This window comes from Medicago truncatula, chromosome 4 (assembly GCF_003473485.1).
Source record: "Medicago truncatula cultivar Jemalong A17 chromosome 4, MtrunA17r5.0-ANR, whole genome shotgun sequence".
Taxonomy (NCBI): Eukaryota; Viridiplantae; Streptophyta; class Magnoliopsida; order Fabales; family Fabaceae; genus Medicago; species Medicago truncatula.
In genome coordinates, this window is record NC_053045.1 from 11,322,634 (window position 1) to 11,394,722 (window position 72,089).

At 34.0% G+C, this 72,089-nt stretch overlaps 1 long non-coding RNA gene across 2 annotated transcripts; it reads right to left on the bottom strand.

The window, feature by feature from the left end:
• Positions 1-42,691: 42,691 nt before the first annotated feature.
• LOC112421128 (uncharacterized) lies at positions 42,692-45,263 on the bottom strand. 2 transcript variants are annotated; one of them, XR_005645678.1, is made up of 3 exons: positions 45,122-45,263; positions 43,636-44,750; positions 42,692-43,516 (listed from the first exon to the last, which is right to left on the bottom strand). It is a non-coding gene; the product is annotated as an uncharacterized lncRNA (long non-coding RNA). The 2 variants fall into 2 exon arrangements; XR_003011152.2 differs by having other exon boundaries at positions 44,892-45,248.
• Between the last annotated feature and the right edge of the window lie 26,826 nt (positions 45,264-72,089).

Genomic DNA, 72,089 nt, shown 5'->3' on the forward strand with positions numbered 1-72,089 from the left:
ATACTCAACAAACCCACAAAATATAACGATTTTCTAGTTATATCAAAAACAAAAAACATAGATGATGCATTATATTAAAATACTATTTTTTTCATTTCGATAATTACTTATGTAATGTCACATCCAAACACTTCAATTTATATTAATTTTAGTTTTTTTTTCGGAAAATTATAATTCTTTTGGTAAAACCATTGGTATACTTTATGTAATTATAAATATATTAGATATTCAAATTACATACATTTGATGTGTATTTTAGTGTTTCTTTAAAAAAAAAAAATGTATTTTAGTGTTATTTCATGAGTATAACAAATTATTATTTGATCAAGTGGTCTAATGGCTAAAAGTTCACCTCTTGAGGTAAATAAATGGAGAATTTGAGATTCAAACTCTGGCCTTTTTATATCGCAGTATCTCTGCCAACTGAGTTATGCTTACAAAACATAACAAATTGTTTTAGGTTTAATTTGTTTGAATAACTTTGTAAATACATACTAAATTTCCTAGTAAAAAACAATAAAAGTAGGAGTAGGAATAAATAATTAATCTACATACTCACACAATGTATTTATTTATTAAGTTAGCTATAATTATGCATGGATATTGTTGTTTGTTTTTTTTACTAAAAATAGACAACATTTTTTCATTCAAATTGTTAGAGTACGCCGATACAATACAAATTCGCTAAAAACAAAAATGATGAATTTCCGAACAAACTCATAACATTCATATTCATAACCTAAAATGGTAAAATACATAAGCCTACAAATATGACTATATTCAATTGTCTAGAATAGTCATATCTTTGCATTTGTAATGAAGATGTACTTGATCGAAGCTGATCTGGATTTGTACTTGATCGAAGATAATCTGAAGTCGTATCTCAGGAGTAGACCTTAATTGAATCTGCACTTGATCGAAATTGATCTGACAATCTGAAGTAAACTAACACCAGAACAAGACGACGAGAAAACAAAACAAAATCACACCAAGACGACGAACATCACATTAAGACGAAGTAATCACGAAAAATAACTAAATATATATATAAGAAGATCACATATTTAAATGAACAAAATTATTAAAATGGGTGATTTCAGATCAAAATTACAGCTAAGCTGAAGTTGAGTACTTAGGGTCACACACACACACACACACACACACACACACACACACACACACACAGGCTTAGGTATATAAATATTTTAGACAAATGGGGTGCAGAAGATGAACCAACTGCAACACCCTATATATATAAATATATAAAAGGAAACAAGAACACAAGAGAAGGGGGGCTAGACCAAAACCTTCTCAAACGATACAAACAATGGCGAGACAAAAGACAAACCTAGAAAATAAGAAGACAAAAAAAGCAAAAGAAACGAGAAGAACCCAAAGAAAGAACAATAATCAATCTGGTCACCTGCCTTTGGATCGAGTATTATGAATCTGAAAACCCATCTGCTTCTTCTTTTTCGTGGCCCTAGACACCACCTCAGTGAAGGGCTCTTTCGTGGCAGCAGAACGGTTCTTCAAATATCTGATTGTCGCCTCTCTCTCTCTTCCTCATCAGGGTAAACTCGGGGCATATGGGTCATGAGTGAAATCCATAAGACAAAAGCCTTGATTGCAAATCATACGAGTAGCTAATTTATGTCGGTAACGCTGACAATCAGCGTCAGTAACACAGGGATTGTTGGGATTAACTACTGCAATGTCAAATAAGCAAAAAGAATTTTTCTAAAAGGTGATAACATTTTGTGAATAGTATAAATTAAAATAAAAAAATGGTGTGAAAAGTGACATACCCATTATTCGTGCAACAAGAAATGGAGTAAAAAGGATGAGCAAAGCATAAACATAAAAAAGAATTTGAGCCATATTTTTCCTCATTTGCATGATATAAACATACAAAAGTTTGATCCCTTTATATATAACACAAAATTTCTTGTTTTATTAGCTTCAATTAAATTAGCACTACGCTTGTACCAAAAAAAAAAAAAAAATTAGCACTACGGAGTTGCAAGAAGTCATTAATAAAATTTGAAATTAATACTAATATGTCTAATTAATAAATCAAGTTTATCTCTTTGCATCACTCAATTGATTACTTAACCTTAGCAAACATCGCTATTAAAAATCTTTCACAATAATGAAAATTCATTATAGTTTTTTATTTATCTTTGAGTCTATCAATATGATGAATGATGAAACAACTAGTTTTATATATAACACATTGAAGATGTAACAAAAACATTGTTATATATAAAAGTATCATTGTATATTTGTTTTAATTGAGAAAATTTTAGATTGCAGTTATAACATGTCAATATGGAAATTGTATGTAATACCCATATCATTTTTTAATTAAAACAAAAGTATTTACAATTATTTTTGTAAGCGGAATTTTCAAAAATTTAGAAAGAGCTCTTAAAACATAAGTTCTAAACGAGTTACAATTATTTCGTGAAGCGGAATGAAACAATATATAGTTAAACTCAATAATTATAATTTTTTTTAATGGATATTAAATATTTTAGTCATAAAAGAGTCTATAATATCTATTAATTTTTTGAAAGATATAATATCTATTAATATTAACTTGTGTGTATATTTCTGGGGTTTTACACCCTGTAAAATATTTTTTTGATTTACCCCCTGTAAAATATTTTTTTGATTTACACCCTGTAAAATATTTTTTTGATTTACCCCCTGTAAAATATTTTTGTTTTGATTTACCCCCTTAATAGGTCATTCAAAAACCAGAATTTATGAAGAAAAAAATAAAAAAATTGGTTTTTGAATGACCTATTAGGGGGTAAATCAAAACAAAAATATTTTACAGGGGGTAAATCTAAAAAAAAAATATTACAGGGTGTAAAATCAAAAATTATCTATATTACAGGGGTAAAACAATATTAACCCATAAGATAAAGATTGCGTAAATCAAGCCACATAAACAGGGCACACTGAACCGTGCCAAGATGTTGGAACATCGTATCCAACATACATGAGTATTTGTTTTAGCAACAATGAAGCCAATACCGAAATACCCAACAATTTTCCCCTTTGGATTTATTTGTTGTTAAAACAAACTGAGGCCATGCAGACAAGGTAGAGAGAAACCACACATACATTTCTTCAATCCACAACCATGAAGAAAGTAACACAACTGAAAAACGGACATGTTGAGACATCATCCAAAACATGTTGGAACATAGTATCCAACATCACAAACATGGATATTTGTTTTAGCAATAATGCAGCCAATACAAATACCAAACAATCTTCCCCTTTGACAAATTTTTGGCTAAAATAAATTAAGGCCAAATGCAAAGAATAAAGAGGGATACAAAATACCATTTCTCCAAGTAGCATGTACACATACCTATGAAGAAACAACTAGCACACAGAATCTAAAGGGATACCTTAGATACACTTCCTCAAGTCATCATGAACACATATTCAAGAAGAAAGAGTAGCATGATAATATCATTAAAGAAATATCAGACGTGTGCATACAAGAATACCTCACATAATCTTCAATCACAGCTTCAGCTGTAGAGGTATTACACTTATCAGAGACATGCAGCAGCGGATAAGATATTTTCATAGTCTCACAAGAGCAGAAGAAAAATAAATTCCTATGCTACAGAGTGGAAAAATAACTTCCCACATTCAATGGATGTTTCAACATCCTTTATAACACTAGAGCAGAGGAAAAATAAATTCCTTTGCTACTTAGGGAAAATGAGATCCCATATAATGGATGAACCAACATCCTTCACCACATAGAGCAGAGGAAGAATCCTATGCTACAACGAGGGAAGATAACTTCCCACAGACAGGAGTACCTGCCACACATAAAAGCAAGGAAAAAACAAATTTCTCATACCTGCAGAATAGGATGTTCCAACAACCTATACCACATCATACAAGATCACCTATCACACATAGAAGCAAGGGAAAAAATAAATTTCTCATACTTACAGAGTACTGTCACCAACCAACCATATAAGCAAGGGAAAAATCAATTTCCACACTTACAAGTGACAGAGATGGATTTCTATAGAGTACTGTCACCAACCACATATAGAAGTAAAGCAAAGAGTAAATTCACATACTTACAAGTGACAAGACACGAATGTTTAAACATCTGACTTAATGATGAGTCATTTATATGCTATTTTAATATGCTTTTTAGTTTAGTTTTATTTAGATTTTATATAATTTTATATTAGTATTATTTCCTTTTTAGGATAGTTTACTTTAAATTGCAATTTATTATATTTCAGGGAAGAATATTGGATGGATTGAGTCTTGGAGCAAAAGAAAGGGATTTTGAGCAGATTGGACACGAAAATACGAAGATTGGGAAACAAAATATATCTCCCACAAGTCAGAAGCCTGGCACGGCCCGTGCTAGCCTTGGCACGGCCGTGCCACCCTCCAGAGACCTTTTGCTGCTTTTGCTTGGACTCCAAGCTATTCTATTTTGGCGCACAATCTACTGAGGAATATTCTTGGAATATACTTGCTTAGATTTTAAGTCAATTGTGTACTATAAATAGAGTAGCTAGCCATCACAAATATTCATCTTTACTTGGAATACAATAAGTGACAATTGCTTTTCTAAATAAAGTTCTTTTCCTTTCCTTTATTTTCCTGTCTTTTACTTTCATGCTTTCTCTCTTCTCCCCCATGTCTACGATGAACATGAGTGAGTAGACTTCTTCTTGTCTTGGGATTGTTGGATAAGTCTAAATGACATAATCCTAATCAAACCAAGCCCTAAGCCTTAATCTTATGTAACCCTAATTTCTTATCTGAATTCACCGTCTTAACATGGATTAACCATTATCAAACTGTGGAAACGAAAGTGGAGGGTTTGATAATTGTTCGTCCATTATTCCAAATATCAATTCATAAAACGAAAGTGGAGCTTTGATATTCGAACAAGTGAATTCAGACAAGGATTGCAAAGTCAGCGAAATAGGCTTTGCAATCTTTGAGACATATAGTTTCGATCTTCAAGGGAACTAATAACAATCAAGTCAGCGAAATAGGCTTGGTTGTTAGAGGAACCAAAATTCAATAGTAATCAAGTCAGCGAAATAGGCTTGGTTGCTAGAGGAACTTAAGAGAAACTGTCTTGAGAAATTAGGTCTAACATAACATTATAAGCCTATGGTTTTGGTTTGAGAAGGACTTGTTATTTAGATGAAACCAACGATCCCAAGGCTCTTTTATTATATTGCTTTTTAACCGTTTAAAAACCCCCAACTTACAATTCTTTTCTCTCTTCTAATCATCTCCAAAGGTTAATTAAATTGAACTACTCCCTGTCGGAACGATACTCTTTTATACTACTTCGGTAAGACCGTGCACTTGCGGTTTTATCTCATCACTTAACATCCTATCAAACAGCTTAAACTAGCACAAGCACATAGAAGTATCATTTTCCCTGAATATATGAACCTATGAGTGACTACTTATAGGTATATTTCATTACCCCCCCCCCTGAATACATGGATACAGATATTCTGAACAATCAAAAACTCTTAATGCATAGATAAAAGAATACTTCAGGTCTTGGGCATAAAATCTTTCCAAGTATATATTCCCCAACTAGCAGACCTAAGCTAGCAGACCTATCAAGGTCACACATATAGACATGTTCCTAATTCTTATAACAGAATCAGGGAACATGTACAGTAAAAAAATACTGAGAAAAATAAATTCTCAGAATAACACCAAGATTTTGCAGCAATAGTGCCAACATCTACACAGGTCTTCACAGACATGTTCCAACACTCTAATGAACATCAGCAAGGAACATGTACAATATAAAACATAATGAGAAATTCTCAGATCATCATTAAGAACATCAAGATGTTGTAGAATCCAAGACAACATCTACACATAACCTGAATTAGTTGCAAAATAAATGCAACAACAGAAAGTACAGGCAAAACAAGCAAATCTGCAAAATAAATGCAGAATTTCACATAACAGATCAGGCATATAGAGAGTATAGATATACCATTTTTCTCTTCCTTTTTAGCCACAAAATATGGCAATGCAAATTCTTCATGCATATACACATCAGAAGGTTCCAGAAGACCATAAATTAGCATAATACCATATCGTCCAAAAAAATGCATAGAACCAGAAGGCCAATCAAAGTACAAAATACCATAAGGATTACAGACCAAGGACATGATGCAGGAAAAACTTCAAGAGCAGAAACGAAAATTAAACAGATGAGCTGCTTCAACATTATCTGGCACATCAGCACAACATCAGGAAAAACAAGAATGTTCTTGAATGCATAAATAGAATACTACCATGCAAAATAAAGAATACCTCCAATAATCTACCTCCAGAAAACATCGGACCTACAGCAGGAGCATTTTCAAATGTTCCAACAATGTCTGGAACATGATTCTCACCAAACAACTTATAATGCAACGTCATAGGAGATTCCCTCTTCTTAGGAATAACATTGGCAGTCTTAATACTATGGTGTTAGTCTAAGATAATACTACTCAAAAAGGTAGGAAAATCTATGGGGAACTTAACACCAGCATGTTTAACAGTTTGTTCACAGATATAAGCATCAAAATCCATTTTAGCCTTAGAACCTACAACATAAATAAACTTACCCAACCATGTGCCAATATAAGAGGAATGAGTGGTAGGGAACCAGTTTGTTGCAGCAATCCTGTTGAGAATAACATATTTCACAGACAATTTTCCAGAGAAAATCTTTATCTTCTTAGGCCACACTTTGATCTGATTGGCAGTGATCTTCTTGCAGACCTGATTATCTGTCACCTCTAGCTCAGGAATCTTGGGTCTCTTCAACCCCAAGAAACTTGTTGATGGTGTTGGGAGAGAAGTTGACACGTTCTCCTCTAACATAGACTTTATGGTACTTCTTGCTAAGAGGATAGTCACAAACATAAGAGATATACACCATAAGCTCCTTCACCAGCTTTCTTTCTCGGGCCAACATCCCACTATTCAGCATAGTATTCTTGAGAATATCAATTGTACTCAAATTGACCTAACACAATGTTGGAACATCTTGTTCAACATTATACTCTTTTAACATTTCCTTTACCCACACAAGTTAGAACAACTGCCACCAGCTGCTGAGTACTCATATCCAACAGTAGATTGGGATAAACAATATTGATTCTCACAGACAAAGAGATTTTATATTTCTTGAATAGAACAATATGAGATCATATAGACAGGCTAGTGGGATACAACCATACCTTCTTTCATTTAAACACAACAAATCGTCTTGAAAGAAAGTAACAAACTTCAACATTACTTCAAAAGTACATCTTCAAAAATAATAGTAATGCATAATTGGACATGTTGGATGTAACACCCCGTTACCCAAAATACAGTTTAATAATAAATAACATACATCATCAGAGTATAACCCAAACGGGCATGTCACACTACTATTTCAAATTTCTCAAATAGAATATAAAAATCTATTTAATTAAACCTCATAAATCTGCAGCGGAATATTCTCAACATTAAATAATCAACAACATCCAACATTTAGGCCCCGTTTGGATAAACAACTTATATAGATGCTTATAGCATTAGAGCTTATACCATTAGAGCTTAAATCATAAGCTCTTATACTTGATAAGCTATTTATGTTTGTATATGTACACTAAAAAGTACTTAAATAAATTGAAGTGTTTGGATGTGACATTACATAAGTAATTATCGAAATGAAAAAAATAGTATTTTAATATAATGCATCATCTATGTTTTTTGTTTTTGATATAACTAGAAAATCGTTATATTTTGTGGGTTTGTTGAGTATATCGTTGGTATGGTAATATTAGCAAAATATAGAGTGAATAACATGACTAACTGGTTAAACTAATAGAATTTAAATTGCACAACATAAGTAATAGAAGACGTGTTTTTCATCGAAGGGATAGACACTTTTAACGTAAATGAATATGATGATTATGGTCATTGTGATTTGATTTTGAATATGTACACTGAATTATCAGGATTATTGTTTACAACTTTGTAGCAGATTTGATTTTATGGTTGATTCTATACAACTGCATTATTTCATTATTAATCAACATAATTCTTGGTATGGTAATATTAGGAAAATATAGAATGAATAACATGATTTGATTCTATACAACTACATTATTTCATTATTAATCAACATAATAACATCATTATCTCATTATTAATCAACATCATCAACACGACTTATACTCACACACTAGCATTTCCTATTTATTTGGTTATTTATCTTAACGGTTACACTCCATCCCTCATCTATTTCTAATCACAACCTTAAGGTCTTTATCTCTTGATTATTATTGTTTATGACATTTTCAAAGCTCACAAATAACTCTAGCATATTTTAAGGTTTCATTCCCCCATTATCAATCATTATTATTATCGTCAATTATTATAAGCCACTATCGCATATCTTCATTTTTATTCATCTAACTCTCCTCTAGTTGTTTCCTGTCTTATCTCATCGTTATTACAATACTTACTCACCCTAGATACTTTGCACCATATACACCATTAGAGTCTCATCTTATAAACTTTGAATAACTTGATACTTTCCCTCACCGCTAGTACAATCCCTAACCTTATCTATATCTTTAAGTCACATCTCTATGTTCCCATTTATATTTGTCTTATCACGTCTTTGACATTAACGTTTATCTTAATCGACCATACTTTATTCTTCATTTATCTTTAATACTATACACTATTATATTACCATTACTTTAGAAACATTACTACTTTAAATACATCACCCTAATCCTAATCCATCGTCTTAAAACACCACCATGCACTTTCAATTATAATTGTCTTACACTTCTTCGGTTAATTCCCGTCTCAAGCTCACCGTTATTCTATAGAATTACTTTTAAGGAAAAACTTAGACATACCTCCCTCACCTAGGGATCACCTACTTGTTTTTAAACTATGAAGACATCTAAACTAAATTTAGAATAAAAAGGGGAGGAAATGTTGGTTTTCCGAAGGATGGAAAAAGTGCACGACCGTGCGATTTTAAAATGCACAAATGGGGATTTTTAACAGTGAAATACGCACGGCCCGTGTGTCTAGACAGAACAGTCGTGCGTTTTACCTAGATGGCCAAAAATCGGAGAAATTCTACGATTTCTCTATGGGGGACTTCCTAAACTCCGTTTTCGACCTTAAACTCACCAAACTTGTCCTTAATCATCACCCTAAGGTTACCTTATCATTCTAACACCAATTACACTCAACCAATTCCAATTACATCAATCCTCACATGATTATTTCCTCCATTCAGTTATTCTAACTTTGGTTTCTCACTTTTAAACTTACAGGGACAACAACAAACCTAATCAGCATTATTTCATCTCTACCAAGATTCTCCTCATTATTTACTCGGCATAGTTTCTATCATAACAACACCAAAATCACATAAATCATAACAACAATTCAGCTTACAGTTATAACAACATCGAATTCACATAATCATAAATACAGTCAATTTATAATTATAACAACATCAGTTTCACAGAATCACAACTACAATCAATCTTACAACTATAACAACACCAAATGATAAAGTATAACAAGGATTCATCATAAATATAATTAAAGCAACAAGGATTATGGACCCCTCACTACCCACATGAATATACAATACTTATTGTTGAATATAACTTCCCCATTACCTCGAAGTATTCTTTGAGAAGATGTCTATGAGCCCAATATTGAACTAGACAAGGATGACACGGTCTATGCATTGTGTTCAATATAGATATGAGGATAAAATAGTAATTATACACATGATCATTATCACGAAAAGGTTTTGTCAGATCACATGACATTCTCGTCACTTGGGTAGCAGTGATGTGTTGCTAGATACCGCTCACTGTTTATAATATTAAATATGTGATTAAATATTATTGTCAGCGTTACGGGAACTTACAGGGTCACACAAAAGACAAATAAACGAGAGAAATAAATAAGTAAGACTTATTTATAAAAAAAATAAGTAGGACTTATTAGTAATTAAATAATTAAGTTTGACTTATTATTTAATTTATGAAAAATAGAGAAATACGGTCCACCCGTAAGGTACAATGTGTTTAAGTGAAATATGATGCACCCTACAATGCATTTAAGTGCTTGGCTTGTTGACCACACAAGTGGTTCTAATAATAGAACCCTTGTGCTAAAGCATTTTAGTGCTTGAAGTGCTTAACCTAATTCACAAAGTTAGATTCCCTCTAAACCCTATTCTCTCTGAATCTCTGTTGGTATTGGCTAGCATCGGTCATCGGAGAAGTTCTGTTTGTGCACTGTGTTTGATTCCCTCTAAACCCTTGTGTTAAGTTTGTGTTTGATGATTTAATCAAGATTCCTTTTCAATAGGATTTGTTCCACTAATGGTATCAGAGCCTGGTTCTGATTAAATCAATTAATTCAAATCTGTTTGTTTCATGTATAATGTTGTTTATATAGAGATTTATTCATATTATATGTTTTTGGTATAATCTTCGATATATGTTCTGGTAGTCGTCGCTATACAGTACAATTTTCCTTTGATATATCAAAATGTGGTGAAGCTTATATGTGACTATCACATGATTTAAAAGGTTTAGCACCGGCACCCACACAGATGACTTGAAGAACTTGACAGTTTTGCCAAAAATCACTGGAGAGAACGTTTGAACTAAAACTATATTTGACTTGAACAACAATGATGAGACATGTCGACTGTGGGAATGTCACATTCACACTCGTGCGAAATTATTCAATCTCGCGATAATCTTCTTGCAGCTGAATTGTTGGGTGACTGGGCTGGGGAGCATATACAGTAAAGGCCACTATTGAGTGTAGGAACAACGTAAGAGCTGTTCATGCTCCTAGTCCTACATATTTGGGCCGTTGAGTTTGATTTTAAGAGAAGAACAGAATAATAATCCTTAAAATAATGGAAACTTTGAAACATTTATTATATATATTATATGCAATCTCCAGCTGTGTAAAAAGGTGCACTGAATCTAACATACCAAAGAATTGAGTGAAAATGCGCGTGAAGAAGTTCAAGTCGCGAGAGACATTGTAAGCCATGACGGGTGGGAGAGGTTTCACCATTGTGTCAACCTACATCTGTAGTTAGGTAACCTGTAGTTAGGTAACAATAAAACAACCCAAAAAACTGACTAAGGAATCTCTGTAGTTAGGTAACCTGCATCTGTCCCGAAAGAAATCAATCTTCAACTCATCTGGAAGAGTGTCAAGCCAAACCTCACCAACCATGGAATGACCCAAACCAGCCAACTTATCTGCGCAACTGTTTCCTTCACGGTAGATATGAGAAGAAATAACCTAAATCCCAAGATTGCGAGCACTATGCCATCTGTTACGTAACATAATAGGAACCAATAAAGAGTTCGAGAAGATCATTAGAGCACTCGTGGAGTCGCTCTCAAGCCAAATGTTTCTCCATCCATTCCGGGCAGCGAATTCAATAGCAAAAATAATTCCAAAAACCTCCGCATAAAAAACAGATTGTAAATCAACGTTACAAGAGAAAGCACCACAGAAAGATTCCCCCAAAGAGCCCAAAGATTAGGCAATAAGGAGCCCCTATTATTAATGCAATATTTAGAAACACTTATAGTCGGCCAATTCCAAACAGGAATTTGTGCAAAATTAACCATTGGTTCTGCAATAAAAATAAGCATAGGTTTGTGAGACATATATAAATTTTTTAAAGCAATTTGTGTATTAGAATTACCGATACCTCTAACATTCCAATAGAGGAAATTCATTGATCAGTCGAGAGATGTTCACCCCGAGCACAAGTTTTAGAAGGATGCGTTGCTAAAACTTGTTGAACTTTAAGTTTCTGTTTATGTTTTCTTGTAAGAACCGGCATGAAGTCTTCCTTGCTGATCTTTCATCATATTCACGAACTCTAGCCCACAAATCTAAACCATGATGTATATTTTTGCTAGGATGGACCACTTGCTGCTGCAAAATCGTGACAAATGTTCCTCTTCCGTGGGCACGCTTTCACTAACGGAAGTTGTCGGCTCAACAACCACAGGTAACTCAAAGGTAGCGTGTGACCCAGAATGCACCTCAATGTGCTCATCAACAATATCAGTATGAACCTCTACCAATTCAACCGACACTTCATGCACCTGATGGTGCTCAATATGTGATGTATGTGGGGCACCCTCGTTGGGACCTTTGAGACTCTCCTCCAGCTCCCTCGGGCTCGAACGATTGTGCTCACTATCGTGGGAACCTTTGGGACTCTCCTCCAGCTCCCTCGGGCTCAAACGACCGTATTCCACAACATCAGAAAGCAAAGCAGAGGCATAATCCGCCGTGGGGTTCTCCAATACCTCCCGCGATGTCAGATGCAACTACTATGCTCTCTCAGAATGCACGACAATGTGCACAACAGGGGAAACCTCTAACTCTGGCATAACATGTCGCAACTCTCGAGGAGTAATATTGTCAAACACATTGTGTAATGGAAAACTGAAAGAATTTGACGACAAAGACGCGTCCATCTGTGAAGACGCCACTGTGGAAGTAACCAAAGAAATCGGCCCGAACTGTGAATGAAACTTTGATCAATCACCAATGATCTTTTGCCTGATATGGTTATTGTCCTATGAATGATCAATTTCAAATGGGTTCCCATTGTGAAGGAACATTGTTGCAGGCATAGCTGTTTTTCTTGTCTTGTAGCAGAGACAAAAACAGAGTAGTGGAGGTAGTGGTTGTACACTTCATACAAACGTACTTTGTAAACGCTCTTTGAAGAACAAGCATCCAATGCCTTCAAATCCTTTCAAAATAGTTGTTGCTTCACTTTTCCAGTCTTCTGCAATCTTTAGACGAGTTTGAATCCGTTAAACAACTTTTGAAGCTTTAAGTTGCATCTCCTGATGAACTACAGCTTCTGGTGATTCTCAGCTTCTGATGAACTTGCTTCTGATGACGTCATCACTTCAGGAGCACTTTGTCTTCAGCAGCGCTATATCTTCATGAGCTGTTTTCTTCAAACGCTTTAAGCTTCCCTTTTTGTTGATTCCTTTGCTCTTTATTGTTTTTCCAAGACCTTTTTTAAGATGTCAAATTTTGTCTATAGTACTGTACACTTGAACAAATATTAGCATATCCAATTGACAATTTTTAATACCTTGTTATCATCAAAACTCTCAAGAGTTAATGTTAAACACATTTTGTTCCAACATAAGCAACCACATCATTGTTGTTGTTGTTCTGCCAAGTAGGCTTGGGGGGGAGGGCTGCCTCGGCCACAATAATTTGTTTCCCTCGACCATTCTTGTCTTTTGGTGGTTGTGGACGTAACCAACGACAAGCGGAGACATCATTCCCAATAGAGAAGTAGTGATGACAAAACAACGGTCTCCGCTCATATTGTACCTCAAATTTGAAAGCAAAGCCATCGCGCTCAACAAGAATTTCATCAAAAGTTATCTTTGAAGGATCAATATCCACTAAAATTCTCGCATAATGTCCAAAGGTACGATTTCGCGTCGGCCCATCAATGTCAATCGGTGTACCTACCGCACTTGCTATTTCCTTCAAAATTCTCTCCCGCCAATTGTAACGCCCTATTTTATTATTTGAATATTTTATTGAGTTTAGAGTTTATTTTTATGACTTATGTGATTTATATGATTATTGTGATGTGTTGTTGATTTATTAAGTGACTTATTTTATTATTTAATAGAATATGATTTGAAAATAAAATAAGATTAAGTTGTGGGGGCTGTTTTGGAAATTAGATGAGTGATATTTTGTTATGTTATATGTTGATATTTATTAGTGAAATATATATGTTATTTTTTATATAGATATATTTTGTTATTTGTTATAGAAATATATATATATATATATATATTAGAATAGAATATTGAGACTTGGAGGACATATTTGGAAATAAGAGAAAATAAGTAGGTTAAGGATTTTTATAAAAGAGGAGAGTTAGAATTAGAAAAGAGGGATTACGTGAAACTTATTTTTGGAGAAAAAGGGAAAAAACAAGAGAAAAGAGAAGTCAGAGAAGAGAAGAATCTCGTGAGAAGATGAGCAATCTTGTAGAGTCCGATCATCTAATTTAAGGTAAGGGTGAGACTAAATTTCTCTAATTCTAAGTAATTTAATTCTGAAAACTCGATTTAACATGATGTAGGTGGTAATTTTGATGATTAGAGAAATTAGGTTTTGGTTTGGAATTGATTGTTAAAGAGTAGGTAATCCAATGAATTAACATAAGAATTGAAGTTCAGGCTGTAGAATAAACATAGGTTGAGTTTCCTATCAAATTTGGGATTTGGGTTGATGAAATTGGGGCTTTTGGAGTGAAAATTGGTCTGTTCTCGTAGATTTGTCCGTCGCCACTCGCCACAGCGAGTAAACGTACTCGCCTCGCGAGCTTCACTTTGACAGCATCCCCTGTTTCGCGTTCTTGCGTCTTTTTGACACATTTCTGTTTTGAATTGGCCTTTGGTGTAAACATGAAAGTTGTAGATAATTGTGTTAGCTTTCCAGTGGCTTTGGTTTGACTTGAAAATAATTTTTGGTGTTTGAGATATGATGAAAATACTCTAAGGAGGTCTTAGTGAAATCTTATGAAAATTCAGCATAACCATTTCTAAGTTATTCCAAAACTTATGGGATAATTCCAAACCTCAAAACTAGAAGTACTATGAGTTCAATTAAGGTGTTTAAGATTATTTAACCTATGTTGTGAGTTGGTCCTTGGGGTAGAAACGAAGTTGTTTATAATATTAATGTTCTTCAGATAGTCTGAAATTAAGATGATTAATGTTGTTGGTTATGTAAAATAATTATATTCCTTATGTGGAAAATGTATGATGTTTAAGTTGTTGATATTTTTCATTAATATTGTTATGTTGTGAATTGCTTGTGCTGTTTCTGTTGCTGTTGAATATTGATCAAGTTGCAGATGTTGGTTTAAGTTGTCCAAGTTGTAAGTTGTCGTTCCAAAGTATTGGAGTCTTAAGTTTTGATGTTGTCTAAGTTGTTGACCAGAATCAGATATGCAGCGGAAAAGATCAAAGCAGAGAAAAGAAGAATAAGACACAAGCAGTTATCCTGGTTCCTTCCACAAAACGGAAGTAGTCCAGTCCCCCTTGCACTTCCAAGGAGATTTCACTATAATCACAAAGATTACAAATGCTCAATACTCTCTAAGTATGAGACTTCTCAAAATGCTCAAGCACACAAGCAAGAGTCTTCCAATGCTCAAGCACTAAGCAAGAGTCTTCTAATGCTCAAGCACGCAGGCAAGAGTCTTCTGATCAAACAAAAATACAGGGAAATATGTTTGACTTGAACACTTGATATACAATCAGTGGTGTTCACAATACAATACAATAAAGACTCTAGACTTGTGAATTTCTAAGATGTATCAAATCAGTGCAGAAATTCAATGTGCTTTGTAGAATCAAATTGACAGAGTTTTGGCGCTTTTTAACTTGTATGTCTCTATCTACATTCTTCAAATCTTCACTCCTTTATATAGAGGCGTGAAAGAGACGTTGAGATGATTAGCACGTCTAAAGAGTCGTTGAGTTCCTTTGATCATCCACCAGTAATCCTTTGCCTGATTTGGGTGTAGTCCTTTGAAGAATTAGCTTCAAATTCATTCCCATCTCGAAGGAACAATTCTGCAGGCATGGCTGTTGTCTTGTCTTGTAGCGTAGAAAAAAACAGGGTAGTGGAGGTAGTGGTTGTACACTTGTACTTTGTCAACTCTGTTAACGAAGGACAAGTACTCAGGGCTCTCCAAATGACCGTTGATACCTCCCTTTCAATTCTTCGTTCTTCTTAGACGAGGTTGAAATGTTAAACAGCTACTTTGAATCTTCAGTTTGAATTTTACTGTTCAAATGTAACTTCTGGTGATGATTTATCTTCTGATGAAAACCTTGCTTCTGATGAGCTTCTGCTTCTGATGACGTCATCACTTCAGAGGCACTTCAGCTTCAGACACATTTTTCTTCAGATGCTTTTAAAATTCCTTTGCTCTCCATTGTTCTTCCAAGACCTATTGAAATTAATTGACTTGCCTTTGGTCCTGTACACTTGAACAATTATTAGCAATAACCAATTGACAATTTTTAATACCTTGTTATCATCAAAACTTATTAAGGTTTATTGTGAAACACATTTTGTTCCAACAATGTACCTCTTATGTTGTTGTTTTGTGAGAGGTGGTGTACTCTTACGTAGTTGTATTGTCAGGTTGACGTTGTCGTCGTCGAATCGTTGAAGTTGTTGTTGATGACAAACCATGGAATATTAATGTTGGGTTGTTAAATTGTGAAAGATGATGATTATGTTGTGATGTTTATGTTGTTATATGATGATGTTTATGATGTGAAATATATGATGTTATAAGATGATGTTTATGTTGTTACAAAATGATGTTTATGTTGTGAAGTATATGATGTTATAAGATGTTGTTTAAGATGTGATTATGATGTTATTATGATGATGTTTATGATGTTGATTAGGATGTTATTATGATGTTGTTTATGTTATTGATTATGATGTTGTTATGATATTACATGATGTTGATTATGACTATTTTTATGACGATAACGTGATGTTATCTATGAGTTGTTAGAGAGGTATTACATGAAGAATTATTATTACTAATTGATGAAGTTTAAGTTGTTAAATGTAATTGATGAATTATATGCTTAATATTATTGTTTGTGAAATCTCACCCCTTCTGCTTGGAAATGTTGCTCTTCATATGAGTAACTTGCAGGTGATTGAGAATAAGTAGTTGTTGATTGTTGTCATGAGTGGCTATCTCTCACTGTGTCTTTAGCTGCTCTGATACGTAACGGGATGGGAACTTTTGTGGCTATTTTCTATTCCTTACGTATTACTTATGATTTTACATGACTATGAATTAGTTTGGATTTTTATGAGATGTTATGATGAGGCCTTCGTGCCAAAGACTATTTTAGTTGTTGAATTTAATCCGCTGCGTTATATTGATTATTATGTTGATTATATTTTGAAGGATAATTAGTTAATTATTCCATTTATAATTTTTAAGAAGTGTAGCATTCCGTTTATGTGGAAAACTCTGATTATTTAAATAAAAATTTTATGTTGGGAAAACGGGGTGTTACACCAATATTCTTGCGGTAACTCAACCAATCGAATCCAAAGTGAAACATGAGTTTGTTTTTGAGCAAGATATTTGAAGTCTTTGGTCCATTGTGAAAACCGTAACAAACCCGGCTTAAGGTTCACCGTTCCTGCTGCCCATATTCTTCTAAGGTCATCCGCCGATTCAAAGTGAAAGTCATAATAGCCTTTGCCTAGAGGCACCATTTTCCACCCTGCCGTGTTTTCCATAGCTTTCCAATTTATTTGCTTAGATCATGTGCAAAGTATGGTTTATCTCCCTTGTTAAGAGTCAAACGCGCCCTCAACACATTTGTGCAATCCTCTACTCCCTTTTGATACTCTTCGTGACAAATTTTGATGCTCAAAGCATCACCCTTGAGGCATGGTGTAGGGAAAGGTTTGTCGTCTACTACTCTTTGTCCAGATAGTGCTGCTGCAGATGTCATGACTGATAGTTGTTGTTGAGAAACAACTGGCTGTGTTGGTGCAGCGACTGAAGGTATAGGTACAGTATCAGACACACACGGCCATGAGCACGTGTATGCCCATCAGTGCTCTGTCTTCAAAGCACCAAACTGATCCTAGGTATGAGACACGCGTGAGTCAGCCTTTGTAATGCACCAGGGCATTAGCGCGGTTGCGCGATCCCAAAGTTAAGAATCATTATCAGTGTAGAGGGAGAAGTGACAGTAGGCAACAATGTAACAGAGTGCAGAAATCCAAAAATTTAGAAAGCCAAATCGCAACAGCAAAGGGGAACACAATACAAATACAAAGACCAGAAAGTTTCTAATAATGAAATCACGTGAACCAATCTTTGCAATACCCTTGGGCATAATCACGATTGCGCGTTTTCAAATGGAAGAAACTGAATGGCAAAACGAAATACTTGTATTGTGCGTGAGAACCATAGCAGAGGTCAGAACCCAAAAATACTGCTTCAGTGCGTGGCCGATTTCTCTCAACTCAGACCTTGTTTCGACAATCCAAACGGTGAAAAGGTAGACCCAGGTGTTGTGAACCTGCTGTCCAAAAATCAGCCCGATCCAAGAGTTAACAAGTGAGAAATCGCTGTTTTGCCGTATAAATTATATACACTATAAAAATTTCGAAAAAAAAAAACACTCATCCCACTATCTGTTATCCTCCTGTAGATTTTTGGCGTCGGCTACTACACTCTACGGTCTGGGATTGACTAGTTGATAGCACAATTTCAAACACGACTTTTAGTTGTCAAATGTGATTTTTATGCAAATCTAGATGTATAGTTATTTTGAATCAAAATTGATATTGTCTCTAAATCTTGGTTTCACTATAATGAAAGACAAAAATCAGGAAAAACTTGGGAGGTTGTCGATGGCATCAGTTGTTTCTTTCCCTTCTTCGCCATTCAGTGATGCCTCTGTTTTTGCAGTGTCGATTTCTTAGAGTTTCTCCATCAAGCTTATTAGATGCAAAGCTATCAACCACCTTCTTAGAATCAAGCTCAAAATCTTTAGGTCCAAGACTTAGCACATGAACTCATTGAAGAGCCGACAACAAACCTAAAGCTTCTCCAACATGCACATCACACTTTGGGGTTTTCCACTCTGTCTTAGCTAGCACAAAAGCACCCTCTCCATCCCTAATCGAATCTTATTCTCATGAATAGGGAAAGATGCGTCAATGTTGCTTTTCTTTCACCCTCTACTTGGTTTTGTCCATTTAACCCGTCGTGGTAGATGTGCTTGTGAACTATTATTGGTAACAATATTAATGTTTGGTTTGTTCTTTCGTGCTAATTCCCATTCAAATAACAAGGATGTCGCTCTTTCTAATTTTGTCGCATTTTAATATCTCGTTTAAGATTGTGCAAGGTATTTAAAAAAATATTAATTGTGTTCATTTCAATGGTAAAATTAGTACTCTTTTTGTCTAAATTTATGACGATTTAACATTTCACACGTATTAAAACTATAAATAATTTTGTATGGAAAAGAAATATTATGAATTATTTTACAAAATTGTCCTTAATAAATACTATGCGAAAGATAAATTAAAGAATTGAAAGAAGAGAGAGTAATAAATAATTAATGGTATAATAGAAAAAAATAACATTAATTCTTCATTGGTATTTTAAACCGACTTATAATTTGAAACAATTTTTTTTTTCCTAAAACAACTTATTAAAATACTGTTATTAATTATAGTCAATGAAATGGTTAAGTTGGATGAAATTTAATAAATAAGAGTATAATGGTTGAAAAAAAAAATGTTGCATTAGTATTCTATAATATGTGACATTAATTAAATATTTGTACACTAAAACTATAGTAATGTACTTGGCCATTTATTGTAGGAAATGGAGAGGATCAGAACTCAGGTTAAGTAATCAATTGAGTGACATAAAGAGATAAACTTAACTTATTGATTAGACATATTAGTATTAATTTCCAATAATTTTAATGACTTCTTCCAACTCCTAAGTGCTAATTTAATTAAAGCTAATAAAACAAGAATTTTTTTTTTATATATAAAGGGATCAAACTTTTGTACAAACAAACATAATAAAATATTTAAAAATAAAAAAATTGAAATCAAAATTATACTAACAAACATGATAAAATATACACACGTTAGCACGGTAAATAAAGCGGATAGACGGGCACTTTCCGCTAGTATGGTATAATATTAATAGATATTATAGTCTCTTTTATGACTAAAATATTTAATATCCATCAGAATATTGAGTTTAACTAAATTTTGTTTCATTCCGCTGTACTAAATAATTGTAACTTGTTTAGAACTTATCTTTTAAGAGCTCTTTCTAAAAATTTTAAAATTCTGCTTACAAATATAATTGTAAATACTTTTGTTTTAATTCAAAAATCATATGGGTATTACATACAATTTCCATATTGACATGTTATAACTGCAATCTAAAATTTTCTCAACAAAAACAAATACCCAATGATACTTTTATAACAAATTTTTTGTTACATCATCAATGTGTTATATATAAAATTAGTTGTTTTCATCATTCGTCATTTGATTTTCTTTTAGGATTTTATCTTTTAGGATAGACTCAAAAAAAAAAACTATAATGAAGTTTTATTACTGTCAAAGATTTTTAATCGCCATATTCTCTAAGGTTAAGTAATCAATTGAGAGATGTAAAGAGATAAACTTGAATTATTGATTAGACATATTAGTATTAATTTCCAATAATATTAGTGCCTTCTTGCAACTCCTAAGTGCTAATTTAATTAAAGCTGATAACACAAGAATTTTTTTGTTATATATAAAGGGATTAAACATTTGTACAAACAAATATAATAAAATATTTAAAAATTAAAAAATTGTAATCAAAATTATACAAACAAACATAATAAAATATACACACACGTTACCACGGTAAATAGTGTAATATACCACTCGTCAATTATTGGAATATTACCGATCGATGTATCAGAGGGAGAGTGTCCAGGAAGGTTATGGCAAGACGGAAGATACTATGATGCAGTGTCAGTTAAGCACGGGTTAATCATTAGTGTTAGTGTAACCACGATTAAGATGAAGGGCATTTTAGTATTTGCACCAAGAAGGGTGTTTGGTCCCAAAATCTTCATTGTTCCATGTTGTTTCTCTCTCTAAGATTACAAGACTAGAATTCTCTCTCCCTTCTCTCTAAGAATGTCGCCCCAATCTCCCTCTATTGTCCATTAATCATTCCAAGAATATATAATTGACAATCAAGCATGGATTAAGGTAACTTTATAAGCAAGGAACAACTAGAAGATTGGATGTAAGCTTTGGGGTTATTCTTGAGGCCACGGTCAAGAGCTAGGGTTTGAGGTTAAGAAGTTTGGAGCATGAAGAATTGCAAGAACTTGTTAGGTGAGTTCTATAGATAATTTACCCACCTTTGGTTGTGTAGATTCTTGTGAGAAATATGTTTTATGTTAAGTATGATAAAAAGGACCCTAGTTCCCCTTTTTCCTAGTTACTGTTGTATTCATATTAAAATTTACATGCAAGTTAAATTCTACTATTATATGAATTGCTGGATATATATTGAACTTTGCAGGATCGAAATTGGTGAGTTTGGGGTCAAAAACTCAGATTTTGCATCACAAGCCCGAAGAAACTCGCCATAAGTGAAATAATTCGCTTATCGCGAGTTTTCCCAGAAACCATTCGCCATTGGCGAGTTGGCTCTGCCAACTTGCACTTTTGAATGGCGTATTGGCTTGTATTGGGGCCCGTGGTGCAATCCGAGGGCTTTTCTCGCAACGTTTATCAATCGTAAGACCCCCAAACATCATTTAACTATCACAATATACATCGAACAATTTTTCAATATGAAAATAATGGCTAATCTTAACATATGCAATGAGGATGGCTTATGAGAGTTTTTATACGAACATGATCGGGTAGCAATAAACTAAGAATTGGGGAAAACATAGAGCCTCGACGTAGACCGTCGATAACTAGAATGTTAGCATGAATCCCTAAGTATGTCAAGACATGAATTGATAAGTATAGGCTCTTTGCCATGAACAAGAATAAGCAAGTAAGCATTTTACCGCTAATCGGGTAGGTTGCGGACCCGTGGTAAACAAGGAAGCAATTATAAGACGTTTATGTATGTTTAAGACTTTAAGCAAGATGTAGGTGTCGTGTCTCTTTCTATCCACGCCAGGGGGATACAAGAGGTTCACGCCAGGGGAACAGGACACGCTCCGCAAGGTAGACCCGCACGACACTGAGGGAGTCTGATGTACCTTACCTAGGTTTTCATCGGTCATGTAAGGGATTGTACTCGGGGTTACTCCACCCGATGCACTCTGTAAAACGAACCAAGATAACTATGTTTGTTCAACGCTAACCTCTAACATAATGAATGAACATGATTATGATATGATTACAATTTTGATGTGTTATGAGACATGTATAAGCTTACGTACCAAGATAAGACTATGAAGTTACACCGTTGACAATCTTAGGAATCCTTGATCGTCCGGTTTAGGATCGTGTCATGAATAAGTTATGTTTAGGTCTTGATATAGCGGTTTTAGGTTCCCTTAACCGCTATGACACGTATAATGTATGTCAAGACTTGTAAGGTAAGTTAAGAAGAACCCTACGTATGATCTAGTATGCACAACCGTCTAGGTAAGCATGCCCCACACACGTATAATCAACCGACAGGTTGTATTGTAGACATGTGGTAGCCCTAGGTTTCCCCAGAGGTTACCTAAAACCTACGATTAGGTAGAACTCACTGAGACATTATGTCTCATCCCAAAATCCTCTTTGTTTCAGATCAGCAGGTTGATTTAGCATGATTTGGCAAGCTTGTAGCCGAAGGGATACTCCATAAGGAGTCGTTCGTACCCGCTGCAGGATGTTCTTATGGATTCAATAGTGTTTTACTATACTTTGGATAGATAGTGTTGTATTACTGATTGTACGAACGCGTAATTGTTGTATATGATACTCATTCAAAGTATTCATGTTGTAAAGTTTAATGTATCCAGTACTAAAGATAATGCACATGCTAAATTTTCTAGATACGATTATTGTGGGCGTTACAAATAAAGCGGATAGACGAGCACTTTCCGGCCGCTAGTATGGTATAATATTAATAGATATTATAGTCTCTTTTATGACTAAAATATTTAATATCCATTAGAATATTGAGTTTAACTATATTTTGTTTCATTCCGCTTTATTAAGTAATTGTAACTTGTTTAGAACTTATATTTTAAGAGGTCTTTCTAAATTTTTTAAAATTCCGCTTACAAAAATAATTGTAAATACTTTTGTTTTAATTCAAAAATCATATGGGTATTACATACAATTTCCACATTGACATGTTTAAACTACAATCTAAAATTTTCTCAACAAAAACAAATACCCAATGATACTTTTATAACAAAATTTTTGTTACATCATCAATGTGTTATATATAAAACAAGTTGTTTTTACCATTCATCATATTGGTTTTTTTTTTGGGATTTTATCTTTTAGGATAGACTCAAAAATAATTAAAAACTATAATGAAGTTTTATTAGTGTCAAAGATTTTTAATCGCGATGTTTGCTAAAATTAAGTAATCAATTGAGTGATGTAAAGAGATAAACTCCATTTATTGATTAGATATATTAGTATTAATTTCCAATAATATTAATGACTTCTTGCAACTCCTAAGTGTTAATTTAATTAAAGCTAATAAAACAAAAAAAAATTGTTATATATAATGGGATCAAACTTTTGTACAAACAAACATAATAAAATATTTAAAAATTAAAAAAAAATTAAAAAATTGTAATCAAAATTATACAAACAAACATAATAAAATAAACACACACGTTAGCACGGTATATAAAGCGGATAGACGAGCACTTTTCGCTAGTATGGTATAATATTAATAGATATTATATCTTTCAAAACATTAATAGATATAATACTCTCATTTATGACTAAAATATTTAATATCCATTAGATTTTTTTGTTGCTAAGCCATGAGATTGGACAGGCATCAGGGGGGAAGCAATGACATCCCAACTAGATTGGCACCCCGCAGAATTTAATACCTCGTTTTCCCAACTTAAAAATTCTGCATAAACATCAGAGTATTTTCAACGTAAACGGAAGTCACACTACTTTTCATAAAATCATAAACTGAATAAATAACTATTTATCCTTCAAAATTCAACAACATATCAATTATTACTTCGTAGTGGAAATTATTTCAATATTTAAACAACTTTGACACCAAGGCCTCAACATAAATCTCATAAAATTGTTCCAACAACATGTCCTTAAAACTTCATAAAGCAATACGTAAGGAACAGAAAGCAATGACAAATTCTCATCCCATTACGTATCAGAGCACCTAAGACACACATGAGAGAAGGTCCACTCACGACAGAAACTAACAGCAACTATTCTCGATTACCCGCAAGTTACCCATACGAAGAGCAACATTTTCAAGCAGAACGGGTGAGATTCAGAAACAATAATAATAGGTATATAAATCATCAATTGTATTTAACAACCTACTTAACAACGGATAATTCAACAGTCTTGTTTCATATTTCATCAACATTAACAACACCTACAAACTCAACCAACAACAACGACTATGCAACGACAAAACGACAAATGCGACAATGCACATGCATGTGGTACCATTTTAACGCGTTTGAATGAACGAGCATTCACAGGGCATAAGCCCTCAACAATTTGAATGATTAAGCATTCACAGGGCATGAGCCCTCAACAATTTATGAGCATGCAATGGAGTCAACATTTGTGTATATCAACATACAACTCAGCAACATCAACGACGACAACAACTATGCATAAATAATTATGACTTACTCCACAACTTGGTCAACTTAATGATGTTAATAATCAACAACAGCATGGACAACAACAAAAGCAACTTGCAACATAACAATATTAATAATAACAACTTGAATTATATAAACAACGATATTTTTTATACCATACATTTTGCTCATAATATAAATATCTTAAACTAACCAACAATCATTAATCATTTGATTCCGGCTCTCTGTAAGTCTATAACTTATTAACAACTTCCATTCCTATCCCAAGATCAACTCACAACATGGGTTAAATACTCTTAAACACCTTAATTGAACTCATAGTACTTCTAGTTTTGAGGTTTGGAATTATTCCATAAGTTTTGGATTAACTTAGAAACGGTTATGCTGAATTTTCCTAAGATTTCACTAAGACCTCCTTGCAATATTTTCATCATATCTCAAAAACAAAAAATTATTTTCAAGTCAAGCCAGAGCCATTGGAAAGCTAACATAATTATCTAAAACTTTCAAGTTTATACCAAAACCCAGTTCAAAGCGGAAAGGGGTTAAAAATAGTGAAATATGAAGGATCTGGTTCATAAAAATCGTGTCGCGATTTTAGAAATCGCGGCGCATTTATTTTTTTTATGTCCGGAACCACTGAAAATTCTGCCATCAAAATCGCAGCACAGTTTGACAATATCAGGTCCAGACTCAACTTTTCAAAAAGTGCGATTTTCACCATTTCGCGCGTAAAATTCAAACCGTTAATCGGATTTTGATGTCGTTTTCGCCTACACTCTCCTGACACTTGGCTCTATCATAATCTACAACTATTTCAAGTCTCAACCACTCCAAAATCGATTTCCCAAACCTCCCATAATCTCTTGTTTGGAAAAACGTTTAGCCTCTGACTTTTCAAGCATAAACTCCAATTTCCATCGACCCAAACTCCAAAACTGATTGGGTACTTAGTCCGTGATTAATTTACAATCTAAACATCCTTTATCACCCTAATCCATCAGATTACCTACTTCTTCCAACGATTCAATTCTATATTCTAACCCTAATTCCCAAATTCATAAACAACTACATGTTAAATCAATTTCAGAATTTACATACACTATGATTATTGAGAGTTAGTCTTACCCTTACCTTAATTATGACGAACGAAGCTCTACGATCTCTCCGGTTCTTCACTTGGCTCTTCTCCCTTTTTCTCCCCCAAAGGCTTGTTTTCACGTGAAATGTTTTTCTGACCTATTTCCTCCTATTTATTTCCTTAACCTACTTTGTCTTATTTCCACTTATTCCACTAAACTCTTCTAAATTCCAAAACAGCCCCCACAACTTAATATTATTTTATTTTCAAATCTTATTCTATTAAATAATAAAATAGGTCACTTAATAAATCAACAACACAACACAAAAATCATATAAATCACATAAGTCATAAAAATAGACTCTAAACTTAATAAAATAAATAAATAATAAATTAGGGCGTTACACAGAACCCCCATCCTATGCTGCCAATCTTAGATAAAAAATTTATTAAAAAAAACGGGGAAAAAGGTACATGAGGGGGGACTAGGCCAAAACCCTAAAAAAAGAAAACAGAAACAGAAAAGAAAAAGAATACGGAAGAAAAAAAAAAACAGAAGACAATAAAAAGAAACATCTGACTACGGCAACCTAGAACAAGGGAACCTGGTCCAGTCCAAGAAGAAGTCATTCTAAAGCAACACCGAAAACCAAACCTTTCCTTGTATCGAATGACCCAAATTTGCTAGAAAGTTCGTACAACAATTACCCTCCCTAAAGATGTGAGAAATGATAACCTGTTTACCTTGGTTGCAAGCATTGTGCCAACAATTACGAAGTAAAACCGAGACCAGAGACCGGTTTTTAAAGACCATCAGAGCACTTGTCAAGTCACTCTCTAACCAAACATTCCTCCAACCGTGTTGCTGGTCTGCATATTCCAAATCAAGAAGGAAAGCATACACCTTCGCATAAAAAACCGTAGAGTGGCTGATGTTACAGGAAAAAGAAACTAAAAGGGATCCAAGGTGATCACGGAACAGTCCGCCACATGCAACATGAGTACCAATCAAAGAGCCATCCGTATTCACTTTTATCCAGGTGGCGAGGGGGCCTTCCAAGAAACCATCAAAATATCACTGACACGATGATTGTGAGAAGAAACCGAGAAAGCATCAAGAATATTTGCATCAGAAGCAATACATTTACCAGCCGAGATATTGCCACTAAAATTAATAGCCGCATGAATACGTGCCTTTGTCGAATGTGCAACAGCTGTCAGATTAGTGAATCGCAAAGAATTTTGAGTCAACCAAATATCATAAATAGTGTGAACCAATGCTGCCAAATAAATTGCACGCATTTGGGAGGAACAGTTCGGTGGAATGGAGATGAACAGTGTCTCAAACGAGGCCAGATTAAAAGTAATATGTAACAAACCTCCCAACCAAAGCCAAAGATTTGTCGCAAAATAACAATGGAGAAATAAATGAGAAGATGATTCATCTGTGTCCAGACAGAAACTACAAATCGAAACAATGATACAACCACGACGATGAAGATTTTTGTCCGTGGGCATTTTTCCATGCATGATGCGTTAAAGAATAAATGAATGAGAAGAAGGGATGCAAGATTTCCAAATAGCAGCAGCCCATGGTAAAGAAACAGCTGCTGGCTTCAGAAAATTAAAAGAAAGTTACGAAGTTAATTTACCATCGGACCAGTGCAGCCAAACAAGAGCATCGGGCAAAGGGGCGGTTGGCAAAACCATGTTAGAAACACGGCTAGCCACCTCTAGAACAGCCATTGCTTCTGCTGGTAAAGAGTATGCGCCATCCATAATCACATCAGCCACTGAAGCTCGTAATTTTGTGTGAAGAGTTGGCGAGATATAAAGCAAGTCCACCAAACGAATATCGAGCCAATTGTTTGTCCATAAATTAATGTTTGCACCTGTCCCAACAATCCAAATTGAGTTTGAAGAAACAGTAGCCAAGTGTTCTTTAATACCGCCCCACACCAAAGATTGAAAATAGTGCTGAAGCGGTGTGTCATGCTTGAGAAATATATGTCGCAATAGCCCTGCCCATTTTGAATCTCCCGTTGAGAATTGCCAAGCAAGAAGAAGAATCAATGACTCATTAATGAGGTGAGTCGGCTTATATCAAGACTACACCTTGCGAGTGTAGATGTCGCCACTCCAAATGAAATTTTTAATCCAAGAATCTAATCGGTGCAGCAGACGTCTTGGCTACATATAAATGTGAAAAGAATATACAAGCATGTCATGGATAATAGAATTAACCAGTTGCACACGTCCCATAATAGATAGCAAAGTCCCTTTCCAAGTTGCAAATTTAACCTTGATTCTGTCAACAATGGATTGAAAAAAATATCCCTTTCAGTTTGCCTTTAAAAATGGGGCAGCCAAGAAAGGAAAAAGGAATGGTACCAGCACTAAACCCCAGCATTCCAGCAATCATCTGAGAACGAGAGGTTGTCATCGCCCCCGCATATAACCGACTCTTGTTGTTATTAATAATCTGTATGGACACCTCAAAATAGTCATTAAAAAATTTCAGCAAGCATCTAATATTTTGTTTAGTACCCGCACAAAATATTAACACATCATCCGAATACAAAATGTGAGTAGGAATAGAAGCCCCACGACAATAGAACATAGGCACAATCTTTCCCACATATGAGGCCATGGAAATCGCCCTGCTTAGAACCTCTTCAGCAATACAGAAGAGAAGCGGAGATAAAGGGTCACCTTGTCGGACACTACGAGAACAAGAGAAAAAACCCACTGCCTTACCATTCACCAAAATAGAAAGTCTAGCTGAGTGCAAAATAGCAAGAATCCAGTCGGTAAACAGAGAAGAAAAACCAAACTTTCGGAGCACCACAACCAGAAAGTTCCAATCCAACGTATTGAAGGCTTTTTTAATATCAACTTTCAAAGCCACATTGCCACCAAACTGCCTTTTATCAATCATACTAACCGCCTTTGATGCAATAATAATACAAACCGAAATATTCCTATCCTGAATAAACCCCTGTTGCTCCGAAGAAATGATGCGCATAGTGATAATAGAAAGTTTGTCAACTAAAATTTTCGAAACAATTTTAAATTGAAAATTTGCAAGAGCTATAGGACGGAAGTCCCCCATGGCATGCGCCCCTGTGATCTTAGGAATAAGGACCAGCATATTTGAATTAATATTAGGCGGGAGAACACCCATGGTAAAAAAAATTCCTGAACCGATTGAATAACGTCCACTTCGATAATATCTCAAAAAGTATGATAAAAGTGACCCCCGAAGCCATCTGGACCGGGAGCAGCATCTCCATTCATATCAAAAACAGCCCCTTTAATTTTCTCACGCAAAGGAAGCCTAAGTATGATAATATCCATTAGAATATTGAGTATAACTATATTTTGTTTCATTCCGCTTTACTAAGTAACTGTAAATTGTTTAGAACTTATCTTTTAAAAGCTCTTCCTAAATTTTTTAAAATTCCGCTTACAAAAATAATTTTCAAATACTTTTGTTTTAATTCAAAAATCATATGGGTATTACATACAATTTCTACATTGACATGTTATAACTGCAATCTAAAATGTTCTCAACAAAAACAAATACCCAATGATACTTTTATACATATATTTTATTTTGTTACATCTTCGACATGTTATATATAAAACTAGTTGTTTTCATCATTCATCATATTGATAGACTCAAAGATAAATAAAAACTATAATGAACTTTCATTACTCTCAAAGATTTTTAATAGCAATGTTTGCTAAGGTTAAGTAATCAATTGAGTGATGTAAAGAGATAAATTTGATTTATTGATTAGACATATTAGCATTAATTTTAAATTTTATTAATGACTTCTTGCAATTCCTAAGTTCTAATTTAATTGAAGCTAGTAAAACAAGAAATTTTTTGTTATATATAAAGGGATCAAACTTTTGTATCTTTATATCATGCAAAAGAGGAAAAATATGGCTCAAATCATCTTTTATGTTTATGCTTTGATCATCCTATTTTCTCCATTTCTTGCTGCACGACTAGTGTGTATGTCACTTTTCACACTATATTTTTTATTTTAATTTATATTATTCACAAAATTTTATCACCTTTTATTAACATTCTTTTTGCTTATTTGACATTGCAGTTGTCAATCCAGAAAAACCCTGTGTTACTGACGCTGATTGTGACCGTTACCGACATGAATCAGCTATATATAGTGATATGTTTTGCAAGGATGGCTACTGTTTTATAGATTATCATCATGACCCATATCCCTAAGCCTCTCTCTCTCTCTCGTTGTGTGTGTGTTTGTCTTACAGCCGCATCCACCAATAACTCTAAGTCCTCAACTTTATCTTAGCTGTAATTTTGATCCGAAATCACCCATTTTAATAATTTTGTTCTTTCTTTTTTATTTAAATATGTGATCTTTCAATAAATTTAGTTAGTTTTAGTGATTTCTTCGTCGGAGTATGATGTTTATCGTCTTGGTGTGATTTTGTTTTATTTTCGTCGTCTTGTTGTGGTGTCAGTTTACTTCAGATTGTCAGATCAACTTTGATTAAGTGCATATCCAATCAATGTCTACTCCTGAGATATGGCTTTAGATTAGCTTCGATTAAGTACAACTTAATATCAACTTCGATCAAGTACATCTTCATTACAAATGCAAAGATATGACTATTCTAGACAATTGAGTATATGCATATTTATAGGCTTATGTATTTTACCTTTTAGGTTATGAGCATGAATGTTATGAGTTTGTTCAGAAATTCATCATTTTTGCTTTTAGCGAAGTTGTATTGTATCGACGCACTCCAACAATTTGAATGAAAAAATATTGTCTATTTTTAGTAGAAAATTTAGTATGTATTTACAAAGTTATTCAAACAAACTAAACCTAATGTTAATATTGTCTATTTTTTACTTCTACTTTTAATATTTTTTACTAGGAAATTTAGTATGTATTTACAAAGTTATTCAAACAAACTAAACCTAATGTTACAAAATTTTATCAAAAAATCAGCTAAAAAACTTAAATTTTATCAAAAACTTAGCCTGAAAATGTTACAATTTATAACGATCAGTTAAAGGTATGTGGCAATCAGTTCCAACACTAGCACAAACAGTTCCTAATTTCACTGATGAGTCTATATACTAGTTGATGATATTGATCAGTTACAGAGTATAATTCAATTTCAAATGAAATGAAATCTATCAAATGTGCATCCCATATTAGTCAGCTATGAAGCAGACACTAGACACAACGACGATACATAGACATAGTGATAATTTAAAAAAAAATGAAAGTAATTGAATATAATCACATGTATTAGTGTCATGTATTAGTCGTGACGGTGTTGGACACCAACACATGTCTGGCACACACATTCGATTTGAAGTGTTGGCGTTGTAACACCCCGTTTTCCCAGCATAAAAATTTCATAAAAATAATCAGAGTTTTCCACGTAAACGGAATGTCACATTCTTTTCTTAAAATCATAAACTGAAGAAATAACTATTTATCCTTTAAATTCAATAACAAAATCTTTAACACTTCGCAGCGGAATTTCTTCAATAACTAAAAACAGTCTTTGGCACTAAGGCCTCTTTACAATTATGTCATAAAAATCCATTCTAAAAACATAGTCATAATTCTTCAAAAACAATACGTAAGGAATAGAAAGCAATAACAAAGTTCCCATCCCGTTACGTATCAGAGCACCTAAAGACACTTGAGCCACCACTCCTACTAATCATTAATACCTGCAAGTTACTCATACGAAGAGCAACATTTTCAAGCAGAAGGGGTGAGATTTCACAAAACAATAATATCAAGCATATAATTCAATAATTATATTTAACAACATAAATAACTTCATCTATTAGTAATAATAATTCTTCATGTATAATTCTTAATGGTCCAACCAACTTCTAATTATCATTTACTTCATATTCATCACATTATAAACATCATCATATAACACATATTAGCCAAATCGTAACAAAACATAGATCATCACATCATAGTTCATATACAACATAACAACATCTTAATCATAATTCATATACTACATAACAACATCATTAATTCGTAATAACATTTCTCCACCAAGCATCTCATGAATAGAAGACAACTTATCAACTTAACATAACCATCATCAAGTACATTTAACAACTCCTAGATAACATCATGTAATCATCATCACTAATAACTTTAAAACAACACAATGTAATCAACATCTTACTACAATAATAATCATATACGACACAACATAAATCATCATCTTATAATGATATGAACAACACATAACATAATATTCACTTAATAATAATTAATCATATATAGTGCAACATATTCATCACTTAATAATAACACTTATATACATCGCAACATATAGCATCAGAATAACATCATATAATCAACATCGTAAACAACATCATAACATTATAATCAGTATCATATACAACATCATAACAACATAACAATATAACAATATCATAATCAATATCTTAAACAACATAGCAACATCTTAGTCAACATCGTATAATCTTCATAGGTACTTCTTTAACAACACATGGGTAAAAGACAACTCGACAACTCATAGATGATAATTCATCGACAACTTAACAACTCGTGGATGATAATTCATCAACAACGACCTTGACTCGACAAATGCGACAATGCAACTTAGACACTTATATGCATGTGGTACCAATCGTCATCATAAGTATTAATATACTTTCATCGTGCGGAGGACAAAGCTCCTAATCGTGGTGAGGACAAAGCTCAATGAATGCTAATGCATGGACTCTATCAACAGGACACCTTAATCAACTTATCACTTATACATCCAATAATTTGGAGTTCATCATCAACTTATTCATACTAATAATCGTGCGGAGGACAAAGCTTCTAATATAATTCAATAATATTTCGAGTAATGCATTTAATCATTAAATCACATTACAAACAACTTAGCAGTTCATAACAGCAACAGAAACAGCACAAGCAATTCACAACACAACAATATTAATATGAAGTATCAACAACTTAAACATCATACATCTTCCACATAAGTCATATAAATATTTCACATAACCAACAACAGCAACATAGGCGACACGTAAACATCTCAAGATATAACAATATCAAATGATAATCAACAACTCATGCAACTTAGTTTAACAACAATTGCAGCATAATCAATTCATATCAAGCTTAATAACAATTCATTTCAACATCTTGATCATTCAATAATATTTCAAGTAATGCATTTAATCATTAATTCACAGTATATAATATTCTCTCATTAATCATATCATCAAAGTAAATCATATTCATCACAACAACAAAATAGCATCAATCAATAATGATAATCATCATATATAACAATTACAAATGCACGTCATCAACATCTCAATCATTAAACATAATTCATGCAATATATATCTAATTATATAACATTATAAATATCATCAAATCATCTTAATCATTATCTAAGGTCTAAGGACAGTTTCTACATTTTTTTAACAAGTTTCCACCGTTTATTCATTAATTCTACAATTTTAACCTACTTTTCAATTCCTCAAAAACTCATCCTACATCATGTTAAACCTAACCATTGATTCACATACTTAATAGAATTGCAAAGTTAGTCTCACCCTTACCTTTGGATTGATCGACGAAGGACTCTACCGCTTTCTCTTCTCTAAAAGGATATTAAACCGAAGAGGGATTATGGTCTTAAGAACACTTTTAATTTCGAAGGGACAGAAAGGAGTAGAAAAAGAAGAAAGACTCATCAACACAAGTCAAAAGAGGGAGAAGAGAAGAAAAGCACAGGAAGCATCAACTGTGAATTTCGGTGTGTAGAATGCACTGTGTGAGTTCTCTATTTATAGAGATGATTTACAACTAATGAGTGAGAAACTTTGGAAACAAGTAATGCACCTATTAGATCTAGTAATTAAATATATCAATTGAGTACCAAAATATATTATATTAAGTACAAAAATATATTATTCAGTACAAAAATATATTAGATTGCCTACCAAAATCTCAATATTCTATTCTAATATATATATATATATATAATATTTATACAACAAATAACAATTATATCTCTATAACAAATATATTTCTATAACATATATATATTTCTACACCAAATAAGAAATATATTTCTACACCAGATAACATATATTTCTACACAAAATAACATATATCTCTACACAAATTAACATATATTTCTACAACAAATCATGTGTATTTCTACAACAAATAACATTTATTTCTATAACAAATCACATATATATATTTCTAAATCAAATAACATATATATTTCTAAATCAAATAACATTTATATTTCTAAACCAAGTAACATATATATATTTCTAAATCAAATAACATATAATTTATACTAATAAATACCAACATATATCATAACAAAATATCACTCATCAAAATAAATCATACAAATCATATAAATGTATTCTAAACTCATTAAAAATATTCAAATAATTAGAGAGGGCGTTACAGGCGTAATAATCACATGTTTTAGAAGTGATGAGATTAAGAGTTCACTAAGCATGTGGAAGGAAACCTATAAAGAAATTCAAGCATTAAAAGTCCAATTTTCTCCATTTTAATAAGCAATTTTCGTTTTTATTTTTGGGTGAATTTTTAGATGTTCTTTTGTATTCTCCTAGCCTCTCCAAATGCTTCAAAGTAGTGCTCTAAGTTATTATAATGGCTAGTGGGAATTTTAATCATGTTAGTGCCTATTTTCTAGGTAATAAACATGCACTTATCAATGTATTTGGTAAATGCACTTATCAAAGTTGAATCATAATTTTCGCTGCTAGATATACCTGTCACGGCTGGATGAATTGGAGAGATTGATAATGGCAGCAAGGGTGGTGATGCCAACATCGGAAGAGGAAGTAGCAACAATCACAACAAAGAAAAAGAGTCTCTAATTGCCCTTGTAACTTCCTTTCTCAGATATCTCTATCAATTCCTCCATATATTATCAAAACCAAAATTACATATCAAACTCACAAATCCTAACCTCCATTGATTTTTCCAATTTTTTGAATATGAACCTTGAAAGACAAAATAATCACCACTTTAATAAAAAAAAATAATCAGATGCAGAACAAAATTGAAACATGTACAATAATAAATTAGGAGAAAGTGTAAACCAAATGAGAAAAAGGAATGTAAATATTACTGTGAAAAAATTGAACCATTGTCCGCTGACCATCATCAACGATTTTCTCCGCTATCCTCTCTCGTCGACGAATTTCGTAAATTTGAAATCTTTTTCGTTTTTTTTTATCTGGTTTTCGTTTTTATAAGAAGGGAAGTGAATCCTAACCGCGGCGATGGTTTTAGTGAAGACAACAACACCAACATCATTAATTTATCTCCATCGGAGTTGACGGATTCAGCGGCGGCGGTGATGAAAGTGTTTTCGACGCGGTGGTCAACTAGTTTTTTTTTCGGAAAATTAAAATTTTTTTTGGTAAAACCATTGGTATATTTTATGTAATTATAAATATATTAGATAGTCAAATTACATACATTTGATGTGTATTTTAGCGTTATTTCATGAGTATAACAAATTATTATTTCATTCTTTGATCAAGTGGTCTAATGGCTAAAAGTTCACCCCTTGAGGTAAATAAGGGGAGATTTCGAGATTCAAACTCTGGCCTTTTTATATCGCAATGTCTCTGCCAACTGAGTTATGCTTACAAAAAATATAACAAATTGTTTTAGGTTTAGTTTGTTTGAATAACTTTGTAAATACATACTAAATTTCCTAGTAAAAAACATTAAAAGTAGGAGTAGAATAAATAATTAATCTACATACAGGGGCGGAGCCACCCCCCAGCTAGCCTGGGCTAGTGCCCAGGCTCGGCTCCAACTTTCTTTGTAAGCAAGCCCAACCATTACTAGAATTTTTAGCTTTTCCTGCGGATTTTTGTGTAAATTCCGCAGGAAACACATTCCCTGCAGATTTTGCCAAGGATTTAGGTTCCGCAGGAAAGATATATCCGTAGGAAATGTGAAATTATCTGCAGGAAATGTGAAATTATTCGCAGGAAGGAAGTAATGTTTTGCGATAAATTTTTTGCCCAGGCTCTATAAAATACCTGGCTCCGCCACTATCTACATACTCACATAATGTATTTATTTATTAAGTTAGCTATAATTATGCAAGGATATTGTTGTTTGTTTTTTTTACTAAAAATAGACAACATTTTTTCATTCAAATTGTTAGAGTACGCCGATACAATACAAATTCGTTAAAAACAAAAATGATGAATTTCCGAACAAACTCATAACATTCATGTTCATAACCTAAAATGGTAAATACATAAGCCTACAAATATGACTATATTCAACATGTCTAGAATAGTCATATCTCTGCATTTGTAATGAAGATGTACTTGATCGAAGCTGATCTGGAGTTGTACTTGATCGAAGATAATCTGAAGTCATATCTCAAGAGTAGACATTAATTGGATCTGCACTTGATCGAAGTTCATCCGACAATCTGAAGTAAACTAACACCACAAGACGACGGGAAAACAAAACAAAATCACACCAAGACGACGAACATCACATTAAGACGAAGTAATCACGAAAAATAACTAAATATATTAGAAGATCGCATATTTAAATAAAAAATAAAGAACAAAATTATTAAAATGGGTGATTTCAGATCAAAATTACAGCTAAGCTGAAGTTGACTACTTAGGAGAGAGAGAGAAAGAGAGAGAGAGAGAGAGAGAGAGAGAGAGAGAGAGGCTTATGTATATAAATATTTTAGACAAATGGGGTGCAGAAGGTGAACCAACTGCAACACCCTATATATATAAATATATAAAAGGAAACAAGAACACAAGAGAAGGGGGCTAGACCAAAACCTTCTCAAACGATACAAACAATGGCGAGACAAAAGACAAACCTAGAAAATAACAAGATAAAAAAGAAAAAGAAACGAGAAGAACCCAAAGAAAGAACAAGAATCAATCCGGTAACCTGCCTTTGGATCGAGTATTATGAATCTAAAAACCCTTCTGCTTCTTCTTTTTCGTGGCTCTAGACACCACCTCAGTGAAGTGCTCTTTCGTGGCAGCAGAACGGTTCTTCAAATATCTGATTGCCGCCTCTCTCTCTTCCTCATCAGGGTAAACTCGGGGCATATGGGTCATGAGTGAAATCCATAAGACAAAAGCCTATATTGCAAACCATACGAGTAGCTAATTTATGTCGGTAACGCTGACAATCAGCGTCAGTAACACAGGGATTGTTGGGATTAACTACTGCAATGTCAAATAAGCAAAAAGAATTTTTCTAAAAGGTGATAACATTTTGTGAATAATATAAATTAAAATAAAAAAATGGTGTGAAAAGTGACATACCCATTATTCGTGCAACAAGAAATGGAGAAAAAAGGATGAGCAAAGCATAAACATAAAAAAGAATTTGAGCCATATTTTTCCTCATTTGCATGATATAAACATACAAAAGTTTGATCCCATTATATATAACAAAAAATTTCTTGTTTTATTAGCTTCAATTAAATTAGCACTACGCAGTTGCAAGAAGTCATTAATAAAATTTGAAATTAATACTAATATGTCTAATCAATAAATGAAGTTTATCCCTTTACATCACTCAATGATTACTTAACCTTAGCAAACATCGTTATTAAAAATCTTTGACAATAATAAAAGCTCATTATAGTTTTTATTTATCTTTGAGTCTATCAATATGATGAATGATAAAAACAACTTGTTTTATATATAACACATTGAAGATGTAACAAAAATATTGTTATATATAAAAGTATCATTGTATATATGTTTTTATTGAGAAAAATTTAGATTGCAGTTATAACATGTCAATATGAAAATTGTATGTAATACCCATATCATTTTTTAATTAAAACAAAAGTATTTACAATTATTTTTGTAAGCGGAATTTTAAAAATTTTAGAAAGAGCTCTTAAAACATAAGTTCTAAACGAGTTACAATTATTTCGTGAAGCGCAATGAAACAATATATAGTTAAACTCAATAATTATATTTTTTTCTTTGTAATGGATATTAAATATTTTAGTCATAGAAGAGTCTATAATATCTATTAAGTTTTTGAAAGATATAATATCATACTAGCGGAAAGACGGGCACGGTACTGCGCTAACATGTGTGTATATTTCAGGGGTTTTACACCCTGTAAAATATATTTTTTGATTTACCCCCCTGTAAAATATTTTTGTTTTGATTTACCCCCTTAATAGGTCATTCAAAAACCAGAATTTCTGAAGAAAAAAAATTAAAAATTGATTTTTGAATGACCTATTAGTGGGTAAATAAAAACAAAAATATTTTACAGCGGGTAAATCCAAAAAAAAATATTACAGGGTGTAAAACCAAAAATGATCTATATTACAGGGGGGTAAAACACTATTAACCCATAAGATAAAGATTGCATAAATCAAGCCACATAAACAGGGCACACTGAACCGTGCCAGGATGTTGGAACATCGTATCCAACATACATGAGTATTTGTTTAGAAACAATGAAGCCAATACTGAAATACCCAACAATTTTCCCCTTTGGATTTATTTGTTGTTAAAACAAATTGAGGCCATGCACACAAGGTAGAGAGATACCACACATACATTTCTTCAATCCACAACCATGAAGAAAGTAACACAGCTGAAAAATGGACATGTTGAGACATCATCCAAAACATGTTGGAACATAGTATCCAACATCGCAAACATGGATATTTGCTTTAGCAATAATGCAGCCAATACAAATACCCAACAATCTTCCCCTTTGGCAAATTTTTGGCTAAAACAAATTAAGGCCAAATACAAAGAATAAAGAGGGATACAAAATACTATTTCTCCAAGTAGCATGTACACATACTTATGAAGAAACAGCTAGCACACAGAATCTAAAGGGATACCTTAGATACACTTCCTCAAGTCATCATGAACACATATTCAAGAAGAAAGAGTAGCATGACATTATCACTACAGAAATATCAGACGTGTGCATACAAGAATACCTCACATAATCTTCAATCACAGCTTTGGCTGTAGACGTATTACACTTATCAGAGATATGCATCAACGGATAAGATATTTTCATAGTCTCACAAGAGCAGAGGAAAAATAAATTCCTATGCCACAGAGTGGAAAAATAACTTCCCACACTCAATGGATGTTTCAACATCCTTCACAACACTAGAGCAGAGGAAAAATAAATTCCTTTGCTACTTAGGGAAAATGAATTCCCATATAGTGGATGAACCAACATCCTTCACCACGTAGAGCAGAGGAAGAATCCTATGCTACAACGAGGGAAGATAACTTCCCACAGACAGGAGTACCTGCCACACATAAAAGCATGGAAAAAAATAAATTTTTCATACCTACAGAATAGGATGTTCCAACAACCTATACCACATCAGACAGGATCACCTATCACACATAGAAGCAAGGGAAAAAATAAATTTCTCATACTTACAGAGTACTGTCACCAACCACATATAGAAGTAAAGGAAAGAGTAAATTCACATACTTACAAGTGACAAACACGGATGTTTAAACATCTGACTTAACATCCTGTCAAACAGCTTGAACTAGCACAAACACACATAGAAGTATCATTTTCCCTGAATATATGAACCTATGAGTGACTACTTACAAGTATATTCCATTACCCCCTGAATACATGCATACATATATTCTGAACAGTCAAAAACTCTTAATGCATAGATAAAAGAAAACTTCAGGTCTTGGGCATAAAATCTTTCAGGGTATATTCACCAACTAGCAGACCTATCAAGGTCACACATATAGACATGTTCCTAATTCTAATAACAGAATCAGGGAACATGTACAGTTAAAAAATACTGAGAAAAATAAATTCTCAGAATAACACCAAGATGTTGCAGCAATAGTGCCAAAATCTACACAGTTCTTCACAGACATGTTCCAACACTCTAATGAACATCAGCAAGGAACATGTACAATATAAAACATAATGAGAAATTCTCAGATCATCATTAAGAACATCAAAATGTTGTAGCAACCAAGACAACATCTACACATAACCTGAATTAGTTGCAAAATAAATGCAACAACAGAAAGTACAGGCATAACAAGCAAATCTGCAAAATAAATGCAGAATAGCACATAACAGATCAGGCATATAGAGAGTATCAATATACCATTTTTCTCTTCCCTTTTAGCCACAAAATATGCCAGCACAAATTCTTCATGCATATACACATCAGAAGATTCCAGAAGACCATAAATTAGCATAATACCATATCGTCCAAAAAAATGCACAGAACCAGAAGGCCAATCAAAGTACAAAATACCATAAGGATTACAGACCAAGGACATGATGCAGGAAAAACTTCAAGAGCAGAAACGAAAATTAAACAGATGAGCTGCTTCAACATTATCAGGCACATCAGCACAACATCAGGAAAAACAAGAATGTTCTTGAATGCATAAATAGAATAATATCATGCAAAATAAAGAATACCTTCAACAATCTACCTCTAGAAGACATCAGACCTGCATCAGGAGCACTTCCAGATGTTCCAACAATGTCTGGAACATGATTCTCACCAAACAACTTATAATGCAACGTCGTAGGAGATTCCCTCTTCTTAGCAATAACATTGGCAGTCTTAATACTATGGTGTTGGTCTAAGATAATACTACTCAACAAGGTAGGAAAAGCTATGGGGAACTTAACACCAGCATGTTTAACAGTTTGTTCACAGATATAAGCATCAAAATCCATTTTAGCCTTAGAACCTACAACATAAATAAATTTACCCAACCATGTGCCAATATCAGAGGAATGAGTGGTAGGGAACTAGTTTGCTGCAGCAATCCTGTTGAGAATAACATATTTCACAGACAATTTTCCAGAGAAAATCTTTATCTTCTTAGGCCACACTTTGATCTGATTGGCAGTGATCTTCTTGCAGACCTGATTATCCGTCACCTCTAGCTCAGGAATCTTGGTCTCTTCAACCACAAGAAACTTGTTGATGGTGTTGGGAGAGAAATTGACACGTTCTCCTCTAACATAGACTTTATGGTACTTCTTGCTAAGAGGATAGCCACAAACATAAGAGATATACACCATAAGCTCCTTCACCAGCTTTCTTTCCCGGGCCAACATCCCACTATTCAGCATAGTATTCTTGAGAATATGAATTGTACTCAAATTGACCCAACACAATGTTTGAACATCTTGTTCAACATTATACTCTTTTAACATTACTTTACCCACACAAGGTTAGAACAACTACCACCAGCTGCTGAGTACTCAGATCCAACAATAGATTGGGACAAACAATATTGATTCTCGCAGACAAAGAGATTTTATTATTTCTTGAATAGAACAATATGGGATCATATAGACAGACTAGTGGGATACAACCATACCTTTCTTTCATTTAAACACAAGAACTCGTCTTGAAAGAAAGTAACAAACTTCAGCATTACTTCAAAAGAACATCTTCAAAAATAATAGTAATGCATAATTGGACATGTTGGAACATTTCCAAGAACATCAGAGGCATATACAGCGGAATAGAGATAGAGCACAACCTCACAGAGAAACCCAGGGAGAAATAAACTCCCACAAGCAACCAATTTCAGAGAAAAATAAATTCTCACAATAGGATGTTAGAACATCTGGTAAGACATCAGTACACCAGAAGCATAACGCACCCACAACCATCCATACATGAATCACATAAACTAGAATCATGACATCATCAAGACTAGTTAAAAATAATGCTCCCCATCATGTAATACTCCCCTTTAATAGGCATATATAAATAAATAAATAAAAACAACTCAATTACCTCCTTCCTTGAAGCCTTCCAAGGGTCCCAAATTTATCTTCCCTAGAGCTCACCCAGTAGCAGGTACGGTGCTCGCTCTGATACCAATTGAAATTCTGGCAGGCTAGCTTTAACATGTTTTATACGATGTTTCAACATCATATACGAACAGAATATCGAGTAAGATGTTTTAACATCGAGTTAGCAGAAAACAGATAGATCAAGGCAAATATAATGGATGTTGAATTTTAGCGCGTTAATTAGAAGTTGTTATATGTGATGTTTCAATTTCAGATGCACAAACAGCAGAAACAAAACAGAAAAATAAAAGACAAGAAAGTAAAAGGTATAGAGAGTTTATTAACCCAGTTCGGCACAACTCACCTACATCTAGGGGTTACCAATCCAGGAAGGAAATCTACTAGTGTAGTCCTTATTCTAAAGCTCTCAACAAACTCCTCGTTTACACTTAAGACCTAGGACCTACCCGTATAGACTTCAACCTAGGAACTCCTAGATCTGAGATCTCATCTCACTATCCTATGGTGATTCACAGCCACTATGACCTATCAGACCTAAACACAAACTCAATAATGAAGTTACCTTCAAACAAACAACTAGCACCTTGTTTCACAACTTTGGTGTAGTACACAATCTACCTAGCTCCTTGCTTCACAACTTCGGAGTAGTGAACATGAGTTTACAACTCAATAAACAGTTCTAGACTTCCATCACAAATGATACAAGAGAAGAACACACATGGAAGACGACTCAAAAATCTAAAAACTATTCTTTTAACAATCTACGGTTTGATACAATACAACTCAACTAAAGGTCCAACTCAATCAATCAAGGTGATACAAAGAGAGGCTCACAAATAAAGCACAAGTCGAAACCCTAAAGACTCAATTCAATACCATTGAATTGGTGAATAAAACTAGGGTACAAGTCTTCCTTATAATATCCATTCAAAGCATGAGCTTTTTCGTCATAGGCTAAACATATATTTGTATCAAATATTCTTTTCAGAAATATATTGAAGCAAATATTCTTTAGAAAATATATTTTTCAAAATCTCTTTTGAAAATATATTTTACAAATAAAAATATCCATTGGAAAAATATCTTTCTTCTGGATACACATATATTTGAATGAAATATTCTTTTTAGAAATATATTGAAACAAATCTTCTTCAGAAATATATTTTTCAAAATCTCTTTTGAAAATATATTTCACAAATATGGTAACTCCTAAAAAGTAGGAACATCTTTAGGAACCGCCAAACACACCACCAAGGAATCCTAAAATACTGTTTATATTTTAGAAACAAATCTTCCAACTGATCATGGACAAAAACGCGCTGCTTGGTGAACAAGAAATAGGGTGTGGTTTCCTTAATAAGATAAAGATTGCGTAAACCAAGCCACATAAACAGGGAACACTGAACCGTGCCAAGATGTTGGAACATCGTATCCAACATACATGACTATTTGTTCTAGCAACAATGAAGCCAATACTGAAATATCCAACAATTTCGCCCTTTGGATTTATTTGTTGTTAAAACAAATTGAGGCCATGCAGACAAGGTAGAGATTTCATACATACATTTCTTCAATCCACAACCATGAAGAAAAGTAACACAACTGCAAAACGGACATGTTGAGACATCATCCAGCACATCATCCAAAACATGTTGGAACATAGTATCCAACATCACAAACATGGATATTTGTTTTAGCAATAATGTAGCCAATACAAATATCCAATAACTTGTGACTCATCAAGCTCTACACTAGATGCAAAAGCAATCCCCTTGCTCTTCTTATCAGTTTTGTTGTTGACAGTTATTTCAGAATTTTGCAAGGACCCTATCAATTCATCAACCTTCAAACTTGAGATATCTTGAGCCTCTTCAATAGGAGTAACTTTCATGTCAAACCTCTTAGGTAGAGATCTGAAAAAAAATTCTAACTAATTTTTCGTTAGAAATTTTCTCTCTAAGAGACTCAAAAGAATTTGCTATATCAAATTCTCAAATTTTGTATCAAGAAGTTGAAGTTTAGCACTTTTTACCTTAGTAGTACCTTCATGTGCAGTCTTGAGAATCTCCCAAGCATCCTTAACCCTAGTACATTGCGTAATCAATTTGAACAAGTTATTGTCTACACTATTGAACAGAGCATTCAATGCTTTGAAATTTCCAAGAGCCATTTCATCTTCAGCACCAGTCTATTCTTCCTCTAGTTTCAAAACATATGTCATGTTACCATCAGCATCAAGTGTCGCAGGATGTTCCCAACCTTTCAGAACTACCTTCCAGTTTTGCTGTCAATGAATTTGAGAAAAGCACTCATGCGTGATTTCCAGTAGTTATAATTTGAGACATCCAACATAGGGGGTCTGTTTACAAATCCTCCTTCCTTGTCCATAACACTGAAACTACCCTGGAGCTCACCCTAAAACAGGCAGGATGTCTGCTCTGATGCCAATTGAAATTCTAACGCACTTGTTTTAATATGTTTTGTAAGATGTTTTACCGTTTGGAATGTTCCGTTCAATGTTCCAACATCACAAAATAAACAGAAATAAAAACAAGAAAATAAATGACAAGAAATTAAAGAATACAGTGAGTTTGTTGACCTAGTTCGGTGACAAACACACCTACTTTGGGGGCTACAAAGCCAGGAAGGAAATTCACTAGTGTAGTCCTTATTCTATAGCTCTCAGCAAACTCCTCATTTACATTAAAGACCTAAAACCTACCCGTATAGACTTCAACCTAGGAACTCCTAGATCTGAGATCCCATCTCACTATCCTATGGTCAGTCACAACCCCTGTGACCTATCAGACCTCAAACACAAACAAAACGGTGAAGTTTTCTTCAAACAAAACAACTAGCACCTGGTTTCACAACTTCAGTGTAGTACACAAGAGTATCAAACTCAACACACAGTCCTAAATATGTATCACAAATGATGCAAGAAAGGCTCACTATAAAGGTCCTAAACTTGCATCACAAACGATACAAGAGTAGAGCACATGTAGACTCAAAACCCTAAAAATCTACACTTTTCAGAATGACGGCTTAAATGATCAATTAGGTCTTGAAGTCTCCCTTATATACTGAAGCAACTTGGGCTAAATACTTTAGTTGGGCTTCGGCACAAAGCAGATCGGTTCAGCTAATCTGCAAAACAAGAATCAAAAACAAATATGGAAAGTCCTAAAATGTCAGAACATCTTTAGGATCATCCCAACCAATATTTCCTAAAATATAAATACTACTTTAGAATATTCAACAGCTGATTCTGTAAAGATATGCACGTACAAATAGGCATGAACCAAGCACACTAAACTGTGCCAGGATGTTGGAACATCGTATCCAACATCTTACAGAGATGCCTACACATATGTTGGAACATTGGTTCCAACAACACAAACAAGGATATTTGTTTTAGCAATAATGCAGCCAATACAAATACCCAACACAATTCAACCCCCTTCTTGTGTTTTCCCACCTTCATACGAATTTGACATGATCAGTGATGGAATTGTTACCAGTGCAGAAAAGGATTTCGATCACAATAAATCAATGTAGCAGTGCCTCTACTCGTCCACACGAACAGCTCTCCTCTGGTTCCCGGTACTAGCCAAGCGATCAGAGGTTCATAGAGAACTAGGGTTTGAAATTAGGTTTTAGGATTTGATCCCTTTATATATAACAAAAAAATTATTATTTTAATAGCTTCAATTAAATTAGCACTTAGGAGTTGCAAAAAATCATTAATAAAATTTGAAATTAATATTAATATGTCTAATCAATTATTCAAGTTTATCTCTTTGCATAACTCTAATGATTACTTAACCATAGGAAACATCGCTATTAAAAATCTTTAACAATCATGAAAGTCCAGTATAGTTTTTATTTATCTTTTAGTCTATTATAAAAGATGAAATCCCAAAAGACAGCCAATATGAGGAATGATGAAAACAACTAGTTTTTATATATATCACATTGAAGATGTAACAAAAAATTTTATTATAAATAAAGGTATCATTGGGTATTTGTTTTTTTGAGAAAATTTTAAATTGCAGTTATAGCATGTCAAAGTGGAAATTGTATGTAATACCCATATGATTTTTGAATTAATACAAAAGTATTTACAATTATTTTTGTAAGCGGAATTTAATTTTTTTTATAAAGAGCTCTTAAAACTTAAGTTCTCTAAACGAGTTACACAAAGCGGAATGAATCAAATTATGTAGTTAAACTCAATAATTATAAGATTTAATTGCACTTTTGGCTCCCTATCTTTTTAAAAGTTGCAATTTTGGCCCCCTAATTAATTAAAATACAAAACAACCCTCTATGTATTGGATCTTTGGCAGTTTTGGCCCCCAATGCCACTTTAGACTTAGTCTTCGCTGACTTGGCACCCACATCCCTTAAGTGAGGTGCCACATGTCGACCATTGTGGGTGCCACATCAGCAAAGACTAAGTCAAAAGTGGTCTTGGGGGCCAAAGCTGTCAAAGATCCAATACATAAGGGGGCTGTTTTGTATTTTAATTAGTTAGGGGGCTAAAATTGCAACTTTTGAAAAGATAGTGGTTAAAAGTGCAATTAAGCCTAATTATAATGATCTTTTTTTCTAATGGGAATTAAATATTTTAGTCATAAAAGAGACCATAATATCTATTAATATTAAGAGAAAACTTATACATGATTCCTTGTTGTTCTTATTGTTACCAAATTATAGAATAACATGTGGATTACTAATCTATGTCATAAATCGTCCCCATTAACCCTCTTTTGCTTTTGTTAACCACATATCAAACTCACAAAAAACTAGCACAAAATAAAAACTCATGTTACTTTTTTATCAGCGATTTTATGTTGTACATCTGTGTTGTTCCCCTCAATACAACCGACAAGATTGCCAAGTATAATCATGTCCCTTCCACACAAAAAAAAAAAAAAATCCATATTATTTTATTAATATAAGTTACTCTTCCTTAGCCTTTGATCAATTGTAACAAACGTGAGCAAAAAATAATAGTAAAGATTGGACTTTAAATCCTTAAAAAAAGATTAGTAACAAACGTGAACAAAAAATATTGTTAAAGATTGGACTTTAAATCCTCTAAAAAAAAGATTAGTAACAAACGTGAGCAAAAAATCATGTTAAAGATTGAACTTTAAATCCTCCAAAAAAATATCAGTAACAAACGTGAGAAAAAAATAATAATGTTCCAGATTGGACTTTAAATATTCTAAAAAAAAATATTTTCTAACAAACGTGAGCAAAAAATAATGTTAAATATTGGACTTTAAATCTTTTGAAGAAAAAATGATTATTAACAAACGTGAGCAAAATATAATGTTAAAGATTGAACTTTAAATCCTCTCAAAAAAGATTAGTAACAAACGTGAGCAAAAAATAATGTTAAAGATTGTACTTTAAATACTCTAAAAAAAGATTAGGACTCAAAATATTTTAAAAAAATATTTGTTAACACTATATTAAATTTATCTATACTATATATAAAGAAAACTACCTCTTTCAGCACTTTTGAGTTAGATTTTTCTTTCCAAAAATACCCTCAATTTTCATTACAAATAACATATGTAACAAATATATAAGAGTAAATTTAAATATTAAAACAAATGTAACAAACACGATATGAATATATATTTTTTGTTTTTTTTCCTTTATCATTTAAAAAGTGCAACGAACTACCCTTAAACAACTTTTTATAAAATAAAATTGTTGTTTAAGTCATTAAAAAAAGAATTTATATTTTTTCTTGTTATATTGTATTATTGTCGGTGTCGTTGAAATAGATAATCATGATTAGTTTGATTTTTTATAACTTGAAAGCAGCAAACATTTATATATTTTTTTAGTTTTAATCAAATCAAAATTTTATAAATAAAAAAAACTGTTCATAATTTTCAAACATTAACATAATAAAAAGAACGGAAAGTCGGACACATGAGGGTAGAAAGAAACAAATTACTACACTACCGTATCATCTCACGACGTCGCCACTGTTTCCCTCCCACAAAACCACTGTACAAATGAGTAAATGACCCACACCGGCAGTGGCAGGCAGTGAACATAACTGCAGGAATGTGTAGTCTCTGTAGGTATGTGTAGTGTTGATGGATAAAATCCATTCCATTCAAAATTCAGTGATTAATTATTATAGGTCACATGCAAGGGATGGGTTGACAAGTGACAAGATGTTAGTTGCCAATTCTAAACGGAGAAACTAACGGTGGAAAAGTATATGTTAGTAAAAGGGGTTTCAAATGTCATTATTCACAAAATAGAGGGGGTCTTTGTTACATTTGCACATAATTTAAGAGAGGTTAATGTAATTTACCCTTAAATAATCATTATTTTGTTTAATAAAGGTAATGTATTTTCAACAACGTATGTAAGGTCGGTGCCGATGATGACATTGAAAACTCTATCACTGACTCCTTTATGCTTTTTATGTGCTCTTTGTTCCCCACTCAAGATTTTTTGTAATTAGTTTAGTGAGCAATGATTGTCCTTTTCACATGTAAGTTGTGACGCCCCACCATTGATAAGGACCTCCAATATTTTCAAATGGTCTTCCTTCGTTGCTGCTGTTGTAGCATAGCCCCGGAACAATCTCACATTTACATTATCTCCCACATTCTATTAAATCTTAACACTTAAATTTATTTTGGCGACATGTCACACATCTATGGCTAGAAATTGGGTAAATAGAGCATACCTAAATGGAGCAATGATGGGTGTCGCTATTTGGACAAATATCACAGCCATACATTGATAAAAAATATAAAAAATTCATGTCTTCTCTTGTTAAAAAAATAAATATATGCATGGTTCTTTTACTAACTCTTTCATTATTACCCTTTTAAAACAAAAAACAAAAATCTCTTTCATTATTAATCTTTTAATTTTGATAGTTCTTATTAGAAAAATGGGAAATAGCAAAAGTCAACTATCCAGGGAGGATCACCAGAAAGTAAGGAATGAATATGAAAGGAAAAGAAAACAAAGAGCGGACAATGAGCAAACACAACAACACCTACTTCAAAGACGAGAAAATTATAAATGACAGAAAGTAAAAGAAAAAGGAAATGAAATTGAAATATCATGCACTCATGATATCGTTGAGCCAAACGTGCCCAATCAAATTTTCACAGCTATGGATTTTTCAAATACATACTTTCAAGGAACCCATGACAACGAAGCAGAATCAAGTACCATACATAATAATGACCCAACACTTGGTTAGTGATGAAAACAAAATTATATATTTTCATTGTTTTTATATGCTGGCAAACTAAAATATGTTGAGTTCAAAAATAATTTTGTTATATGCATTGACAATATTTTGTTTATAAATCAATATATCAATAATTTTCATTAATATTTAAAAATTTAAAAAATTTAATCAAAACTATACAAACAAACATAATAAAATAATCACATGTGTTGCCGCAGTGGAAAGAGCGGACAGACGGGCACGATAGTGCCCGTCTTTCCTCTAGTTCATATAATATTGAATACTTTTTGTAGATTGTTGTATTAGTAAATCCGTAAATATATTATTCGGTTTTTTCATTTGATATAATGAGCTAAAAATTATTTATTTGTTTCTATCTTCTTCTTTCGAACAAACATTGTAAAAGATACATTGATGCATGAAAAGTATGAAAATTGTTGTTGACACATCTTGTTAGGTTGAGAAACACGAGTAAAATATCATAATATCCTTCGGTAGTTAGTGCCAAAAAAAAAATAGAATCGGCTGCAGTTAACTACCGAGGAAAACCTCAGCAGTTAAGTACCGCCGGCTCCATTCACAGTTAACTGCCGATGAGTACTGATGCTATTGCAAAGGCAGAAGCTTCAGCTTATGATCCTGTGATGTGTTAAAAACACAAACATAATGTCATCACAGCTTAATTGGCGCATATTGTGTTCAAATGGCAAAACAAAATTGGCTCAATTCAAGAAACATTAATTAAACGAACAAACTAATGAACCAATGTCATCAAAATGTAATCAAAATACAAACAACATAATGTCATCAAAATACAAACATACAAACATAATGTCATCAAAATATGAAAAGTAAAAAACAAGTCTTAATCCTACTACTACTCCTGATCCTACTGTAGTTGTTGTTGCCGCCTCCTCGGCCTCTGGCCTCACCTCTTGGCCAATATCGGCGTGATCTGGTCCCTAACATAGCTCATGGCCTGAAACCATTGTTGAGGGCTCATGACCTCCGCCTGGCCCATCTGCGCATCAGCGTAGGCAACAACGCCGCTAACCATGTCATAGGTATCAGGCGAGCTTCTCGCCTTGTACCGCTCCCACTGCTCTGCAATGATCTGCTCCTCATTTGCTGGCCTCGGAAGATCTCCTGGAAGAGGTGGCAAAATCTGAGGGTGAGACACCTTAGTGTACCATAACACATAGCCCTCCCTCATACGTCATGTCTGCTCTCGTGCCTGCTCACCCCAATCGGCCTCCTTCAGCGTGTGAGTGCGGAAGTCGACGAAAGCCTGCACAATCTGAGGCGGTAGCAGCTCAACAACATCCGTCGGATTTCTAGGGATGGTCTGGACGTATCTGTACTGCCTCAAAACCCTCTCAGGCAAGTGACGGTACACTCTACGAACACCGCACAAAATCCAGCCTAAATACCAGAAAACCTCCTCAAAACCTTGGATCTCCTTGTGCTCTTCGTACGGCCTCCAGCATACGTCATCAAACTGAATACGATCAATCTATGAGCGATACGTCACCCCCTCTCCACGACCCTTCTGTAACTTCCAACTCGCCGCAACCGTAAAGTTTTCAACATAGTCGGTGTTTGGATCAACACTATAAAACTTAGGAAAATGCGCCAAAAACCATGCCTGCACAAACCAAACAAATCACATTTGTAAATTATTACGCACGAAAAATATAACAAAAAAATTAAAGTTAAGGTTCACATTTATAAGTTTCTTACAATGAGTAGTGTCACGCTTCCCCTAGGAGCTCTGTTGATGAGTCAATAATGAGTCATTAATTAGTGTCTTTTATTTAATATTTAAGTTTATTTTTATTAGATTTAATATGTTTTTATTTCCTTCTAGAACTATTTTACTTCAATTGCAAGTTATTTTATTTTATGAACAAATATTCGAAAGATGGAGTGTTGGTGCAAAAGAAAGGAGAATTGGAGCTTATTCATCCCAAAAATATAAAGATCTCATGCAAAAAATATTGTGCAAGGATTCATGCCAAAAATATGAAGATCTCATACAAAAATATCTTATGCAAAGAATTTAAAGATCTTGTGCAAAAATATAACAAGTGGCGTGCCCCTTTTACCTTTTGCTGCTTCTGCTTCAAAAGACAAGCTACCTATTAAGTTTACTTCTGACCTAAAAGCCCATGATTTCTTGTGGAACATTCTAATGATGTATTGCTTAGGTTTTAAGTCATTGTAAACTATAAATAGAGTAGCTAGCTATCACAACAATTCATCTTTTGTTCTTGGAATAAAAGTTCACCTTTATTTTATTGTTATTTACTTTTACGTTCTTTTTCTTCTTATTCTTCTCTTCTATGTCTACAATGAACGTTAGTGAGTAGACCCTTCTTGTCTTGGGATTGTTGGATAAGTCTAATGACATAATCCTAATCAAATCAAGCTTTAAACCCTAATTTTATGTAACCCTAATTTCTAATCTATTTCACCGATCTTATAATCAATAACAAATATTAATCGAACGATCGAAAGATGAAGTTTAATAGTTGTTATTGATTCATCAGAAATATTAAGGAAGGATCGTAAGATGAAGTTTTAATATTGGAACAAGTGAATTTAGACAAGGTTTGCGAAACATGAAAATAGTCTAGCAAACCTTGAGACAATAAAGTTTCGAGCTTCAACGATTTCAATAGCAATCAACCATGAAAATAGGCGTGGTTGCTAGAGAAACACACTCACTGAGACCGAAAGGAGATGTGATAGGCTAAAGATAAACTTGTCTTTAGAAAGAAGGTCTAACATAAAGTTCTAGGTTTAAGGTTTGATTTGAGAAGGGTTTGTCACCATGACGGACCAATAATCCCAAGACTCTTTTATTATTATTATTATTATTATTATTATTATTATTATTATTATTATTATTATTATTATTATTATTTTCTTTTAATTAAAAATTCAAACTTTATAATCTCAAACTCTCATCTAATCATTATTTAAAGTTAATTGAATTTATAACTCCCTGTCGGAACAATACTCTCTTTTTACTACTTCGATAGAACCGTGCACTTGCGGTTTTACTCATCATCTGTCTCCAGGCAAACAGGCCTCAGCTAACTCGCCGTATATGTATGCTAGTGTCATCCCTCCCCAGGAATAATTACGCATCCCCGTAAGTCGTCCTCCATGGTCGTCAGATAGACCAACTCGATGCATTTGTTGCTTCTATCACCAAACAACAAGCATCCTACAAGATATAGAAGATAACACCTCACACAAAATTTCCTAACCCTCTCCAGCTCCTCCAGCTCCTCTGGATCCTCTGTATCCGCCAATATGTTAGCCCTACCAAGGTACCTCGTATATAACTCCCTCAGCTTTGGATAACTAATGTACCCACCATACTCTGTACTGCAAATTTTTCTGCCTCCGTCTGCGACACACCCAAGTGCCTCACCATTAGTGCCGCTTGATGAGTCATTTATTATCCATTTTTATATGCTTTTTAGTTTAGTTTTAATTAGATTTTATTTTATTTTATATTAGTATTATTTCCTTTTTAGGATAGTTTACTACAAATTGCATTTTATTTTATTCAGGAATGAATATTGGATGGATTGAGTCTTGGAGCAAAAGAAAGGGACTTGGAGCTGATTGAATGCAAAAATACGAAGATTCAGAGACAAAAATACGTCTCCCTCAAGTCAGAAGCTTGGCACGGCCCGTGCCACCCTCCAGAGTCACTTTTGCTGCTTTTGCTTAAATTTTAAGCCACTCTATTTTTAGCCCGAATGTAATTGCTTAGATTTTAAGTCGAATGTATGGTATAAATAGAGTAGCCATCCATCACAAAATATTCATCTTTACTTGGAATTCAATAAGTGACAATTGCTTTTCTAATTAAAGTTCTTTTCTTTTCCTTTATTTTCTTGTCATTTACTTTTATGCTTTCTCTCTTCTCCCCCATGTCTACGATGAACATGAGTGAGTAGACTTCTCCTTGTCTTGGGATTGTTGGATAAGTCTAAATGACATAATCCTAATCAAGCCAAGCTCTAAGCCTTAATCTTATGTAACCCTAATTTCTTATCTAAATTCACCGCTTTAACATGGATCAACCATTATCAAACTGTGGAAACGAAAGTGGAGAGTTTGATAATTGTTTATCCATCATTCCAAATATCAATTCATAAAACGAAAGTGGAGCTTTGATATTCGAACAAGTGAATTTAGACAAGGATTGCAAAGGCAGCGAAATAGTCTTTGCAATCTTTGAGACATATAGTTTTGATCTTCAAGGGAACTAATAACAATCAAGTCAGAGAAATATGTTGGACATTTAGCTCTTAACATAAACAGATTTCATAAAACATGTTCAACAATTATGAATCAATAGCGGAAGCAAATAAAACATTGAACATGATTATGATCGGATCTACGACATGTTTGATTTATCAAGGATATTAAGAATTAGGGTATTAGGAATACCTGGATAAACCTTTCAAGGCAGCCCTCTCATCAACAACGATAACCAAAGAGAGGAGATGATTTGAAACACACAATAGAGTTAGCGACGGCTGATTTGGTTCTTCCTCAACCGATACCTTTCAAGGCAGCCCTCTCATCAACAACGATAACCAAAGAGAGGAGATGATTTGAAACACACAATAGAGTTAGCGACGGCTGATTTGGTTCTTCCTCAACCGATACCTTTATGCCTCAAATTCTCTTCAGATGGGGAGAAGAGAGAGTTTGCCGTGTACGGTGTATTGGGGACCATAGCCTCTTATATTGGATGGCCATTAGGGTTTCCCATTATTCCGTTAATGGGCCATCCGGACATCCACTCATTAAGTCCATATCAACTAATCAAATACTTAATTAATTATCCAATTAGAAATCTAATAGCCTTATTACTTAATTTGATCACTAATCAACTAAGGCTCACAATTGATAAATAGCTAATATAATTATTATTACGATATTTGCCCACATAATGATATTGGAATATAATAAAATATAAAATATTCCAACAATCTCCCACTTGGGCTACATATCTTAATAATTATATCATAATTCTTTAGGCACGCGTCTGAATGCTATTTATCTTTAGATTTCAACTTTACAATCTGGTCCACCTCGTACATTAATAATGGGACCACCGCGGCTATCGTCACTGACATATAACGTGACGGAACCCCGACGACCACCATATCAATGCACTTGATGACATAGATCGATATGGATGAGTGGCATGGAAATTTCATGCAATGTGATCTCTAAATCATGTCTATTTCCAACTGATCCAACTTAAAACTTTAGTGAGATCGAACTGAAGTTTGCAAATTCAATATTTGCACAAAATGATACAGAAATGGTTATAACAAAAATAACCTCATGAACTTTACTTCTGCAGAAAATCATAACATAAAGTCTGTATCAATTCCAAAAATTAAAAGTATAGAACATAAACTAAGAGACTCCCACTAATCCAAGACATCCTTAATGACAACAACCATATGAAAGACCTTATGTGTCATGTCTTTGATTAGTGGATCAGCTGGCATAAAGTTTGTCTCTGTATGTTCTATCATTTAACAACAATAATCTATAAGGTAATGAATTTTTAGAAATTTGTTGTTAAACAACTATACGACTGAATTATGTCACTATATAACTTGAGCGGTCTTTCAATACCTTTAACAATATGCAACCAAGTGACATAAATACTTACAGTCATTTCTTGAGTTAGGATGTGTATTATCTACTTACATCCAAAAGCCAAAGTCTGACACATAAATGATCTCCAAATTGTCAGAACTCTTGCGTGAGCATAAGCTCTCTTGTTCTCTTTAATAACCCTTATGGTTGCCTTTTCAACAATTCAAACTTTGAATTGCTCAAATATCTGTCAAACAATCTTATTATATACGTTATTTCTAAATGTGTATAATAAAATCATATATAAAAATCCTATAGGCAAAGCATAGAAAATACTTATATTTCTGAATTCATAAATTTTCTAATAGGCAATGTTTGAGAGTGAAAAGTCTCTCTTGGTGATTGGGGTCATCCAAAAAATATGTCATTTTATTTTCAACTTTATTGAAATAACTCTTTTGTGATATTCGAATAATACCTTGAGAAGAATCTCTAAGTATTGAAATGCCTAATACAAAAGAGGTGTCCCAAGGATCTTTCATCACTAACTTTTGTTAGAGATTTCCTTGGTCTCACATAAAAAACATATATCAACGTTGACTAAAAATAAAATTGACATATTAAACTAGGAACATAAACTTACTCCCACTGAACTTGTTAAATTCACAACTCTCCATACTATTATCTCAAAACCAAATGAGACAATTGCTTCATGAGAATTTGTGGTAACACTAAAAAAGACAAATTTCTTAACTTATAAGTGGATTTCATGCCTTTTTAAACCATCTACTTTGTATCAATTGACTCAAAGTTTGATTCAGTTGCACCATATTGCATCATTAATGTCATCATGAAGAAACAATGCATTGACATCCATCTTATGTAGCTTCAAAACTATAATAAGCAAACTAGTGTCATGACTGTCCTAATAGAGTCTTTCAATTACACTAAATAGAATTTCTCTTTCAAGTCAACTCTTTATGACACTAGAAGCCCTAGTTCTTGAGGGTGTTGAGTTTGAACTATATGAATTAATTTAACTTGATTGAGAGAAAGAACAATAATGTCCTCACGAGGATCCAAATATACTATAATAATAGTAACTATATGAATTAGTTTAGAACTAATTCTTCCTCATTCAATTTTGTTCTAAAATCATATCTCTCCCCCAAACTCAATATCCTCAAGAAAGCTTAACAATTTATGTCTCAAAAAAATTTCTTAATTTGTGGGACGAAAAACTTATAGTATTCAAAACCTTAAACAATATAGAATGTCACAAGCTATAACTGAATTGACTCTAATAATTGAACTTAAAAGACACATTGAATCATCAATTGAAAATAGAACTCAAAATATATTGACTTATTCAAAGAAAAATAAATAAATAAATAAAATTCAAACGATGATTCACCAAATTGTCTTTTAAATACAAAAAAGCTAGCAACGACAATCTAAAATTGGTTCAAAAAATGAATAAAGCAATCTTTATCGACTTTGTCCATTCTAAATTGATATATCTTTCAACATCATTGGACATAAGTCAGTCAAGCCTACCTTTCTTTATTTGCCCTTATCTTTTGAGGTATTTTCCGAATGAGCACTATTTTATTTTCTCTTGCTTCAGCCTTTCCTTATTTGCACACTTTATAAATTGATCATTTAAACGATCATTTCTAACCGTAACAGTTATAAACTTAATTGTGCAAAGATAAACAAAATACTGAATTCTCGAACAAGTCATATGATAGTCGAATTTTTAGCGTCTTAGCAAGATTAAATGTTTACATAATGTGCTCCTAACATTTTCTTTGCCTAATAACCTTAATGAAATACCCCCTCTCCAATGAGAGTTTGTCTTTCTCTATATTGCTTTAAAAGCACCTTAGTTTAAGCAAAGAAAATATGACAAAAAATTGTCATCTTAAACAATACCTCTAATACATATGAGATTTTAACTTTATGATCACATTGACCTATCAGATTTGGTGTATACTCACTTGTCAAACTTGATTCTCACATTAGATGCTGAATTTGTGAGAGAATGTGAGTTTCACCACCCTTATCTAAGGTCTAGATCCAAGAATAATGTTAATACTATTCTTTAATTCCTAAAAGTTAGAACTTTTAAGAGTTAAAAAATTCAACTCAGATTAGCAGATACATAAACTATATTAGTTTAAAGAGAACAAGAGTAGCAAAAGCACTCACCAAAATACCTAGTGCATCATCAATATCAAGTCTTCAAACATTAATATCAATTGCTGGTGGTAGTTTACAGCAATGATCAAACAATGACAATTTACTTTGACAAATAATAAATTCTTATAATTGTCATATGTTTATCGTAAATATATGTGAATGTAAACTCTTAAATAAATAAGTTTACACTAACACAACATCAACATACATGTCAGTAAAATATTAAAGAAACGTGCTTCTTTATTTGTAAATAAAAGACCTTAACAAGATACCAAGCGCACCATTAAAACACAATCTTTGGATTGCTAAGAATTAACTGCAAGCGGTACTCTCAATGTAATGATCAAACATTGGTGATAAGTCCTGTCAAATAATAGTCACCTTTGGGCATCCTATTATCCACATGGATAATTACGTTATAATCACCACATATTTACCATCACAGGTATGTAACTATCCGGCCAAGTTGTGCCTTCCTTAGGGCAGACGACAACTCGCATAAATAATTACACACTACATCTTTTGTAACTTCAGTTGAATCGAATCTACGCAACAGAGGTTACTTGGGCAACATTATTGTTTCAACCGACTTAACTGCAGTTACTAGATAATCTTAATATATATTGAATGAGGTGATAAGTCCTGTCAAATAATAGTCACATTCATGTATCCTATTATTCACATGGATAATTACTTTATAATCACCATACATTTACTATCATATGTATGTAATTATCTGGTCAAGTTGTGCCTTCCTTGGGGCCGACGACAACTCACATGGATAATTTCATACTACGTCTTTTGCAAGTTCAGTTGAATCAAATCTACACAACAGAGGTTACTTTGGCAACATGTTGCTTCAACCAAAACAACTGCAATTACTAGACATTTCACAACAAATTAAATGGGAATGATCTTAAATTTACAAAGCACTACTGACATAATGTAGGCTGAATTAGTCCATTATGTTGCTAAGTAACCATAAGGTCACTCGACAACCCTTAAGTGTGAAGACAAATTCACGAATTTGGAAGAAGATGAAAGTCACAAATCACAGCAATGTGTGAATGACAATACTTAAGTGTGAAGAAAAACTCACGAATTTGAAAGAAGATGCAAGTCACAAATCACACCAATGTGTGTATGACAATAAATCTACATATATCACATAAAAGCAACAACAAACATAGCATGAAATATATTCAAAATGCATGATAAGACAAAATATTATTGTAGAAAACTTAATAACAATAAACTCAAATATTGTAATCATGCTGTAACCAAATATTCAATTTCAAATCAAATGAAAATTGAATCTTTAAATTCCAAAAATATTCATGCTATAATTGATTCACAAATATAAACTGAATGATTCTTTAAACAAAATAAAATATAACTCTAGCATAAATATTTCCTAAATAAAGGAAACAAACTTTACATGTTTATAAGTAAACAAACAAAACTAGAATTATTATTTCCCAAACTTTAAAGAATTAAATTCTTACTTTTTGTACTAAAAATTTATTTATAATATTTTGAGATTCATTATTAAAAGGCAACACATATATCACAGATATATTTTAATCTTTATGTGTTTACTTTACAAAATATACTTTATGTATAAAATCTTTGTAAATCAAAACTAATTTCAAATAGAAATTAAGCTGCAAGATATGATAGCAAAATTTAATAATTCTGTCAAACCAAACCAAAGAGAAATATTGCTTACGAACCTTTTTCAATAAAAATTCAAATCACTAAGGTTTAGATTTATATATAAATTAAATCTTTTTCACAATTCAATTTGGTCAAATTAAGCAATCACAGTATATCAATTTACTTTGTTTAAACAATCCACATATTGAAATAGCATAAAATTGATAAAAATAAAATAAAATCAATATGTATTAAGACCGAAAATTTTACATATACACAATAATCCAAGAGATTGCCATATTCGTATGTAGTTATACGCATTAAATCAATATCATGGATCTTGAAAACCAAGCAAACTGTACGCCGAAACAATTTTAAAGGACACAGAAGGGGATCATACATTAAAATTGACAGATAAGCAAACCTTACGATAATTGACGAATCACACAGTGAGTAAATATTTTGGTCTCTATATGCCTTTTACCGGATGCACAAATCCATGTATATAATGAAAGAAATCGATGAATCATAAAAAAACAAACAGGCATCGATAAAAGCTTTACATGAAAAGAATTTTGACATCGATTTTCATATATAGTATGCCTCAATAATTGCAAAAAAAAAATTAAAAAAAAAAAAATATATATATATATATATAAGAAAAAAACACATATAGTCATGGACAATCAATTCACATGAGACCGCTGAAACATGGATTATGCAATTCACAAATAGGCATCGATGGTTAAAAAAAAATAAAATTGGACGAAGCATATATTTAGGTATCGACAAACCAAATAATCCCCAATTAACAAAAATTAGGGTTCACGCAACATAAATAAAAAACGGTGAATTCAACACATCTTAATAAACCAAACATGTAGACCTGCTCTGATACCACTTGTTGGACATTTAGCTCTTAACATAAACAGATTTCATAAAACATGTTCAACAATTATGAATCAATAGCAGAAGCAAACAAAACATTGAACATGATTATGATCGGATCTACGACATGTTTGATTTATCAAGGATATTAAGAATTAGGGTATTAGGAATACCTGGATAAACCTTTCAAGGCAGCCCTCTCATCAACAACGATAACCAAAGAGAGGAGATGATTTGAAACACACAATAGAGTTAGCGGCGGCTGATTTGGTTCTTCCTCAACCGATACCTTTATGCCTCAAATTCTCTTCAGATGGGGAGAAGAGAGAGTTTACCGTGTACGGTGTATTGGGGACCATAGCCTCTTATATTGGATGGCCATTAGGGTTTCCCATTATTCCGTTAATGGGTCATCCGGACATCCACTCATTAAGTCCATATCAACTAATCAAATACTTAATTAATTATCCAATCAGAAATCTAATAGCCTTATTACTTAATTTGATCACTAATCAACTAAGGCTCACAATTGATAAATAGCTAATATAATTATTATTACGATATTTGCCCACATAATGATATTGGAATATAATAAAATATAAAATATTCCAACAAAATAGGCTTGGTTGTTAGAGGAACCAAAATCTAATAGTAATCAAGTCACCGAAATAGGCTTGGTTGCTAGAGGAACATAAGAGAAACTGTCTTGAGAAATTAGGTCTAACATAACATTATAAGCTTATAGTTTGGTTTGTGAAGGACTTGTTATTTAGATGAAATCAACGATCCCAAGGCTCCTTTTATTATCATTATCTTTCAAACGCTTGAAAACCCCAAATTACAACTCTTTGTTGGAACAAAATGTGTTTCACAATGAACCTTATTAAGTTTTGATGATAACAAGGTATTAAAAATTGTCAATTGGTTATTACTAATAATTGTTCAAGTGTACAGGACCAAAGGCTACTCAAGTTATTTCAATAGGTCTTGGAAGAACAATGGAAAGAAAAAAAAGAAATTCTGAGCATCTGAAGAAAACTGCTCCTGAAGCTAAACTGCTCCTGAAGAGATGACGTCATCAGAAGCAGAAAGTCATCAGAAGCAAAAGTTTTCATCAGAAGCAATATCTTCACCAGAAGCTACTTTTGATCCTTTAATCAAACTGAAGATTCAAAGTTGCTGATTCTCAATTCAGTCTTATCAAAGAAGAACAAAGAATTGAAAGGGAGGTATCAACGAATATATGGATAGCACTGAGCTCTTGTCTCTCGTTAATAGAGTTGACAAAGTACAAGTGTACAACCACTACCTCCACTACTCTGTTTTCTGTCTACGCTACAAGACAAAACAACAGCCATGCCTGCAGAATTTGTACACTCAAGATGGGAATGAATTTGAAGCTTATTCTTCAAAGGACTACACCCAAATTAGGCAAAGGATCACTGGTGGATAATCAAAGGATTTCAAACGACTCTTTAGACGTGCTGATTATCTCAACGTCTCTTTCACACCTCTATATAAAGGAATGAAGACTTGAAGATTTTAGACAGAGATACATAAGTTTAAAAGCGCCAAAACTCGGTCAATTTGATTCTAAAAAGCACACTGAATTTCTGCACTGATTTGATACATCTTAGAAATTCAAAGTCTAGAGTCTTTTCTGTATTGTATTGTGAACACCACTGATTGTATATCAAGTGTTCAATTCAAACTCAATTCTCTGTATTTCTGTTTAATTAGAAGTCTCTTGCCTGCGTGCTTGAGCATTAGAAGTCTCTTGCTTAGTGCTTGAGCATTGGAAGACTCTTGCGTGTGTGCTTGAGCATTGTTTTGTGAAGTCTCATACTTTGAAAGTATTGAGCAGTTGTAATCTTGTGATTATAGTGAAATCTCCTTGGAAGTGCAAGGGGGACTGGACTACTTCCGTGTTGTGGAAGGAACCAGGATAACTGCCTGTGTCTTTGTCTTTCTTTTCTCTGCTCTGTTCTTTTCCGCTGCAATCTGACTCTGATCATTTCATCAGAAGCAATCAAACTGCTTCTGAAGTTTTATCAGAAGAAGAATCCTTTTTTAAGAGAAAAAGAAAACACAATTCAACCCCCCCCTTCTTGTGTTTTTCACCTTCAATTGGTATCAGAGCTTGCTCTGTTATCACAGCACTTAACCGTGTTACAGTTCAAGATCTATTAGAAAAACATGTCTGGAGATGAGGAATCAGTTACTCCAAAATACACAAGTGTCAAGCATGACTATGATACTGCTGACAAGAAAACAGACTCTGGAAAAGCTCCAAAGTTTAATGGAGATCCAGAAGAGTTTTCATGGTGGAAAACTAATATGTACAGCTTTATCATGGGATTGGATGAAGAGCTATGGGATATACTGGAAGATGGAGTTGATGATCTGGATTTGGATGAAGAAGGAGCTGCTATAGACAGAAGAATACATACTCCTGCTCAGAAGAAGCTTTATAAGAAACATCACAAGATAAGAGGAATCATTGTGGCTTCTATACCTCGCACCGAATACATGAAAATGAGTGACAAATCTACTGCGAAGGCCATGTTTGCTTCTCTATGTGCAAACTTTGAAGGCAGCAAGAAAGTAAAAGAGGCTAAAGCTTTGATGCTAGTTCATCAGTATGAACTTTTCAGAATGAAGGATGATGAGAGTATAGAAGAAATGTACTCAAGATTTCAAACTTTAGTTTCTGGATTGCAAATACTGAAGAAAAGCTATGTTGCCTCTGATCATGTTAGTAAGATTTTGAGAAGCTTACCTTCAAGATGGAGACCCAAAGTAACTGCTATTGAGGAAGCTAAGGATCTAAATACTTTAAGTGTTGAAGATCTTGTTAGCTCACTCAAAGTGCATGAAATGAGTTTAAATGAGCATGAAACCTCTAAGAAGAGTAAATCCATTGCTTTACCATCTAAAGGAAAGACCTCAAAGTCTTCCAAAGCCTACAAAGCCAGTGAATCTGAAGAAGAATCACCTGATGGAGATTCTGATGAAGATCAATCTGTAAAGATGGCTATGCTGTCCAACAAGCTTGAGTATCTGGCAAGGAAGCAGAAGAAATTTTTGAGCAAGAGAGGTAGCTACAAGAACTTCAAGAAAGAAGATCAGAAGGGATGCTTCAATTGTAAGAAGCCTGGTCATTTCATTGCTGATTGCCCTGATCTTCAGAAGGAGAAGTTTAAAGGCAAATCCAAGAAATCAAGCTTCAACTCCAGTAAATTCAGAAAGCAAATCAAAAAGAGCTTGATGGCGACCTGGGAAGATTTGGATAGTGAATCTGGTTCTGATAAAGAAGAAGCTGATGATGATGCTCAGGCAGCCGTTGGGTTAGTGGCAACAGTATCATCAGAAGCAGTATCAGAAGCTGAATCAGATTCAGAAGATGAAAATGAGGTATATTCCAAAATCCCTAGACAAGAACTTGTTGATTCTCTAAAAGAACTTTTATCACTGTTTGAACACAGAACCAATGAGTTGACAGATTTAAAAGAAAAATATGTTGATTTGATGAAACAACAAAAATCAACTCTATTGGAACTGAAAGCTTCTGAAGAAGAACTCAAAGGGTTTAACCTCATATCAACAACATATGAAGATAGACTCAAGAGTCTTTGTCAGAAGCTACAAGAAAAATGTGATAAAGGTTCAGGCAATAAACATGAGATTGCCTTGGATGATTTTATTATGGCTGGAATAGACAGAAGCAAAGTTGCTTCTATGATCTACAACACATACAAGAACAAAGGCAAAGGGATTGGATATTCTGAGGAGAAATCCAAAGAATACAGTCTCAAGAGCTACTGTGATTGTATCAAGGATGGATTGAAATCCACCTTTGTGCCTGAAGGTACAAATGCTATAACTGCTGTTCAGTCAAAACCTGAAGCTTCAGGTTCACAGGCTAAGATCACATCAAAGCCAGAGAATCTTAAGATCAAGGTAATGACAAAATCTGATCCTAAGAGTCAAAAGATTAAAATTCTGAAAAGATCAGAACCTGTTCATCAGAATCTGATTAAACCAGAATCTAAAATTCCAAAACAAAAGGATCAGAAGAACAAAGCAGCTACTGCTTCTGAGAAAACAATACCAAAAGGTGTCAAACCTAAAGTATTGAATGATCAGAAGCCACTCAGCATTCACTCTAAGGTACAAGGGAGGAAAAGTAAAACCTTCAAAACTAACCCAAAAGGACCCATGAAGATATGGGTACCTAAATCTGAATTGGCCAAAAATGCAGGTGTGCTTAAGGGCAAGAGAGAAACAAAGGTCATGGTACCTAGACAGCGGATGTTCAAGGCACATGACTGGAGAGAAAGCTTTGTTCCTTACCCTTACAATGAAAGATGGAGGAGAAGTGAAGTTTGGTGGCAACCAAACTGGAAGGATCATTGGTACAGGTACTATTGGTAATTCCTCCATCTCAATTAATAATGTGTGGCTAGTAGATGGTCTGAAGCATAACCTATTGAGCATTAGTCAATTTTGTGACAATGGGTATGATGTAACGTTCAGTAAGACCAACTGCACACTAGTCAACAAGGATGACAAATCCATTACATTCAAGGGAAAGAGAGTTGAGAATGTCTATAAAATAAATTTCTCTGATCTGGCTGATCAGAAGGTAGTTTGCCTTCTGTCAATGAATGATAAAAAATGGGTATGGCATAAAAGGTTGGGACATGCTAATTGGAGATTAATTTCTAAAATTAGCAAGTTACAACTGGTCAAAGGATTGCCTAACATTGATTATCATTCAGATGCACTTTGTGGTGCATGTCAGAAAGGGAAAATTGTGAAAAGTTCTTTCAAATCTAAGGACATTATATCAACCTCCAGACCCTTAGAATTACTCCATATCGATCTTTTTGGTCCAGTTAACACTGCATCTTTATATGGAAGTAAATACGGATTAGTCATTGTTGATGATTACAGCAGATGGACTTGGGTAAAATTCATTAAAAGTAAAGACTATGCATGTGAAGTGTTTAGCAGCTTCTGCACTCAAATACAATCTGAAAAAGAATTGAAAATTTTGAAAGTCAGAAGTGATCATGGTGGAGAATTTGAAAATGAGCCATTTGAACTTTTTTGTGAAAAACATGGGATTCTCCATGAGTTTTCTTCTCCTAGAACTCCACAACAAAATGGGGTTGTAGAAAGAAAGAACAGAACCTTACAAGAAATGGCCAGAACCATGATCCATGAAAACAACTTAGCTAAACATTTTTGGGCAGAAGCAGTCAATACTTCATGTTATATTCAAAATAGGATCTATATCAGACCTATGTTGGAGAAAACAGCATATGAACTCTTTAAAGGAAGAAGACCCAATATCTCTTACTTTCATCAGTTTGGATGTACTTGTTACATCTTAAACACTAAAGACTATCTGAAGAAATTTGATGCCAAGGCTCAAAGAGGAATCTTTTTAGGTTACTCTGAAAGGTCAAAGGCATACAGAGTGTATAATTCAGAAACACAATGTGTTGAAGAATCTATGCATGTAAAATTTGATGATAGAGAGCCTGGAAGTAAAACTTCAGAGCAAAGTGAAAGTAATGCAGGTACAACTGATTCTGAAGATGCATCAGAATCTGATCAACCTTCTGATTCTGAAAAGTATACAGAAGTTGAATCTTGTCCAGAAGCTGAAATCACTCCAGAAGCTGAGTCTAATTCAGAAGCAGAACCTAGCCCAAAAGTACAGAATGAAAGTGCTTCTGAGAACTTTCAAGATAACACTCAGCAGGTTATTCAACCTAAATTCAAGCACAAATCTTCACATCCTGAGGAGTTAATCATTGGAAGCAAAGATAGTCCTAGAAGAACAAGATCACATTTTAGACAAGAAGAGTCATTAATAGGACTGCTTTCAATAATTGAGCCTAAAACTGTTGAAGAAGCTCTCTCAGATGATGGATGGATATTAGCTATGCAAGAAGAGCTAAATCAATTCCAAAGGAATGATGTGTGGGATCTGGTACCCAAACCTTCTCAGAAGAACATTATTGGAACAAAATGGGTATTCAGAAACAAGCTGAATGAACAAGGAGAAGTAACCAGAAACAAAGCCAGACTTGTTGCTCAAGGCTACAGTCAACAAGAAGGCATTGATTACACTGAAACATTTGCTCCAGTTGCAAGATTGGAAGCAATCAGGTTACTTCTATCCTACGCAATTAATCATGGCATAATATTATATCAAATGGATGTCAAAAGTGCTTTTCTTAATGGTGTCATTGAAGAAGAAGTGTATGTTAAACAACCTCCTGGGTTTGAGGATCTTAAGCATCCTGACCATGTTTATAAACTTAAGAAATCACTATATGGCTTGAAACAAGCTCCCAGAGCTTGGTATGATAGACTAAGTAATTTCTTAATTAAAAATGATTTTGAAAGAGGACAAGTTGACACAACACTCTTCAGAAGGACTCTTAAGAAAGATATTTTGATTGTGCAAATATATGTTGATGATATAATATTTGGTTCTACTAATGCATCTCTTTGCAAAGAATTTTCTAAGTTAATGCAGGATGAATTTGAAATGAGTATGATGGGAGAATTGAAATTCTTTCTGGGAATTCAAATCAACCAAAGTAAAGAAGGAGTATATGTTCATCAAACAAAATATACAAAGGAGCTTCTGAAGAAGTTCAAGCTAGAAGATTGTAAAGTGATGAACACTCCAATGCATCCAACCTGCACCTTAAGCAAAGAAGATACTGGAACAGTAGTAGACCAGAAGCTATACAGAGGTATGATTGGTTCTCTGTTATACCTCACTGCATCTAGACCTGATATTTTATTCAGTGTATGCTTGTGTGCAAGATTTCAATCAGATCCTAGAGAATCTCATTTAACTGCAGTTAAGAGAATCTTCAGGTATCTGAAAGGAACAACTAATCTTGGACTCCTGTATAGGAAATCCCTAGATTATAAGTTGATTGGATTCTGTGATGCTGATTATGCTGGTGATAGGATTGAAAGAAAATCAACCAGTGGAAATTGTCAATTCCTGGGAGAGAATCTGATATCCTGGGCAAGCAAAAGACAAGCAACTATTGCTATGTCTACAGCAGAAGCAGAGTACATTTCAGCTGCAAGTTGTTGCACACAACTACTTTGGATGAAACATCAGTTGGAAGACTATCAGATCAATGCTAACAGTATTCCCATTTATTGTGATAATACTGCTGCTATTTGTTTGTCAAAGAATCCAATTCTACATTCAAGAGCCAAGCATATTGAAATCAAACACCATTTTATCAGAGACTATGTTCAAAAAGGAATTTTAGATATACAATTCATTGATACTGAACATCAATGGGCTGATATATTTACAAAACCTTTGTCTGTTGAAAGATTTGATTTTATTAAGAAAAATTTGAACATGCATTTTGTGTCTGATTGAAAAATTGCTTGCCTCTGAATAAGAAGTTTGGTTCTGAAGTTTATTCAGGAGCATTTTGGTTCATCAGAAGCTCTTAACTGAGGTTCTGAGGAAAATGTGCTTCTGAAGATGACGTCAGCACTAAAACTTCAGAAGTGTTATTCTTTGCTTCTGAATAGCTTGGTTAGTGGGAACGTTGGTAGTTACTTTATGTAAACAGCTGTCCCATTACCCAAAAAGTAGTTTTCTGAAGAGTCTCTGACGTGGTCTATTTGTATTGGAGTATAACAAAAAGGGCAATGATGTTTTATTCGCTTTTTAACATACTTACACGCGCCCCCAATTTGTCATTAATGCTGTGTTTGTTTGTCCCTTCTGAATTACAAACGTTTTAATAAAAAACACTAAGTCATTTCACACACTTCTCACTTCACAACAAACACTTTCTAATTTCTTCTCAACCCTCTGTGTAAGTAAGCACATTCTCTCAACCTCTCAAAACACCTTAGAACCCTAATTCTACTTAAAATCATGGCATCTTCAAGTTCTGCCGGTGGTTCTTCATCGAATATGGATATAGATACTCCTGCTTATGAAATCAAAGGAAGAACTATGTCGATTGAGGAATGGGATCTAATCATTCAAGCGGAAAATCCAGTGGATTTCACTTCTCTAACTCATCATGGATGCGACTTGGTAAGATTCTACAAAAAGCAGAAGCTGATGAGTTACTTCAGTCTTCTCAACGGTCCTACTTATGAAGTGCTTGTCAGACAATTCTGGGTAAGAGCTTCAGTGTTTGACAAAGTTGCTGCTAAACAGGAAGAAGCTCAGATGATTCTGGTTGATCCTACTTTGGAGGGAAAAACCAGAGAAGAAATGGGTCTACTCGCCTTCACTGGGACTGAGATTAGATCAAACGTCATGGGGATTCCTGTAACAATCAATGAGCATGTGATTGCTCAAGCCATGAGAAGGGATGCTTCTGGGACATACGATGGAGAAGAGATTCCTAACCCCAGAACAAGCCCATGGAAGGAGATAGTAAACAACACTATCTACGGATCAAAGGATGCTAAGCCTTACAGCACCTTAAGCATGGAAAAGAAAATGCTGCTGAAGATCCAAAATGAAAACATTTTTCCCAAAGGTGGAGGAAATGATCAACCTTCACTTGGTCACAAAGTCTTTCTGCATCACACCATCTCTCAGGAAACAACAATGAACGTTCCCAAGTATATGTTTAAATACATGATCAAGGAACTCAAGAAGAGCCAGATGGAGAACAGGAAGTTTGTTCCCTATGGAAGGCTGCTCTCCATAATCTTTCAAGAAGGAGGACTCCTAAGTGCCCTGAAAGACGTGGGTATTTATGATAATCAGAAGCTGGGAGCAGTCACAGGAAAAATAATCAATGGGGCAACTCTAGTCAAGATGAGGCTGATTTCAACTTGCAAGAAACTAGATACAGATATGCATGAATCTGATGTCATATCTGATCTAGTCACTCATCACATCCCTATCTGCAAGAAAGATCCCCTGGATGTGCAGAGGGCCTACATCTTGGACTACTACAAGAGCTACAACAAGAAAATCAGCCTGAAAGATATCCCAGAAGAAATGTATGGTGGTGATCTGCCTGTGGCCAAAGGCAGAAAATCTAAAAAGAAGCAGATCACCAAGGAAGAATACCTTGCTGAAGATGCTACTGAGGTGGGTGCTCAGAAGCATAAGAAAGCTAAGAAGGAAAAATCTGCTATGTCCACCATTCTTGAGGAAGTGGAGGATTTGGATGATGTCCCTCTTATCAGAAAAAGGACAAGAAGTACTCAAGAAACAGCAGAACAGCCTGCTTCTGAACAAGCTGGTTCTGAACAAGCTGCTTCTGATCAAGCTGCTTCTGAAAAGCCTTCAAGTCCCAAAAATAAAAGAGAAGCTGCTCTTCAGACCATCAAAAGGAAGAGGTCTAATTTAACAAGAAATCTGAAGACAGCTGAAGGAAGAAGGGAAGAAATGTTGAAAGAACTGGAAGAGAACTGGGATGAAGACTCTAGCCCCAAGAAGGCAAAAAGGACTGCAACTTCTGAGCCCATAGTCATGCCCAGTTTCGAAATGACTGAAGAAATGAGGCAGTACGCTAGAGAGGTTTCTGCATCCAAGATAGCAGAAAAGAAAAGGTTGAAGGAAGTGTTTGAGAAAGAAAGGGATGAGCGTCTCAAGGCTGCAGGGTATGTGCCTACTCCTGACATTGCTGCTTTAGCGTCTGAGTTAGAAACAGTTCAGTATGGAGCAACTCTGCTTTCTCAAGCCTTGAAGAATAAGCAAGCTTCAGGAGCAACTTCATCAGATCCAGTTTCAACAGCTCCAGAAGCAATTCATCCAGAAGCTCAGTCCTCAGGTAATCCATCTAAAGCTCCAACTAATACTCAGTCTCTATCTCTACCCTCTTCACCCTCTTCATCATCCACAGAATCAGATGACCAACCCCTTAGCCAACATATAGACAAGCTTCTAAAAACCAAACCTACCAAACTAACAGAATTTGGAACACTTGACTATGAGAGTACTCAAATAGAATTTTCAAAAAATAGGATAAAACTTTGTGAGAAATTCAATTTGCCTACTACTCATCCACTATATCCAGATACTCCAGAACCTGTTAGTATACAACAACCTGAACCTACCCAAACAAACTCACCAAATAACCAATCTCCACAAAAAGCCTCTGAAGTAGCTTCAGATGCAACTACTTCAGAAACCCCCCAACACCAAGAATCCTCAACCCTTCACAACTTAGAAAAACATCTAGGTGGTGAAATGCAACCAACACCCACTAAGGCCTCGAAGACAGTTTCTGAAAAGACTGTCTTGGAAACCCAAACAGAAACCCAAACCATCCCTGAGCAAACTGTTCAGGAGCAAACTGCTTCTGAACAAGTTGCTCCTGACCAAACAACTTCTGACCAAACAACAGAACAACAACAACAACCAGACTCACCCACTATAATAGACTTAACCTCTGACCAACCTTCCAAATCACATACAACTCAAACTGAACCTTCACCCATCCCTGACCATATCCTGGAGTCTGAGTATATAGAGGAACAACTGATCAGACTTAGTGATGAGATTCAGGCACTGATTCTTCGCAGAACAGTTCCTGCACCTCCTATTCACTATTATGATCAGTGGATGGATCTACAGAAGAGCTTTGATGAGCTGCTGGATCAGCTTAGAACTAAATGTGTGTCATCTCACTCTGCTATGCTGAAAAAGCTTTTGGATGATATGCATGAAGCAGCTAAGGAGAAAGAGCTGAATTTTGTGCCTCTGCTGGACATCACTCCTTTCTATCCAGAAGAAGAGTACATCACTAGGGCTGCTAGAATTCAGGCTGGATTTAAACGAAGAATGAGGGAAAAGGATGAGCTACTTCAGAAGAAGGATGATCAGATCAAGTATCTCTTAGAACAGTTGTCTAAGCAAGCCCAACCTTAGTTGCACACCCAACTCTAGCTTGTTTTTTACTTTTGTTCTTCGTAGCTGTGTCCTTGTATCTTAATCTTCTTTATATATATTATCATTGTTTCTGGATCTTGTGCTTTTTCACCTTCAATATGTTTTACAAGCTTTAACTCTGATGATATTTACTGTTTAATGCTGCTTGCTCTGATACTCTTTCTTTTGTTTCTATTCTTTTTGTTGATGACAAAAGGGGGAGTAAAATGTATAGTATTTGTTAAGGCACTGAGCCCTACTATAACCACTTCTAAATTTCTTTTAAATACTTCTGATTTGATTTTATAAGTATTTTATTGAAATTTAATTAATAAGAATAGAACTTAGGGGGAGCTTACAAACCTCACCTTAAAGAACTATTAGACTCAGGGGGAGCTTACAAACCTCTGTCCCAGTAGTCAACTTATTAATTAGATCAACAACAATTGAACATTTTAAATACTATTGTTTGTCATCATCAAAAAGGGGGAGATTGTTGGAACAAAATGTGTTTCACAATGAACCTTATTAAGTTTTGATGATAACAAGGTATTAAAAATTGTCAATTGGTTATTACTAATAATTGTTCAAGTGTACAGGACCAAAGGCTACTCAAGTTATTTCAATAGGTCTTGGAAGAACAATGGAAAGAAAAAAAAGAAATTCTGAGCATCTGAAGAAAACTGCTCCTGAAGCTAAACTGCTCCTGAAGAGATGACGTCATCAGAAGCAGAAAGTCATCAGAAGCAGAAAGTCATCAGAAGCAAAAGTTTTCATCAGAAGCAATATCTTCACCAGAAGCTACTTTTGATCCTTTAATCAAACTGAAGATTCAAAGTTGCTGATTCTCAATTCAGTCTTATCAAAGAAGAACAAAGAATTGAAAGGGAGGTATCAACGGATATATGGATAGCACTGAGCTCTTGTCTCTCGTTAATAGAGTTGACAAAGTACAAGTGTACAACCACTACCTCCACTACTCTGTTTTCTGTCTACGCTACAAGACAAAACAACAGCCATGCCTGCAGAATTTGTACACTCAAGATGGGAATGAATTTGAAGCTTATTCTTCAAAGGACTACACCCAAATCAGGCAAAGGATCACTGGTGGATAATCAAAGGATTTCAAACGACTCTTTAGACGTGCTGATTATCTCAACGTCTCTTTCACACCTCTATATAAAGGAATGAAGACTTGAAGATTTTAGACAGAGATACATAAGTTTAAAAGCGCCAAAACTCTGTCAATTTGATTCTAAAAAGCACACTGAATTTCTGCACTGATTTGATACATCTTAGAAATTCAAAGTCTAGAGTCTTTTCTGTATTGTATTGTGAACACCACTGATTGTATATCAAGTGTTCAATTCAAACTCAATTCTCTGTATTTCTGTTTAATTAGAAGTCTCTTGCCTGCGTGCTTGAGCATTAAAAGTCTCTTGCTTAGTGCTTGAGCATTGGAAGACTCTTGCGTGTGTGCTTGAGCATTGTTTTGTGAAGTCTCATACTTTGAAAGTATTGAGCAGTTGTAATCTTGTGATTATAGTGAAATCTCCTTGGAAGTGCAAGGGGGACTGGACTACTTCCGTGTTGTGGAAGGAACCAGGATAACTGCCTGTGTCTTTGTCTTTCTTTTCTCTGCTCTGTTCTTTTCCGCTGCAATCTGACTCTGATCATTTCATCAGAAGCAATCAAACTGCTTCTGAAGTTTTATCAGAAGAAGAATCCTTTTTTAAGAGAAAAAGAAAACACAATTCAACCCCCCCCTTCTTGTGTTTTTCACCTTCACTCTTTTCTTCAGGTACTCCACCTACTGGCTCGGGTCAACCACCTGTGACTTAAAACTTAAAAAAACATGTAACAAAAACAATTTAAATCATAATTAAACATAAAGAAAATAATTAAAGTAGATATAAAGAAAATAATTAAACAT